General features: G+C 45.8%; 1 protein-coding gene across 7 annotated transcripts; it reads left to right on the top strand.

Moving 5' to 3' along the window:
* Nucleotides 1-19,057: 19,057 nt before the first annotated feature.
* Nucleotides 19,058-62,916, top strand: LOC147630970 (uncharacterized). 7 transcript variants are annotated; one of them, XM_086809313.1, is made up of 9 exons: nucleotides 19,059-19,417; nucleotides 58,141-58,226; nucleotides 58,351-59,831; nucleotides 60,017-60,923; nucleotides 61,009-61,248; nucleotides 61,361-61,485; nucleotides 61,593-61,998; nucleotides 62,060-62,284; nucleotides 62,365-62,916. In XM_086809313.1, the coding sequence occupies exons 1-7, from the start codon at nucleotides 19,373-19,375 to the stop codon at nucleotides 61,787-61,789; spliced, it is 3,081 nt and encodes a 1,026-aa protein (XP_086665439.1). In that variant the 5' UTR covers nucleotides 19,059-19,372; the 3' UTR covers nucleotides 61,790-61,998; nucleotides 62,060-62,284; nucleotides 62,365-62,916. The 7 variants fall into 7 exon arrangements, with proteins under 7 accessions (XP_086665444.1, XP_086665439.1, XP_086665438.1 ...); XM_086809318.1 differs by having other exon boundaries at nucleotides 19,058-19,417; nucleotides 61,001-61,248; nucleotides 61,593-62,284; XM_086809312.1 differs by having other exon boundaries at nucleotides 61,593-62,284.
* Nucleotides 62,917-72,089: the final 9,173 nt, after the last annotated feature.

Below are 72,089 nucleotides of genomic sequence, written 5' to 3'. Positions count from 1 at the left end.
GGCGTGCATGCCACCGGCCCCCTCCACCTGTGTGCATGCCACCATAGCCATACATGGCATGGCCACGTGGCACGCAGCCATGCCACGCATGGCCGCCACATATGATGCCCACGATGGGCATCACACATGGCTGCCACCTATAATGCCCGAGTGCAGGCAATACACGTGGCTGCCAAGTGTAGTGCGCAGTGCACGTGGCGCCACGTGCACTGTGCACTACACATGGTGCCTACATGGACTACTCGGTGTGGTGTGAAGCACACGTGGCACGAATTAGATGGTGCCACATGTGTTTCACAGCCACACGTGGCACACCATAGCGTGCCACGTGGTCTGTCTAGTCCACGTGGCTCGCCACGTGGACTAGCATTTCCACGTGGACTGTTTAGTCCATGTGGCAAACCACGTGGCCACACCAAGTGGGCTAAAGAGTCCACGTGGCATGTTCAGTCCACATGGCACTGCCACGTGTAATGCTCGAGCATGAGCATTACATGTGGCCGTGCCACGTGGACTAAACAGTTCATGTGGAATCTTTAGTCCACGTGGACTTGCCACATGTAATGCCCAAACACGAGAATTACACGTGGTAAGTCCACGTGGACTAGAGCGTCCACATGGAATGTTTAGTCCATGTGGCAGGGCCACATGTAATGCCCATGCTCGTCTCGGGAATTACACGACCATGCCATATGGACTACACAGTCCACATGGCCATGCCACATGTAATGCCTGCATGTATGCATTACATGCGGCATGTCTGCCCGCATGGACACGTTGCGTGTAATGCTCTCAAGCGGGCATTATTCGCGCAGCAGAGCAGCCACATGGCCTTTGTCGTGTGCGTAGCACATGGCGAAGGCCACAGGCCACACAGTTGGCCACGCAGGTCAACCGAGTGACCACGTGGTTGGCTGTGCAATAGCTATTAAGCCGTTGTATAGCCAATGTTGAGGGCTCACAAAAGATCCCTCAATAGCCTTGCCCTCTCTCTCGCTCAAAAAGATCCCTCACAATAAACAGCCCCGTCCTCCTCTCTCTCTCTCTCTTGCTCAAAAGCCGCCCTCACATGCCGCCCTCTCTGTCTTTCTCACTCGCTCAACCCCTCAACAGTCGCCCTCTCTCTCTCTTTCTCTCTCGCTTAACCCCTAAACAATCGTCCTCTCTCTCTCTCTCTCTCTCAACCCCTCCCACAAAGAGCCATGCTCTCTCTCTCCCACAAAGAGTCGTCCTTTCTCTCTCAACAAGCACGCATCAACGGTTGGAAGCCATCTCAAACGGTTGGAACACCCTCGAGCTATAGCGGTCCTCACTTGCCCTCAACACCAAAGGAAGAGTTCTCAATCATCCAACTTCTCCATGTAAACTTGTTTTGATTCATATGGATAGCATAACATTCTCTAAAATTTTAAAGAGAGTGCATCACATGTAATTGGAATAATGAGTTAATGATAGTTAATGATTCATATGGATAGCATAACATTCTCTAAAATTTTAAAGAAAGTGCATCACATGTAATTGGAATAATGAATTAATGATAGTTAAATACTAATTTAAAGTGACCCAGCCTCTCCACCTAGATCTCCTCTGGGAGACTGCAGAAGGCCTGCCAGTCTCCAAAACTCCGTGCTGGGCTTGCCGCCAATGGTCCCCAGGCTAGATGAGGCCGAGAACCCAGCATATGACCCTGCTCTGTGCGAACCGCTGGGCTCGAGATGAGCGGCTATCTGGCCTGCTCCTCATCACAAGAAGGAGGTCTCTGAGAGAGCCCCGATCTCAGCAACTCCCAAGCTCTCAGGATGCTCAAGGCAAATCTGTCCTCCCATCCTCTACTAAGGCCTATCCTCCTCATCTCTATGAAGATCCATCATATCTCTGGTGCCCAAGTGTCCCCTGCTGGGGGAGCTCGAGCCTGCAGCCGCTGCAAAAGAAGCTCTTCCAAGGCTCTGCGCCTGGAAGCAGCCCCCAAACAATAAGCTTCCCCAATAAGGCTCTACTCTGATCAACTGGATCTATAATGCCCAAGCCTCCCTGGGCCAACGGAAGTGTAATAACTGCTCAAGCAACCTTTGCCCTGGCTGGCTGACCATCCCGCCTAGACCAAAGAAAGTTCCTCATCAACCTCTGTACCTGGCTGATACAAGAGCTCGAGAAGATCCAGCAAGACGTAATGTACCACATGGTCGCTAAAAGCACCTGATTTACCACCACCACCCTCCCGACCAAGGATAGCCGAGCTGTACTCCAATACAAAAGCTTCTTCCGAATGCTCAGAAGAAGCGAGGCAATCTGCTGCTCAGGTGACAAATCTAGTCCAATTTGGCATCCCAAATATCGCACTGCTGTGCCAGGAGGAATCCATCTAAAACCCGAGTCTGGGCTCCATGCCATAAGTGCATCACATCTTAATGACAAAAGACTAATTTAAGAACTATTCATGGTAATATGGATGCATATTCAAGACAAAATGCCTCCACGCACTCATTTGCAATTGCAAGGGTTCACTAGATCGCAAGATGAGATCAATCTGGGCATATCACAAGTGGCCACATCAAGCAAGGTGACCAATTGCAATTGACTATGGAAGTTGGTTCTTCAATGCCCTCCGACAATCATGTGGCCACCACCAGTAGTGCCACGATTGTAGAAGAAGAGTCGTCTGTGGAAGAGAGTTCCGGCCAAGTTGTTGATCGACACATCTCTACGAATCGGGTGGAGGACAACTTGGTCAACAACCAAAACCGCCTTCCTAGAGTGACCCAAATCATCATGTACAGAGGCAAGTGGTCGCAAACACAAACTAAGGCACACCTTGTCGCTCTCCACATTGATGCAATGTTGTTGTAGTATCCTGCATGATCTAGCCATGGTCTTAGTACCGGCAAAGAAATCTAGGACTGCATCCCCACGATTGGTGACGTCCCGAGTAACCACCTGCCATAGTACAAGCTCACAATTAGCATATATATAAATGGATGAAAATGTTTAAGATAATTACTGTATAATAATTACACTAATCAAATCGAGTTGTAATGAAGCGAGTGCTGTAATTACCTTGCGAAAGGCTCGCTACGCTCAACATCTCAAATGGGATTCTCGTCCACATCCAATTGGTATGGTGAGGTTTCCTCTTGCAGTTTTGGCTCCAAGAAGATATCGTCGCCCACATCAAAACTTGAATAATATGTAGCTACCTTGCCTCCCTGCCTGTGCGTGAAGATGGGGATGATCAAAATAGTGACCTACGTGTACGCACTAGTAAGTACATTAGGGAGGGAAATCATTGAACTTCACTCTACTAAAATTTGGTTACTCTTGGACTCACCTCTTCTTTGCCATGTTCTGACATGACATACAGATATCGTAGGAAGCGTAACAACAAATTCCTTTGCAATGTGAAGTTCCAAGTTCCTACCTCTCGCACAACAATCCCCATGTGCTCTGCACGTAGAGTCACGTAGAGTGCACACCATAGTGCCATCGGCCTGCAGGAACTCTGCACAGCAAGCACAAAAGTTGACTCCACAAGTACCTCCCTAAAAACATTCCATTGAGGAACCACAACATTGTCCTTGCAGAGACATAGATATGTAGGGAAATTGGCCCACAGCAAGCACAAAAGTTGACTCCACAAGTACCTCCCTAAAAACATTCCATTGAGGAACCACAACATTGTCCTTGCAAAGACATAGATATGTAGGGAAATTGGCCCACACAAGCACAGGCCTCCAAGGCTATCGAAGGCGTCCATGCGTCCCCACCTCATCACAGAGATCCCATGAATCATTTCAATACTGCAAGATTCATGGAACGACAAAGCATACAAGTAGACTACAAAACACTATAATGACAAAGCATACAAGTAGACTACAAAACACTATAATGACAATGAATGGAGAGAGTCACTAGCCCGGGTTAGAGATCATACCTGCGTTTTTGCTTTCCCAAAAATGTGAGACAGAGCTGATCAATGTTGGAGCTCAAAACTAAGTGTAGGGGGTCCACCACATTGGGAAGGTAGTCTTCATTTAGACAACACCAAATACATGTTATTACTGTTGATGAATAAATGAGCTAATGAATGTTCAAACATGTTAAGTTCACTTGCTAGATCCCAAGAGGTCTGTCTCATCTTCTTTTAAACTCTGTAACCCCTGCCCTTTGCTCTCACCATGTGAAGGGGTCAAATGCTCTTGGTCTTATGCGTAGGAGTACTGCTCTCATTGTCATGCTCATCATCCTTGGACTGGCTATCCTCACATCCCTCATCAATGTCATCCCCTTTCCACTCTAGCCGTGACCTTTTTTAGGCATTGGTGTCCTGGTTGTGGATGATGGAGGCTCCTCCTTTGTTGATTTCTTACCCTTTTTCTTCTCAAGGGTCGATTGTTGCTTGGTGCCAGGCTTCTCGCCCTTCTTGGCTACTACATTCAACCAACATTGGAACTTTAAATTCCAAAAAAAAAGCTTCATACTCCATACAAATGATCTATTGTACACAATGAAACGTACTCTAAAACTGCTCTGCCTCCTTTGGAGGAAACTCCCCCTCTGGGTAGTCTATACACCATGGGCAAATTATCCATGTGTCCTTGCCCCAAAGCTCGTTGATCCACTCTTCAGGGTACAATCCTGTCTCCTCTATCTCAGACAACACCCATGAGCCTGAAGGGTGCTCGGGTATATATAACCGATCACACACACTACTTCTCCACCACCTAATACAGAAACATTAAAGAAGTCTAAGAAACCAATATAATAAGAATAACAACTTCTCCACCACGTAAGGTGAAAAAATAAAAGTGTTGTGATGCTACATACCTGTACAAGAGGCGTCATGCTGTGCATATGGCAAGTGTGGTTGTTACTGGTCAGGATTCAAGGTGGCACGCATTTTTCCTTTTCACCTTATAAATGTCGTCTCAGGATCATGCCACTCGTACTCGCCTGGGTCCCACTGGTGGAGCCGAGCCAAGGGGCACGCATATGCGCCACTCTGATTGGCGCATATGCCCATATGTGCCAATCAGAGTTCACATCTGCAGGGTTTGGATCAATATGCCACTTTCGAGAAGCGGCGGCCACTACCCGTATCCTCTGAAAGATGCACTCTGCACAACCAAAGGCGACTCTGCCTCCACTCTCTGAAGTCTGCCCTCATCCTGTATCTCATAGTAGAGGCATCTAGCATCCTCAGTGCAAGCTCTGACAGCAATCAAGATCTCCACATGTGTAAAGGCTCCCATCCACCGTGGGGCCGCTGGCTCGAAAGGCGTGAACCACTCCTCAGTGAGTGCCTCCTGAATGTCATCCCTCATAATCAGCCCCCCTCTGAAGTGACTCGGCCTCTCCGCCTGTATCTCCTCCGGGAGACTGCAAAAGGCCTACCAATCTCCAAAACTATGTGCTGGGCTTGCCGCCAATGGTCCCCAGGCTAGACGAGGCCGAGAACCCAGCATACCGTGGGGTTCCAGATGAGCGGCTGTCTGGCCCACTCCTCATCCCAAGTGGGAGGTCTCTGAGAAAGCCCCGGTCTCAGCAACTCCCAAGCTCGCAGGATGCTCAAGGCAAATCTATCCTCCCATCCTCTACTGAGGCCTGTCCTCCTCATCTCTATGAAGATCCACCGTATCTCTGGTGCCCAAGTGCCCCCTGCTGTTTGGGGGAGCTCTAGCCTACAGCCCACTGAAAAAGAAGCTCCTTCCAAGGCTCAGCGCACCTGGAAGCAACCCCCAAACAATAAGCTTCCCCAACAAGGCTCTACTCTGATCAGCTGGATCTATAATGCCCAAGCCCCCTTGGGCTAGCGGAAGAGTAATAACTACCCAAGCAACCTTTGCTCGGGCCGGCTGACCATCCCACCCTAACCAAAGAAAGTTCCTGATCAGCCTCTATACCTGGCTGATGCAAGAGCTCGAGAAAATCCAGCAAGACGACATAATATACCACATAGTCGCTAAAAGCACCTGATTTGTCACCACCACCCTCCCCGCCAAGGAAAGCCGAGGCGTACTCCAATATAGAAGCTTCTTCCGAATGCTCAGAAGAAGCCGGGCGATCTGCTGCTCAGGTGACAAATCAAGTCCAATCTGGCATCCCAGATACCGCACTGCTGTGCCAGGAGGAATCCATCTAAAACCCGGGTCTAGGCTCCATGCCGAAGCGGGAGCGCTACTGATCCAAAAAGCCACTGTCTTGCGCCAATTGATCAATGCTCCAGAAGCCACACCAAAAACCTGTAGAGACTGCTCTGCCCTCTGTAGATTGGCCTCCTTGCCATGCAAAAACAATCCCGTGTCATCAGCAAACTCAGAATCAAGCAAGTCCTCACCCCAGACTAGAAGCTGGAGTCCTCTCAAGCCAACCTCCTCTGCTGTTAGATACATGCTCATAGCCTTTGCAAAGAAAAGAAGAAGGAACAAAGCGAGAGGGCATCCCTGACAGACTGATCTGGTCAGCCCCCGTCCTCCTGCCATCAACACCTGGCTACTACGAGCTGTGGAATATAGAGCCGCCACTCCTCGAATCCAGTCTGGCTCAAAACCCAGGCGAAGCAAAGTGCCCTCCAGAAAACCCCAATCGACTCTATCGTATGCCTTCTCAAAATCGAGAAGCATAACGACCAAGTCCTCGCCGCCGAGAAACCTAGCTCGGGCCATCGCCTCCTAGAAGGTGAAGATGTTGTCAAGGATACTGCGCTCCTTGACAAAGCCTGTCCAGGTAGCATGAATCAAATCCCCAAGGAAGGGCTGGATCCTCAAACTCAAGGCCTTGGCTATAGGACCTTGTAAATAGTATTGAGGATCGTAATAGGCCTCCACTGCCGAATATCATCTGACACTCCCTTCCCCTTGGGGATAAGAAAGATCAAGCCCTCTGAAAAACTCTGTGGCGTCACCCGAGTGTCCAAAACATGCTGAAAACCCCTACGGAGGCCTGGCCCCAAAAGGTCCCAATAGCGCATAAAAAAGGCAGGCGTCAAACCGTCCTCCCCAGGGCAACTATGACACAGGAGGGCCCTCAAAGCCTCAACAAGCTCATCCTCTGAAAGGGGTGCACCCAAAGCTATGCGCATACGATCTGTGACCCTCCTCTGCACATGGGTCCCTTAGTCTGTCTGCAAGCATCACGTGCCTCCGTGGCTGGCTCCGCTAAAGCAAGTCTCTGTAGAACTTAGTGGCAATAGCTCTAATCTCCTCGGGCTCAGTGGCTAACGATCCATCCTGCCTCCTAAGCTGGCGTACTCCTGCTCGAGCATGGCGGGGTCCAGTGATCTCAAAAAACTCCCCAGTCACTTTATCACCAAGCTAAGTCCACTGAGAAGCCTGGCGATGATAGTAAAACTCGTGTCTCTGCTCCTCTGCCTCTCGAACCTCCTGATGTGCCTGGCTCAGCTGGGACGCCACCCACTCACATGTGGGCTGCTGCTCTCTTGAAGGCGCTGGAGCGAAGCAAGGCTACGTCAAGCGACGCTCCCGTTGTCGTGTCTCTCCTAGCCGTGTCAAGGTTGTGGCTCACAGCTTGATGAGCCCCTGGGCACACTGGCCTGCGACATCCAGGTCAGAGCTCTGGCTATCCTGCCATATCCTCTCAATGTCCTCAAAAAGACTAGGGTCTGTAAGTATCCTCTCTAGGATCCTCAACTGCAAGCTGGTCTCCCGTGTCCTCTCCTCAAGAGTCAAAATAACTGGCGCATGGTTTGAGAAAGAGGTGCCAACGAGAATGCCAACGGAGCCACCACGTTCCTCGACCCTGTCGCCCACATAGAAGCGATCAATCCGTGATAAATTAGTCCCTCCCTGCCAGCGATCCGTCGACCGAGAAAAACTAAGGAGAAAGCCTCATGCTGCCATGCATCAGTGATCTGCAGTGTCATACAGAATCGCTCCCAAGCTGCAAGCTCCGTGCCATGCACTGTAACATGACTGCCTCCCACCCTATCGGCCGGGTCCTCAAGCATGTTGAAGTCTCCCCCAACACACCAATGTGCGGCCTCGGGCAATGCATCTGTAAACAAGGGTCCACAACTCTGCTCTGGCACTAGCATGATTGGACGCATAGACATTGAGCACACCAATGTGCTCATCATGCATCCTTAGAATAACATACTGCGCTCTACCAGGCACAATGACCTCGCGATCCACAATGGCCCACCGCCATGCATCCGCAACAATGACCATACATACTCCTCCCTGCCCTCCCAAGGGGCCAAAACCTGCAGACCAAAAATTTTCCCATCTACCAGGCATCACCAAACCATATCTCCGAATCCTGCTCTCACTCAAATGGTGCTCCTACATCATCAAAATATCAATACTGCCCCCAACCAGGCATCTCTGAAGCTCCTACCTCAAGCAACCATGATAACGTACATAGTGTGCGCCGCCAAGGCCCTGTACATTCCATGAGATGATCCTCATGGATGACCTGCTGAGGTGGAGGTTGTCTCAGCCATACGGCGGGCCTTCGCAAGCGACTTGGATGGAAAGTAATCCCCATCCGAGCGACTACCAATCTGCCCACCCGGTGTGCTGCAAGAGTCTCGGACCAAGCGCCAGTGGCTATGTCCCATAGCGACTGCCTCCTGCTCGGAGAAAGAATCCTCATGTATGCATACATAGCCAGGGCCTCGCACTAGGTTTGCCCCACTATGCGAACCACCAAGTGTTGATTCCTGGAGGCATCCGCACTCCCGGTATCAAAGAAATGTGCCAACTCCCAAAGTCAGCCTACCATGTCTATAATCTCCAAATCCCTCACATGGTGAGAAAACTCAACTGCATGTGTCTACAAAATACCAATAGCAAGATCCAAAGTCCACTCCCGGTCGCTAGTGCCGCAAAGAGGGAAGGAGAAGGCCACTGCTGAATCAAGTGCCTCCTGTCGAAAGCCTCCGAGCGTTGTCTAGTGTCGAGACTACTCAGCCGACTGCGGATAAAGGATATCCGTGAAGCACGAATCGGCATGGTAGGTCTCCTCTGTGGTACACAAGCAAGGTCAGTGCTCAATGCCTACCGGACTGCAGGTGAGTGCCAGGGCGCTACCAGTGCCTCCCGGGGAGCTGAGGCGAGCGGAGGGGGAGGAGGGGGGAGGAGGGGGTGGGGAAGGAGACGCTGAAAATGCGGGAGCGAGAACGGGAGGAGGTGAGGGTGGAAGCGAGGCGAGAGGGGGGGACGGGGGAGGGGGGTGGAGGTGAAGGGGGGGCGCTGGCATCTTCTGATCCTCAGTCTGTGCTGGGGTCTCCTCCTGGAGGGGAGCAAAGCTGTTCCTCACTGGAACCCAATGATGCTGAGGCTGTGTCTGCTACTGCATCAATCTCGGGGCATGCTGTGTGGCTGTCTCCCTCTACGGCGCCCCTATCCAGGCTGCCAATCAGAGGTCTCTATGGGCTGAGCAGGTGTCCCGGAGGCTGCCTGTCGAGCCGCATCTGTGGACGGGCCATCGGAGGTCTGTTGCTACGGTGAAGGTCGGGGTCTCCTACGAGGGCAGGCTTTGGTGGCCGACCTGCCTGCATATAAAACACTGGTTCAGGATCCCCGAAAACTCCACTCTCTGATCGATCCATCCCCCCCCATCCTAGGTAACTGAATGACCTTCGGAAGGGAGGAGATGTCAGGAACCAAAACTCTGACCGAAGGTAGGCCCGCTGCTCTAGCCACCACTGAAGCTGCTCTGTGGGGCCAGTCTCAAGCACCGAGCCCACCAATGATCCTATCTTGGAGAGGAGCGGAAGGTACTTGACGAAGTCCAGGAAAGCAAACTGTGACATGGAATAGGCGCTCTCCTTGTTTGGCCGCCGCCGATGGTCGAAACTATGCTGCCAATGTCTGAAGAAGACCCGAGCGCCCCTGATGTCAAGGGGACTCATGGCTAGGACCTGGACCTGGGCCACGCTCTGGGCTGTCTCAAACTCAATCTGGTAATGGCCGCGGTCCAGTAACTCAACGTCCAAGATCTTGCCCACATCTGCAAGAAGGCGGCGGGGCCTGGAGAAGATCCCGGATCTCCCCTCTGTTGGGGCGGGTGCCAACTATACGGCAGATGGTGGAATGTGCCTGGAGGCGTTCCACCTCTGCGGTGAGGCTCGCTTCCTCTTCTAGTGAAGAGAAAGCCTGATGGGGGTATCCTCAGGGGCGGGCGAGGGGGCTGCGAAAGAGTCCCTCTGAGGTGGGGCGAGAGGGGCCTCCATCAGAGTCTGAAGCTGAGTCGAGGGCAAAGCGGGACGGGGGGAAGCGCAGAGCGTGGAGGGAAAGACCGACAAAAGCGAGGGGGGGAGGCGAGGGGGAGCGGGAGCGGGAGCGGAAGGGCGCGAGAGGGGGGCGGGGAAAGGGCGAGGGCAAGTGGGTAGCCGGGCGCGAAGGGGGGGCAAGAGCAGGTGGGCGCGAAAGGGGGACAGGCGGGCAGACGGGCATGAAGGGGTAGGCGGGCACATGAAAGGGGCAGGCGGGCGCGGGGGGCAGGCGGACGCGAGAGGGGGGCAGGGGGCCGGACGCGGGACGCGGGACATGGAGTGGGGCGAAAGGGGGGGCAGATGGGTGCGGAAGGGGGCGGGGGGGCAGACGGGTGCGGAAGGGGGCGGGGGGCAGACGGGTGCGAAAGGGGGGCGGGCACGGCAGGGGGGACGACGGTGTGAGTAGGTGGGACAAAGGCGCGAGCAGGGGGGAGGCGAGAGCTTCAGCGAAGCGCGAGTCGAATGATGACCGTTCATATTCTAAATATAGTCGGGGGAAATAAAATTTTTAAAAAAATTCATGAAAATTAGTGAAAAATTAGACAAAGGTTATTTTAAATTTTTGGAAAATGTGGAGTTGGTGTTTGGCATGTGGTGTGTCCATTCGGGCGCCCGTGACCATTCAAATTCCTCTAAAAATATATTTTTTGACGACCCAAAAATTTGAAAAATCCATTAAAATTGTAAATTTTCATTGGATTTGAGAATTGTTAGGTTGAATCGAAAATTTCATGAACGATAGGATTCTCAAGAAAAATTAGAAATTATTTTTAGAAATCCTAAAAATTTGGTATTTATAAAATATCAATGGTATTTTGGTAAATTAAATTGTTAATTTTTTTTGGAAAAATATAGGTTTAGAATGCCATAAGATAGGTTTGGTGGAATTCAAAATTATTGTATTTTGAGGCCCTATAAAATTAGAGAAAATTGAAAAAAACCATGATAATTCTTTTTCTCAAGAATTTAATATTTTCGAGGGTTATTTAATAGGTTGAAGTACGTTTTCACGTGCTGACATTAGATGGATGCAGGTTAATACGATTATACCTCGTATTAGTAGATATTTCTGTTTGTATTTATTCTAAACGATGTTTTCATGATTTTTTGCCATTGTTTAGCTATTCTTTTTAGACATGTTCCATACTTTTGATGGCTATAATCTGCGTTCAAAGTGTGTTTCACCTTTGATACTTTTTCATGATAATTTATTTTGCACTTGTTTAAGTGTGGTCTATGCGTAATTTCCTAAGCCTAAGACAAATTCTATCATGGGCTAGTTGATCAGTTTATTTTGGTGGATTTTATTGGATGTTTTCCAAGTTTTATATGGACTCACCAGGTTCTGCCTAGATCACTTGTGTCTAGGGGTTTTTTAATGAGTGCTACACACATGTGTTTTCACTTGCTTACTTTGGAGTTTTGCTTGAATGACATCACGTTCATATACTCCAGATTGATGAGTTGGCCACCCACCAATTTTAATGCTTCTTTGGCATGATTAATGACCATTAGATGGTATGCATTGATTTTTATGATCAACTGGTTTTCATGGATTCGAGAAGCTTCTATGCTTTTATCCATGGTTTTATAAGGATCTTTTGATCTTTTGGATAATATCGTGTGCTTTGAAGGCAGCATTTGCCTTCATTTTTTGCACTTAATTTTGGAGTATATTGCTTGTACTTTTGTACATATTCTAACTTGGAAACCTAGTTGTTTATGTATTTAGGTGAGTTATTTTTCTACCCTAACTTTATTGTGTTTTGGGTAGTTATCATTAGAAAGGCGCCAATAATTCAAAATTCTTTTCTAATGATGTACTCGAAAAGAGTTATTCCTTGATGTGGTCTCAGGAATATAGAGACAGGTTTTAGTATGTGAAAGTCTAGGATAAGGCCATCTTATTCCTTTTATACAAGATTTTATTCATTTTTCCTAGACGGCATACTAGAGAGTTTTAAATTGTTAAGGTATGTATGGGTGGTATCATGGTGGTATGGGACGCTAGCGATCCCTCACATATATTATCTTATGGGATAATTTGGGCTCAAGATTGTTGCTTTGCTTACATCACTTAGCATGTTGACCTCAACATTCAAAGACAATCAATTTATCTCCTAGATATTGTAGTCCATTTCGATTTATACATTGGATTGGCACGGTTGTGTATAAACTTAAACTACCTCCACATGTTAGAGTTCACCCAGTCTTTCATATCAATAGATTGAAAGGGAAACTGGGAGGAGGTGAGGATAACACAGTTACTCCTCAAGAACTCGTTGAAGTCGAAGATTTATTCTATGTTCCACATGAACCTGATAAGGTACTTGAATTCAGGGAAAGGAAACTTTCTAGTTGACTAATCCCTGAGGTTAAAATTAGGTGGAAAGATAGAAAAATAGAGGATTTGACTTGGGAGTCGGTTGAGATTGTTCAGCGCAGTTCTCCTTCTTTTCATTGCAAGAGTGCAATGTTTTGAGAGAGGGGAAGTATGTTATATGTACATTGTGTGCATATACTAGAAGGCTAACCCACATTATGGTTGTGAGCATGGGAGCATGGGAACAAGCTCTAGTGGAGCATGGGTTAGGACTAACCTTAAAGGTTAAGGTTAGGGTCAGGCATCCAAGGGTCACACATGGGAAATGGAGAGTCAAGAGTCACTTGAGGGCCCTCCTATATAATAGGGGCATGGGGCCCACTCAAGGGAGGGGCTTGGAGGCTTAGGCTATGGTCTCTTGTGTAGAGGATCATATCTACTCACCTACCATTTCACACTATAGTTACATGCTATTGGATTGGAGTTATACCTCTTGATGGTATGGGACATCAAGGTAAAGGTATCATGTATTTCATTATAATTCATATGTGCATCCCTTGGGCTCGGGGGTGGTTGGGTGGATGAGTTTATGCCTGATTTATGCATGTTTATACATAACAATTATCTAGAGAGATCTTAAGGTTTTAACACATATTGCTTTGGTTTCATGGTGGCAGACGGCTAACTAGAATGCAGTTCAACATGTGTTCAATAGTGGAAAAAATAACGTCCTGATAGACAAGGAGAGGTCTTGCCTATTTCATTGGGAACAGAGCATTGCCTACACAACAAAGTATGTGTGTGTTATGTCTCAAGGAGAGCACAAAGCAATGTGGGAGAAGTGGAGCATGGCTCTTACCAGTGAAGCTGCATTAGTGGAGGCTCGATTGATACGTGAATGATGGCACAATGGTCATGTGATGGATAGAAATCTATTAGCAATGGACTCTTGGTTGAGCTGGTGGGAGGTGTGCATATAGCACATTGGGGTTTAGTCATGACAACAACGATAGGGAGAAGTCATGATGGTCCTAATACCCCAAGAACAAACCTAGCAAAAAGCAAGCATGAAAGTTGGCTGGTAGGAGAAGGATATAGATGCAAGATTTCTCTTTATGATGCATGTACTACAAATGTGGCAAATGCAATTTTGTAAATTACAAAGGTAGATTCTTACACTCAAGGCAAGCACATAGGGAGAGGACCAAGCTTGGAAAAACTAAAAGAATGGTGCTCTTACAAGCCCAACCCAAGTGGTCTTACCAGTTAATAAGGCAACTAAAGGAACACCCATGTATAAGGCACCTACCCCTCTCACCGGTGAGACAAAGAAAGTGCACGTCACAAGAGACTACTTGCTGTGGTCATTGATATTGATGATGAGGCCATTCATTGACCAGAGTAAAACAAATAGTGCAAGTATGTTGGGAGGCCACAGAAGATCATTTTCAAGGAGCATGATACAAGTAGTAATCCAGAAAGAACAATGGAAGTCACAAAGGGAAACGCCATTGAGTGCAAGGTGAATGAAGAAATGTGGGCAATCCAAAGGACTAGCAGTAAGGTCATATGCAGTAGAACGCCTGGTGGGGGTAAGAGGTGTGGGCAACATACAGTCGGATCTGCGAAGGGTGTGCTTGCACCATCCTTTGAAGGCTATTGCAAGCACCCTAATGGTCTCATTAGATGCTGGATGTGGTTCTCCCCTGACCACGTGCTTCATTGCTATATTCTGGACACCGACATAGACCCAAATCCCAATGCACCACCCAAGATATGGCTAGTTGCTATAGGAACCATCCTCATAGACAAAGGAGGTATGTTCATCATGGGAAGGTGGATACCAGGTGGAGAGCAAGAATACAAAAGGTGTTATGCCCACCCCACCGCGTGGGAGTGGGACTTGAAGGTTATTTACAACTAAAACTTCAAAAGAATCACCATATGCGTCCATTACTAACATATGGGCGGGTGGCTCATGCATGCAAAATGGCTCATGCAATATGCGTCCATTACTAACATATAGGCGGGTGGCTCATGCATGCAAAATGGCATAAGAGTCAAGTACCGCACATTGATATCATACGTTAAGGCCAAACAAATAAAGGCTGCTTTGAAAATGAAAGCTATGGTGGTAGAAGAAGTGCAAAGAGTGGAGCACAAGTATGAAGTTTTCAAGGTCAAATCGCACGGGGATGATGCACATGTGGGAAATATATGATGTACATGTGAAAGACGAACCATGTTGTACAAGTCCAAATTTTGTAGATAGAGAATCCAAGAAGCTGTATCTTGCATGCAAGCACTTGTCCTTCATTTATTTACGTGTGCTAGACTTAAGCTAGAGCAAGAATATATTCATCCACCAACCTATCCTATTCAACCTTGAGCTTTACAATGCCTTGCCTCGTAGGAGAACTTACCCTAATTTAGACAATTGAATGCATGGATAATCAGTTGACCTATAGTATTTTGGGACCTATAACCTTTGTGGAAGTAATCTCATTGTAGAGGGTTCAATTGTGCAATGTCTTTCTCCCCCCCCCCCCTCTTCCCCCTCTCGCTATGAGTTGTGCATTTTCAAGCAAGTCTAGTATTGTAGAATGTTGTCATGTATTGATGAATAGTATTCACGTTATGAGCATTCATCAGTTTGAAATCCTGTAAGAGGAGAGGAGAGAGGGTGAAGGTGCTCCAATACATACTCGCTCTTTCCCAAAAAAATTTAAAAGATGCCTTTATTATTGCGGTGTAGAAATTCGAGGAAATATGCCTTTATTATTAACATTAAAAAAGATAAATATTGTTTTTTTATTTATTTTTGTTGAAAAAGTAGAGTGCACCTCTCCCATTGATATAAATATAGAGGTAAGCTACAAAGTACTTTGTTATACACCATTGCCACCAAGCCTTGTTTTAGTAGACTACACCACCCTAAACCCTTCTTCATTTTGTTTGTGATGGCCTCATCAAATAGCATTGAAGTCGTTGCTGCGCGTATATGGAGACATGTACTCAACTTAGTCTTCAAGATGTAGGAGACTCTTTTGATGCTAGTTTGTATCAGCAGGCTATTGGATCCCTTCTTTATATATGCAACACGAGGCCAGATATACAATATGTGGTCTCACAGTTAAGTAGATTTATGCATAGCCCAAGTACGAAGCATTAGTAAGCTGTTAAGCGGGTTTTTCGCTATTTACAGGGCACTCAGTATTTTGGATTGTTTTATCCAAAGGGGGGTGAGTCACAGCTATATGCTTTTAGTGATTTAGATTGGGCTGGATGTTATGACACATGAGTGTCCATTAGTGGGCTTTGCTTTTGCCTTGGTGATTCATGTATATCATGGCTTAGTATAAGAAGCAGCCTACAGTGGCCACTTCCAAATGTGAAGCTGAGTACATGGCAACTTTTACAGCTATAGTTGAGTGTGTGGCTCAAACGTCTTATGGGGCTGATTTGGGTGTTGGACAGTCATCTAGCACTACAATTTTCACTAATAGCAATTGCGAGGAACCCAGCGTTTCATGCTCGCACTAAGCACATTGAGGTGCATTACCACTATGTTAGGGAAAGACTCTTTGCAGCAGAGATCAGCTTGGTCTATGTGCCTACACATGAAACATGGCAGATTTATTCACGAAGGCTCTTCCTTGCGAAAAGTTCGAAGCTTTTTGTAAAGCTTTGGGCTAACTACCTTTTTAGGATTAATCGACCATACCGTGTACATGTTCACATCATCACTCTAGGGGAGATTTGTAGCATGTTCACATCATCACTCTAGGGGAGATTTGTAGCATTATATGGTAGTGATGTGTGTGAACACACTTAGGACTGCTGGTGCACTTTTTTCCTCACTAGGAGTTTTTTTTCCCCATGCGTATGTACACCCTCTTATCTACTCATTTTGGGGTGTGTACTTATCTTTTGTATCTGGCACACATTTGTTCATTCTAATCTAGTGAGTTTGTGTGCTCTCAAGCTTCTCTATCTTGTGTGTGTGCATTGTTGCAACCCTAACCCTAATTCTAGCAATTTCCAAACACAGCATTAACTACATGTTGCATAACAAACAACCTCTCATTATTTCTGCTAGAGGATGCATAGTTATTTTGCTGCACTTTTCCATTTTGCATGTCACTCTGTTTCTTATAGTAATCTGCTTGTACATGTCCAGGCTTACCACAGTAAAAATAGTCTCGTGTATCATTATGTTGCCTTTGCCAATTACCACGACCTCTTTGACTCCCCCTGCCTCTAAACTGACCTCTGTGTGTTGTTGTGAATCCTGGGACTGTTGTTTTGCTGCTGACCATAATTCTGATTACCTATTCGGCCACCACCTTGGCCATGTCCATGACCTCTACCTCGTACTCTACCTGCACTTATTTAGAAGGCTTGCTGCTCTGAATTGTTTTTGTTTTGTGAAGACTGTTGATCTTTACCCAAGTTCTTCGCTTCAATGATCAGCAACATTGACACCAAATCTGTGAAGTTGCTCGAGTTTGAATAGATATCTTGAACGCCTTGTATTGTGGCCCAAGACCACGTAGACACACTTCCACCTTATCATCATCAACAGAAACACCAATTAATGCAAGGGATTCCACAATGCCCTTGATCTTCAAGGCATAATCATTCACAGATATATTTTTCTTCTCCACAGTATAAAGCTCATTCTTCAACTAAATCTTTCGTGCCTTGGTGTTGGTTTCATACAACTTCACCAAGGTGTCCCATGCCTCCTTAGGTGACTTGGCATCCTGTATATGCCCAATCAAGGTGTCCTGTATAAATAGAAAGCCAATACATGACTTTCCTTGCTCCTTGATTCTAATCCTTGAATTCTTTTACATCTGGTAGTTGGATTAATCTCTGGTATCTCTGGTGCCTAATCATGTTCACCTTCAATATAGTCCCAGTAACATTTTCCCATCAGGAAATTTGTCAATCTAAACCCCCAAGCATGGAAGTTGTTCTTGTCAAGCTTCTTTGGAACAATCTGGTTTATTCCATCATTCGACATCTTGTATACAACACAAATTTACCAAAAACAGCACTCTTGTTTGACCTGCACAAATTGATGTATTCTCTAGAACAATTCTATACTGCACCCAAATTGTCACAACCAGTGACCTCAGTTTGCATACATACACCCAATGTCAACTTTGAGACCTCTTTGTAGTACACACAGTGTCTGCACAACTAATCGCTCTTCCTGCAGTTTCCAAAATAGAGTTCTGCAAAGAAACAAAACTTATCCGCAATACGCGCCCCGCGAACACCTGCGAACTGAAAAACGGAGGTTTAAACGCGCTCGAAACGCGTTTTTGGCTTGAAAAATTTTGTTTAATGGACAATTTTGTTGCCCTATACCTCTGCTCCCGTGAAGAAAGCTCTTGAATCGGAGTTTGTTTGCCGGTACCTCCTGAAGAGCTCCCGACGACAAGGGTGTAGTAACCAACACAAAGGGAGAAGAGTAGATGAAGCTCTTACCCTCGTACCGCTTCCTGTGCTTATCTTGCTTACCGCTCAGCTCTTAGCGCATGAACCAGGCTCTGATACCATGAAAAGATGCAGGGGAGAAGAGAGATTGAGCTCTTGCAAGCACACACACACTCACACAAATCCTAGAAGAGAACACACAAGGTGAGAGGTGGAAAATTCTTCTCCTCCTTCAAACAACAAAAGAGGTCTTCAAAGGAGATAAAGTGACTAACACACATAATAGAGTATATACAAGCAGTCCACAATGTGAACACGCTAAGTGGAGCGGGTAGGTGTGGACTAATCGGTGTAGTCCAGCTGTAGAATCTTTGGTGAAGATATGTCGGTGCCAGCTACCAAATCCGCCAGTGATGTAAATGTTGAACGGTCATATAGGCGCCCTGTGAGTGTTAGCTCATGTTGAGCTTGACATCTCAACACTTCCTGCCTGTGTTCACTAAGGCCTGGCACAATAGGCAACCTACATTGTGCCGCAGCACCGGTTTGCAACAACCAGCTCACAAGACCAACTCTGAGAAACTTTGCCAGGATTGATGTCGGACCGACAAGCCATAATGAAATATAAGGAGGTAGCGAGGCCCAAAAAGTGCTTACCCTCACCTTCGTTGGCGGCACCTTCATGTCCTTCTCTAAGGAACATAGGCGGCTCCATGCAGAGATGTGAAGAGAGCAGAGAGCTTTGTTTTTTAAAATATTTTGGTTGAATTCTCTGGTTACTGGTTGTGGCTTGTTTATTGGCGCAGAGTCCCCGAGGGAGGCGGTGTCATCCAAGGTGGCTCGTAAGTACTAGGTGCCTCTGCCTGTGATAATATCATGTATCCTTACAAACTAGGTTGCTTTCTTTAGCATGCACCTGTTTTTCTATCCTTGAAAAAAAGGGCTGTTTTCTTTAGCGTGCGCTTGTTTTTTACATTTTCTTAATTGAGTGTTATTTTTTATTGCTGTCCACGTGGCCACCTCTTGCTTTTCTACAAGCATCTTAGGCTAAGGTAAACACACACATGTCTCATGTCCATTGCATATAGAGATTGGGGACAGACGAGAGTTGGAGAAGCGAAGCAAAGTGTGCTGGCGCAGTGTAACCCAACACACGACTAGAAGATCATAGGCTCCTAAATTCAGACATGCACTACCGCCATAGCCAGCGAACTTCATTTTCTTCATGGTGGAAAGACTTCTGAAACTCTGATTTGATCTCAGGCCTCGTGTGTGCTTGAAAGGCTTCTGAAACCCTCATTCGATCTCAGGAGAAGCATTTCATAGCATTGGAAACCTCAAGCGGGAGCTCTTTGTCCGCCATCGCCAGAATGGCCCCAGACGAAGCAGAAGAATCTGCCGATTCTTTGGAGGAGGTAAGAGCTCTCTCTGTCCGTGTGTGCGTGCGCGCGTTTTTTTTTCTGCGTTTCTTCTCGTCCGCTTTGGTTCTGTCCTCTGCGTTTGTTTTGTCTCCTGGCTTTCCTTAATCTTGCTTCCCTTTGTGGATTTCTTTATCAAGAATCCACGCTTTCTTGCATTTTTTCTTCTTGATTTCTAGACCAATCTCTGCGATACCTGCAGTCTTTTTGAGCTGTAAGGCTTAATCACTGTTAGACTGCTTCCATATGATTCAATCTTAAGAACTTGCACATCATCAAGCAAAAATCTTGTGCAGAGCGAGTTCTTGCTGCCTAATGTCCAATCGTGTACCTTTTAACTGCAATTTTTGATTTTTTAACAGAATCAGTAGCGAGAAACTCCACATGTTATGTTTGCCATCAGCACTAGTATTCCCAGTAAGGTTGTTGCCATCAACACTGGGATGATCTGCTCCTCTTTGAGATGGAGGACAGACCAGTTCGATGGATTACTTGTAGTGGAGATTAGTTATTGGTGCAACCCCTAGTTATCCTTGATGCATTGTACAATCACATACCACCTGTCTACTAGTGGACCTTAGTTATGGGTGCTGCCCCTATTTGTCTAGATGCATTGCTCAATCAGAGATCATTCAGCATTGTGTTTGAAAATGCAGAGGCCAAGAGAGTATGCAGAGGATGGTGCTAGAATTTCCACATGGTGCTTCATCTTCAGAGATATGAATCAGTGTTATTATATCAACTTGCACACATATCTTCTCTTGCGCATGATGCCATGACTCGGGATAATTAGTTGATAGCATAGACTTTCTCTCATCAAGTCACCCTTGCATTTGTCCATTCAACTATCTCTTCAAGTGTTTTTGCTTCTACAGACAAGCTTATATGGTAAACAACATATTGTGTTAGCGGAGTGAACACCAAAAGACTTCATTTGATTGGCTCTTCATCTGCCATATGGTGCTCCATCTCTTGGGCATGATGGTGTGACTCGGGATGATTAGTTGATAGCACAAACTTTCTCTCAGCAAGTCACTTCCCTTTGAACAACTAGGGGGCAACTAGCATGGGATCTTGTGTGGAAATCTTGTTGCTGAAGGAGATGACTCTATACCTTGCCACTTTCCCGAAATGGGTATGCTGTTTATATCTGTAGACAAGGAGGGTGTAACAGTGGGGGTCTTAACACATGACTATTACTGCGATTAAACCTTAAAATAAAGGCACTCAATTTATCCACTTAAGCCACAGGCACAACTTGAGAACTTGACTCCACACAGCCTCTTTAGTTCCCACACATGGGATAGGCCAGATTATCCAGATTACAATAGCAATGTCCCAAAAGATGTTTACATATCCCCAGATTCCTGTAAATCCAAGAAATCCATAAAGCAGTCCACAACTCTTTCATGGTACTGTTGAGATACGGGCGCAGCAGTGGGGCCAAGAGAAAAAGCAGCCATAAAGATCTCCAAAACTGCATTGGAAACTGGTACAAACATACGGTTCATCAGATACCCAGAGTGTGTGCACATGCTTTTGTACTTGGATAAGGCTTGTTCTCCAACAGCATGTAGGGCAGGATGTGCATAAGTCTTAGACTAGGTCTAACCTACATAGGAAATGGCTTCTTTTGGGCACTCCCCCAACAAGAACCTCACATTGATGGTGGGGACCTTTGAAGACATGGAGGAAAGGCATCGGCAAGGGGCAGATTCACAAGGAGTCATCTCAGCGAAGGCAAGAAGAGATCGGACAACTCCAAGAGGAGATCTGTTAGTTGGAGAGGAGAGTAGCCTCGATCAAACACATACGAGAGGCCAAGGAAGAGGACTGTCGGCTACGCGAGGAAGAAGCACATCAAGCACAACTTTGAGAATTTACCAAGCCTCTCATTGACAAATTGATGGCATGATGGAGAAAGATCATGGTAGTATCAGTGAAAGTGAAGGTGCAATCACCTAGGGTTGTGAAGCAACACCTCTACTTGCATTGCCCTATGCGCCCTGTGAGCTTGGCTCTGTTGCCCTCCTTATGCTAGTTGCGCCCCCACTCATCACGGATGCCATGTACTACTTTCGACAACTTCTGTACTTGCAGTTCCATGTCAACATTTTTAGGATTTCGAGGCTTCTCTCAAATAAGGTGAAAATCATCTAGTTAATGTGAAACCGATCCCGTCAAGTGGGAAGACTCCGTTGGACACCCACACGCGTAATAGCACAACTTTAAAACCACAATTTAAAATGGACAACTTAAAACAACTTGAAATTGAATTGAAATGAAATGGAAAGATGGACACCAGCACTGGGGCCGGAACGGGCCGACCGCCCCCTCAATATATGATATATTTATTGGGAGTATTTAACAAATACAATGCTCCATGGGTTCCAAGAACCAGATGATGTCCATGTACATATGAAAACAGTACCAAACAAATAGGCTCGAAGTCGATGTTCGAAGTAGATACTCGAAGCAGAACGACTACTAGCGTGGTCCAGTCTCTACGGTCCTGTGCTTTCACCGGACTCCGCGGAGAGCGCCTCACTGGTGTTCCGAGACCACGCACAAACAGGTGCTCTCGTACTAACGCCTGGCTCTCCCGATCTCAGCACCTTTGGACCGAGGTTCTCCAATTGAGCTTGGACTACCCGGCACCGAACGGGTGTTACCGAGGGGAATGAATCCCTTATCAGATTTAACACAAAGTACTTTATTTAAATTTGAAAATTCTCTTACTTGTGGATGGCAGAAGGAAATCCAATACCTATGTGTGCAGTTACTTGAGAGAATAACCAGTTTGTAGCCACTTGAAGATGGAAGACGCCGCCTATGGAAACGAGGCACGATCGCCTACCAAGGAAATTAGCCACCTGCTGTGTAGGACATAGCCACCTTCTTGTGGAGGAGGGAAATAGAGTAATAACCACCACTTTGAAGAGAAACCGCCTGGCTATAGAGTATAATTTGCTGGAGGTGAAGCACACAGTTGGCTGTATGAAGAGGCAACACAGCTTGTATGGAAGAGGCAGTCAGCCGCCTGTAGCAAGTACAGCCGTCAGTTTGTGGTGTAGCCACCTGATGAATAGTAGGCGCCTGGCTGCTGTACACAGACACCTGGTTGCAGAGAAGATGCCCTGAAGGAGCTCACACACAGTCGCCTGCAGTGTTACCAGGCGAAGAGAAAGCAGCCTGCTGGGTGTGCAGTTCAGTTACGACTGGCTGCAGCCTACGCAGCCCACCTGTAGGAGAGGAGGTGATATAGGCGCCTAGGTTGCCATAAGGAGGGGCAGCCTGCAGGTAATACAGGCGCAGCCTGTGAACTGTAGATGATGGACAACCGCCTGTATGAGAGGCAGTCGCCTATTGGAGAAGGGAGCGCAGCAGTTCAATAGTCGCTTTTTGGAAACATGCGCAGAGATGATGGTCGCCGGTTCTTTATCTCCACGAAGATGGTGGAAGCGGGTGATGTCTACGCTTGGAGGAGAAGGCTTTTTTATATAAAACTTAAGGTGGAGTTAACACATGGTACTTGGCTGGCTCCCCACGATTGCATGTGAGTGGCTAGTTCCAAGGTGGGTTGGGTAGGTGCCCATGCACCCACCCCCACACACACTTAAGTGGGGTTCCTCACCTTGGCCCCTAAGTGGGTGCCCAAAGGGGGTGCCCACTTTTAAATGAATGTGAACATTTAACCTTATAAAACAAAAGGTTAGAATATGAAATATTAAAATAACATGTGCCATATACTTACCACCTGTTCACATGCACTAAAACTCGTCAGAAGACAGAGCAGACTTCACGACTCACTGGCAGGCGTCCCCGCTCAGTAAGTAGCACGTCAAGCAGGCAAACACAAAAATACAAGTCATGAGAAAACAGTTTCAAACATGCAGAACATGTGTGCATGTGCAAAAAGTAACATGGACATATCTCCCGTTCATGTAACAAGTACAAAATATCTGTCGGCACAAAACTGGCACGACGTAAAATATAAAAACCTGGTCTTCCTATGGAGTGACAGTCCCATAGGTAAGACACAGTTCTAGGCACGAGCAGTCTCATAGGCAAGACACGGCACGAATACTGGCTCTTCCATGGCGTGACAATCCCATGGGTCGAACACAGTCCAGGTCATACACGGGTGGCACCAGTCTGGCTCCCATCCATACGACACCATCCTGCTAACACACGGGTGGCACCAGTCTGGCTCCCGTCCATGTCAGCAAAATACTGGTCTCTTCACATGAGACACCGGCCTGGCCTCAAGTGAACGAGACGCAAAAACTGGAGATGGACCAAATCGTTGGCCAATTGGTGACATCCCCCCGGGCTTCTAAAGAGTTGTCCTCAACTGAAAAGCCTCAAGATATGCCTGCAACAACTGCGGGTAATCAACAAAATAATCCTCATTTACCCACTTGGCATCAATAGGTAAATAATTCTTAAACTTCACAAGGTATCTCCCGGAAAGCTTTCCGGTAGGTAGCTTTCGCTCCTTGTGAAAAACAATCTGTTCTGGCTGGAGGATCTCCTCAAGCTCTTCAATCTCTGGCGGATCTTCTGTGAGACAGGCTCATCAGGATTTGGCCCCACATATTTCCGAAATAGACTCACATGAAAAGCATTGTGAATCTTCCAATGACTAGGTAAAGCAAGCCTGTAGGACACTTCATTGATCTTGTGAATCACCTTGAAGGGTCCATAATAGCGAGGAGAAAGCTCAAGATATGATCCCTCTCGTCCTGGCCTCTTCCGAAGCCGAGCCTTCTCAAATTTTAAGCAAAACCCAATCACCTTCTTTGACTTCCATGTCCCTTCTGTGCTTGTCAGCAGCCATTTTATGCTTATCCTGAGATCTTGCAATGGCTGTCCGGACCTGACCAAAGGCAACATCCAAGTCACGAACATATTCATCAACTGCAAAAATCTCATCCTTGGTACGAAGGATGGTGGCAATACCACTCTGCCATAGATAATCTCAAACGGAGCCTTTCCCGTGGAAGCATGGATCGTATTGCTGTAGGCAAACTCAACAAGTGGAAGATACTTCTTCCATGCACTCTTTTGATCTGCCACATAACACTTCAATAAATCCAACACAGTGGAATTTGCAGCTTCACTTTGGCCATCCGTTTGGGGATGATAAGCTGATGAAAACTCAAGTTTAGTACCCATATTATCAAATAAAGCCCTCCAAAAGAGGCTTGTAGTCCTGGGATCTCTATCCCCAACAATGGATTTAGGCATACCATGATGCTTGAAAATATTAGCAAGAAAAAGCTTTACCATATGATCAGCTTTAATGGTTTTCTTGACGGGCAAGAAATGAGCTTGCTTGCTAAACCTGTAACGCGTGGAAGCTCTGGGGAGTCTTCTTTCAGCCCTAAACACTCTTGAAAACCTTCTGATACAAAAACGCACCATCTGATGCAAAAACGCAGGTAGAGAGAGAGTAGAGAGAGAGAGTGAGAAGTGCTGGAAATTCAGTATATCTATTGTACAAAAAGGGTACATATCTTTGCAGCCCTTGGTTGCCTTCATAAAAAGGTGATTAAACCTAAATTCTGTCCCCTTTGGGACCTCTAGTGACCCAATCCCCTAGTGGGAGAGAGTGCCTAAAACAAGGAGCAAGGGTGCCTTTATATAGGCCTTGGAATAAATGGTGAACTGGCCGACTGCTGGTCGGCCAGTTACATGTTCATAAAACCCTTTTAATGCAGCCAACTGTGGTATCTTCCATATTCCTTGATGCGCCTGCTGCCAGCACCCTCTGGCCTGCAGCCGACAGCCCTTTGGTCATGCTGATGTCAGCCTCCATGCAGCCGACAGCCCTTCTGATCCATGCTTTGCTCCAAGTCCTGCTCCATGTCCATCTTCTACTGGTTCATAGTCTTTATCTGCTTGCCCCTTCTGGATTTAGCCCTAGAAATGTCCATGGCATCTGTGATGCACATGACATCCCCCTCTGCTAAACTTGATGACGGGAATCCAACCTGCTCTTGGATGACTGTCGTCATCCCAATCTTGTTCCGAAGTCCCTCTGTCATCATCCATCCCTGGCAAACTTTTTCTCTGAAAATCCGATCTGTTCTCCAAACCACTCTGTTTCTGATGAAGATCTATGCATCTGGTCTTCCTCTAGTCCACAATCCATTCCTGCCCTGGCTCTGAACACCGTCTTGGTCTTTGTTCCTGGAACTGAGTCTGGCACTCTCACATCACCCCTTGGAGGATCAACCTCCCTTGGGACCGTTCCCTTAGAACCTATCTGGCTCACGGAACTGCCATCCCCATCTGGCACTGTGGAACACCACCAACAAACCTCCTGGGAGTTCTTCCCGATCTGTGTTCTCGCCTTGGGCTTCGAATCCGTGTACTTTCCTGTACCTTGGACCTGTACACCATCATCTGGGACTGATTCAGTGTTTAGCTTTGCTGAGCCTGATGCTCTGATACCAATGTAACGCGTGGAAGCTCTGGGGAGTCTTCTTTCAGCCCTAAACACTCTTGAAAACCTTCTGATACAAAAACGCACCATCTGATGCAAAAACGCAGGTAGAGAGAGAGTGAGAAGTGCTGGAAATTCAGTATATCTATTGTACAAAAAGGGTACATATCTTTGCAGCCCTTGGCTGCCTTCATAAAAAGGTGATTAAACCTAAATTCTGTCCCCTTTGGGACCTTTAGTGACCTAATCCCCTAGTGGGAGAGAGTGCCTAAAACAAGGAGCAAGGGTGCCTTTATATAGGCCTAAGAATAAATGGTGAACTGGCCGACTGCTGGTCGGCCAGTTACATGTTCATAAAACCCTTTTAATGCAGCCGACTGTGGTATCTTCCATATTCCTTGATGCGCCTGCTGCCAGCACCCTCTGGCCTGCAGCCGACAGCCCTTTGGTCATGCTGATGTCAGCCTCCATGCAGCCGACAGCCCTTCTGATCCATGCTTTGCTCCAAGTCCTGCTCCATGTCCATCTTCTACTGGTTCATAGTCTTTATCTGCTTGCCCCTTCTGGATTTAGCCCTAGAAATGTCCATGGCATCTGTGATGCACATGACATCTGTAATATGCGGAAGCTTTGGAGAAGGATCGGTACTTCAAAACTCAGAAATCAGCACTCTTTTCGCGACGGAATTAACGCACAAACTGAAAGACGATGTGTAGAAAATAGAGAGAGAAGGGGGAGATGGAGAAGGACACAGTATTGGGTCCCAATTACCCTCTGTAGGGCCCCCACCACGGATGGTGTATTTGCTTTATTAGAATGATGTAAAATCTGAAACAAATACAAAGTACTTGACCTTTTCTTGGCTGGAAAACCTGCCCTTGACCTTCAGTCCTTCACCCCTTAGCTTTAGCAATTTTCTTGGCTGTCCTGGCCCTTGGTTGCTTGGAGCACTTGGTGAATTATGAGATGGAAACATGGATTATGGGCTGGGGTATTTATACTCCCCCTTGTCTCCAGTCGGCCAGCTTCAGGGAGCTCCACGACTGTGTCTTGTTAATAAAGTGTTTTCACACTTGTTTAATTGCTGTCCAGCCTGCGCACATATTCTGGGACAGCCTCCTAACTGCTGGACACCATGCGCATGGGTGTGGGACTGCCCCCCACACCTGGCCGACTGGCTGGGTAGGGTTTCTAACCCTGTCGGCTGCCTGTCCAGCAGCCCTAGGGCTGGCCGACAGCCCTTCCAGCCCAAGCCATGGCTGGTGGGCACAAAGTGGGCCATCCTGGCCCCTTGGGGATGGTTCTATACCTCCCCCATGCCCATTCTACAAGTGCAAATGCAAATCCTCTCACTGGGGTAGCCCTATGGGCTGGCCCCATCTCTACATGCAACCTACATGCCTACAGAGGCCTGGCACCCAGTTGCAAACCAGATACTCAGCACATCTGACATCATTCCAGAGGGAGACTCACAGCGCGGACTGGCACTGCTTCATGTGCAGGACAATGCACACCTGACCTCGGACGACTGAGATGGATCCCTGGCTGACTCGTCCCGGACTGGGCTCACATGGGACCAGTTCACCATCCCAGGTCCTGCACCTTCTGTACAGAAATGTCTACGTGGCATCCAAGTGCGGGATGCACGTGACATCCCCTTCTGCTTAACTTGACGGAAGCTGCATAGCCTCCAAATAATCTGTCAATAAAGCCGGATAGTCTTCGAAAAATTCTTTGTCGAGCCATACCGCTTCATGAGTTCCTCGGTCTTGAAACTTTGTGAGAAACTGTCGTAGTCTTCGGCCTGAGCCATGCTTGAAACGGTGCAGAAGGATCTGTTCTGGAACCATTACTTCTGCTTCATCAATGATGTCTGGTTCCGCTTCGTCTTTGACCTCTGAAGGGGGTGGACCTGCATATGGCTTCAACCAACTGACATGAAATACATCGTGCATAGTCCAACTCGGAGGTAGCTTTAACTGCATAGACACCTCATTAATCTTTTTCCGGATGGGGAATGGTCCGAAGCTCCTGAAAGACAACTTTGGGCATCGCTTGCCCACCTGCTTCAGTCTTTGCTTCATAATCCGAAGATATACCCAATCTCCTTCCGAAAACTCATGTCCCTTCGGTCTTTATTGGCCTGTCGAGTGTAGGCCTCTTGCGCTTTAGCCAATCTGTCTTTAACGGACTCTAGGATCTCCTGGTAAGACTCCGTCACTCTGTTCGCCTCCGGTACTGAAGACGAAGTCCTGGTTAACAACGACTGGAAAGGCCTTCCAAACGCTGCCTCATATGGAGTCCTGCCAATAGCTGAAGAAAAAGAGTCATTCAAAACAGCTTGAACTAAAGGCAAAAACGATTCCCACTTACCTTGCTGATCGTGGACATAACACTTCAGCACATCAAAGGCCAACTGGTTGTATATCTCTGTCTGGCCATCTGTCTGTGGGTGGAATGCACTGGAAAAATTCAACTTAGTACCAAAATTATCAAACAATGCCCTCCAAAAATGACTGGTAAACTTGGCATCTCGGTCTGACACTATGGTCCTAGGAATCCCACCAATCGGGTACCAATGCCGAATAAATAGCTGGGCAACATCCTCGGCCCTGCAAGGAATAAGCATCACAAATTTGCTGAACCTGTCAACAATAGTCAAACACTGTGTATTACGCTTACTCGGACTGGGAGGCAGATTTGTGACAAAGTCCATCGAAATGTCTTGGAAAGGACCCTCAGTAATTGGCAAAGGCTGTAACAACCCTATCTTCTTTCCACGAGGAGCTTTCACCTTTTGACAAATGTCACAGCGTTGTACATATGTAAACACATCACGCCTCATCTTTGGCCAATAGTATTGCCGTTCTAATTTCTCCAGAGTCGAATTCATGCCCCTATGACCACCTGTAATGGCGTCATGGGCATCATGGAGAAGAGCTGCCCGGAATGATTTCATGACACACAGTTGGCCTTTGTAGTAAAGCCAACCATCGCGTATCAGAAAATGGCATGGTCCTGTGGCATCCAATGCCTGTTCCCACTGTGTACCGAATTCCTCGGAATCCGCGTACGTGTGCTTCATGTCTTCTAGTCCTGTACCAACAAGGTCTAGTCTAGTGGTCTGAATCGTAGATACTTGTCCCTTCCTGCTCAAAGCATCGGCCACTGGATTGGCCTTTCCTGGAAGGTACTCAATCATGCCACCGAACTGCTGGAATATCTGACTCCAGCGGTATTGTCGATCACTCCACTGTGCACTTGGCATCGTCTGAATCCAGCGCAATGCCTGATGGTCAGTGCGGACCTCGAAATCACGGCCATACAGGAAATGTTTCCAATGCTTCAAGGCCTGAATGACTGCTAGGAGTTCACGATCATAGACTGAGTAATTCTTTTCGGCGGGTAGTAACTTACGAGACATGTAAGCTACTGGATGACCATTCTGTTGCAATACACCTCCAATTGCGATGTTACTCGCATCGGTGATCACTTGAAACGGTTCGTCCCACGAGGCAAGTGCTAAACAAGGCGCTTCTGACAAAGCCACCTTGAGGTTCTGGAATGCCTCCAACGCTCGTGGAGTCATTCGAATCTTTTGCCTCCTTGTTTTCACTCCCTTTAGCAGATTGGTGAGGTCTGCCGAGAGATCAGAAAACTTGTCAATGTGGGTGGAATATGCCTGGCATATACCCACAAATGATCTAATGTCATAAGCAGTCTGAGGTACTTCCCAGTTAACAATCTCGGCCACTTTAGCCGGATCAAGTCGAATGCCTTCGGCACTGATTATATATCCCAAGTAATGTACCTGGAACAGATAAAATTCTGACTTCTTTTCATTGACATAGAGCTCGTTGCTTTCCAGCAACTTAAGGACTTTCTCCACATCAATGTCATGTTGCTCAACTGTAGCTGAAAATATGAGTATGTCGTCCAGAAATATGAACACACACACTTCAATCAACTCCCGGAAAATACGCATCATCATGCGGTTAAATGTAGCTGGGGCGTTCGTCAAACCAAATGGCATGACCACAAATTCATAGTGGGTCCGTTCTGTACGGAAAGCTGTCTTGGGGATGTCCCCCTCAACAATCCGAACCTGGTGGTACCCACTCTTTAAATTCAATTTAGAGAACACCTTAGCTCCATTCAGCCTCTCGAGAATATAGTCAATTCGAGGCATCGGGAATCTGCTCTTGATAGTCAGCTTGTTGAGTGCACGATAATCGACACACAACCGAGAAGACCCATCTTTCTTCTTGACAAATAAGATCGGTGCTGCAAATGGCGACACGCTGGGGCGGATGAAGCCAGCTTGCAACAATTCTTGGAGTTGGCGGTCCAACTCCGATTCCATTGCCTTAGAAAGGCGATACGGAAACTTGCTCAGGGGTTCCGAGCCTGGGAGGAGGTCAATCTTGTGATCCTCCGGTCTGGACGGGGGAAGCTGGGGAGGGAGACTGTCCCGAAGAAAAATCTTCTGGAACTTTTCATGGAGAACCGAGTACTTCTCGGAAGCACTGGCCACCGTCTGGGCTGTCTGGATGTAAATCATCGCACACTGTGCGCCTTTCCTGACTGCTCGCTTAGCCTGCAAGTGGCTTATGAGCGGAAAGTTTGGAATACCTGGCTCACACTTAATGGTCACCGGGGTGTTTGACACATTCCGATCAATCTGGAACGTGTGCTTGTCCCACTTGACATCAGGAAGAAACTTGTGAAACCACTGGATACCCAAAATTATGTCTGCTCCTACAAGAGGGGCAACCATAAAGTCACGCACAAACTCTATGCCCTGAATTACTAATTTAGCACCTAGAGCTTCATACTTGACGCTCGTTGTCATACCTGTGCTAAAACCCTCAACTTGTTTGTCCACCGGCGTTAGCTCGAAACGGGCACGCCTAGCGGCCTCTTCTGTGATCACATCCTCCGTGCTGCCGCTGTCAAACAAGACAACGACTCTCTGGCCACCTATGTAGCCAAAGGACTTGAGCAATTCGTTGCGCTCATACTCCTGGTCATGGGCGCCCTTCTGCTTATCTTCGAGCTCCCGGCTAATAATTGCTCCTACTGAAGCACCGTGGGTTGAAGAACTAGGGGTAGCCACTGGGGTCTGTGTGGGAGCTGTGCTCACCACGGAAGCTGTGGAGGCGGCGGCGGCCTTTGGACGCTTCTTCGGACAATCCCGAGAAGTATGTCCTTTTGTGTGACAAAAGTAACATCTACCCTCCTTCCTGTACTGAGCAAGCTCCTCAGCACTCAACTTGCCACCTGTCTTGCCTGCCTCCGCTTTCTGGTCTGGAGTAAGCTTAGACGCATTGTTCGAGTTCTTGGAGCCAGAGGCTCCCGGGCTCTGTCCTGGGGAAGACCCCGTCTGGTTCTGGCTTTTGCTCCCCGAGGCGTTAGCCTTGGGAGAAGCCGGCTGGGAAGTCTTGGGCTTGCCACCATTGTGTTTCATTTCTGCACTCTGCGCAAGCGAGAGTGCGTCTTCAAAGGTGGCTGGTCTAAACATACGCACCTCCCATTGGATGTGCGTGTCCAGGCCATACAAAAACTGCCCTTTCTTGTCCGCATCAGATAAGCCTAATTGTAGACACAAGGTCGAAATTCTATTGGCAAACTGAAGGACTGGTTGCGCATTCTGACGCGCACCCCTGAACTCGTCTTCGAGTCGCTCAAGGTAGTGGGGCGGTAAAAACCGCTGCTTAAGGTCACGGACGAACTCGTCCCACCCATAAGCTGCCATACCTGATCTGGTGTGGGCATGAGCCCACTGAGTCCACCAAGGAATGGCCTCACCTTCCAAATACCAACTGGCTAAGATCACTTTGTCAATATCTGATTTCCTAACTGCGGCAAAGTAAGCTTCAAATTGATGTAACCATGAATACAGAGTAGTGGGATCGAGTTTACCATTATACTTACTGAAATTCATTTTCTCGGAAAAATGATTCGAGGGCGCCGCCGGTGTCAATCTGGCGTCCAAAGCTCGGAGGTAACGCTCGTGTTCCACTCGTTGCATGGCTTCGTCTTCTCGTTGTCGAATCTCCAATGCACGCATCTGCATCTCAAGCAAGGAGCTTGGCTGCGGCTGTGACCCCTCGAGAGGGTCCCTGTGACGAGGATCTGGTATCTGGGGTACGGAAGGAGAGGGAGGAGGAGATGGAAAACGCGACGCTAGAGAGCGAGAACGCTCCTCCAGGGCCAAAATCCGCGCCTTCTGCTCATCTAACTTGGTTGTCTGGTCTGCGATAGCTCGCATCATCTGCTGGAACATGTCTTGTACACTCAAGCCGGGTGCGCTAGCTGGGCTGCCTGGTGCACTCTGGTCCCATGGTTCTGGTTCTCTCTCGTCGCCAAAGCTCACCATAGCGGGAAAATGCAGTTCCTTTCCGGAACGCAATCTGACCATCCACTATCTGTGTGGGAGACTTCCGGAGGCTAAAAACCAACCGTCCTTCGAGGGACAGGAGTCACTCCGAAAGGGGTAGTCCACCGGCGTCTAAAAACCAACCACACGAGCGAAAAAATTTTCTGGTTTTCTTTGCTGAATCTTTGTCCTTGAAGTGAGCTCTGATACCACTGTAATATGCGGAAGCTTCGGAGAAGGATCGGTACTTCAAAACTCAGAAATCAGCACTCTTTTCGCGACGGAATTAACGCACAAACTGAAAGACGATGTGCAGAAAATAGAGAGAGAAGGGGGAGATGGAGAAGGACACAGTATTGGGTCCCAATTACCCTCTGTAGGGCCCCCACCACGGATGGTGTATTTGCTTTATTAGAATGATGTAAAATCTGAAACAAATACAAAGTACTTGACCTTTTCTTGGCTGGAAAACCTGCCCTTGATCTTCAGTCCTTCACCCCTTAGCTTTAGCAATTTTCTTGGCTGTCCTGGCCCTTGGTTGCTTGGAGCACTTGGTGAATTATGAGATGGAAACATGGATTATGGGCTGGGGTATTTATACTCCCCCTTGTCTCCAGTCGGCCAGCTTCAGGGAGCTCCACGACTGTGTCTTGTTAATAAAGTGTTTTCACACTTGTTTAATTGCTGTCCAGCCTGCGCACATATTCTGGGACAGCCTCCTAACTGCTGGACACCATGCGCATGGGTGTGGGACTGCCCCCCACACCTGGCCGACTGGCTGGGTAGGGTTTCTAACCCTGTCGGCTGCCTGTCCAGCAGCCCTAGGGCTGGCCGACAGCCCTTCCAGCCCAAGCCATGGCTGGTGGGCACAAAGTGGGCCATCCTGGCCCCTTGGGGATGGTTCTATACCTCCCCCATGCCCATTCTACAAGTGCAAATGCAAATCCTCTCACTGGGGTAGCCCTATGGGCTGGCCCCATCTCTACATGCAACCTACATGCCTACAGAGGCCTGGCATCCAGTTGCAAACCAGATACTCAGCACATCTGACATCATTCCAGAGGGAGACTCACAGCGCGGACTGGCACTGCTTCATGTGCAGGACAATGCACACCTGACCTCGGACGACTGAGATGGATCCCTGGCTGACTCGTCCCGGACTGGGCTCACATGGGACCAGTTCACCATCCCAGGTCCTGCACCTTCTGTACAGAAATGTCTACGTGGCATCCAAGTGCGGGATGCACGTGACAAAACCTGTCCACAATGGTCCAAATAGCATCATTCCCATGCTGGGATCTAGGCAAATCCATAATAAAATCCATAGTAATACTTTCCCAAGGTTGCGAGGGAATAGGCAATGGCTGAAGCAAACCTGGAGGTTTTTGCCTATCAAATTTCACCTTTTGGCAAGTAATACATGCACGCACATAAGCCTCAATGTCTTTACGCATGCTCGGCCAAAAGAAATACCTCTGAATCATAGGTGTAGTAGGCATAATACCTCTATGACCAGCATAAGGTGGAGCGTGACATTCGTCCATAACCTTTGGACGCAAATCCTTCACCACACATAGGCAATATCCTTCATAAGATAACCCTCGTTGATAACATAAGAGGCATGTGAATGACCAGCCATCAAATCAGTCCATATATGGCAAAAATCAGCATCCAAATGATACAAATCTCGCATAGCAGATAGATCGCCATGAGAGGCTACTGAGACTGCAGCTACATAAGGCCTCCTGGATAATGCATCGGCCACCACATTTTTCTTTCCTGGAGTATGCACAATGTGAAAATGAAACATGGAAAGAAAATTTGCCATTCTCATCTGCTTCTCTGAAAGCTTTGTTTGAGATAGAAAGTATCTCAAGCTTTGATGATCTGTCTTGACTACAAATCCAGCTCCAAGAAGATAATGTTTCCATATCTTTAAGGCGTGAATTACAGCCAAGAGCTCTTTCTCATAGATATCCATATGAAGCTCGGCATCATGCAAACGACGGCTCTCGTATGCTACTGCATGCCCTTCTTGATTTAGGACAGCTCCAATACAATCACCACAAGCATCACACTCAACCACGAATGACTTGTGCAAGTCAGGAACAATCAATACTGGACCACATATAATAGCATGCTTGAGCTGCAAGAAAGCATCCTGTTCCTTTGAAGTCCATTTGAAAGTGATTTTCTTCTTTGTGAGATCACGTAGAGGAGTGGCAATCATGGCGAAATGCCTTATGAAACGCCTGTAATACGAACATAATCCCAGAAAACTACGTACTTGATGTACGTTTTGCAATTCGGGCCAATTGCGAATGGTCTCTATCTTTGCAGGATCCATTGTAACTCCATCTTTGGATACAATATGACCCAAATAATGAATCTCTGAAAGGAAAAACTCACTTTTCTTGGCATTAATGAAAAGTTTATGCTTCCGCAACTCTTCGAATACTATGACCAAATGAGTTCTGTGTTCCTGCTCATTCTTGGAGAAAACTAAGATATCATCAAAGAATACTCCTGTGAATTTGCGATGGGGTCGGAATATCCTATCCATCATACGATTAAAAGTAGCAGGAGCATTAGTGAGACCAAAAGGCATTACCAAAATTTCATATAATCCGAAGGCTGTCCTGAATGTAGTCTTATGGATATCTTGTGGCACCACGCGTAATCTGGTGATAACCACTCTTCAAATCAAGTCTGCTAAAGCAAGCCGAACCATCAAGCTTATCCAAAATATCATCAATACGCGGAATTGGGAATCTGTTCTTGATGGTAAGCTTGTTTAATGCTCTATAGTCCACACACATACGGAATGATCCGTCCTTCTTTTGAACAAGAAGCACAGGAGAGAAGTAAGGTGAGGAATTGGGCTGAACCAAACCTTTCTCTAAAAGCTCGTTTACCTGCTTCATGATTTCTTCTTGTTGTGCAGCACTCACTCGGTATGCGGGTTTGTTAGGTGGAGAACTACCTGGCACAAGATCTATGCGGTGATCTCCGGGCCTTTGGGGAGGTAATTCACCTGGCAACGAGTCAGCAAAAGAGTCGTTGAATGCATGAAGAAAATTCAGCCTATCATTAGACATAGCATCCACATTTTGATGATTTGGTATAAGGCTATCACGAACAAAAACCAAGTAAGCAGAAAGACTCTTTTTCATTGCTTTATTAATTTGGATGTGTGATACAAGTGGGATGGAATCCCCTTCTTTGCCAGCATCAATAAAATGCATGCGGCCTTTATGCATAAAAGAAATCATATTGGACTTGTAGTCTTTGCGGGGCTCAAGCCTATGGTGCCACGGCTTGCCCAACAATACATCACATCCATTCAGTGGAGCAACTAGGAAATGTTCATTATCAAGGTAGCCCTGGATATGGATGCGCAACTTCCCTATCAATGGGGTAACCTGTACCTCTTTACCAATATATGCAGCTTACTCTCCGGGATTTTCTTTAGAGTTACACAGCTTCTCTCTCTCTCTCTCTCTCTCTCTCTCTCTTTCATCTGTGTCTTGCTCTTTACAGCAGTTGTCTTCATTTCCGTTGTGCATTCTGACATGGTATTAGAGCCCCAGGTGGCTTGAAGGTTGGAGACAGTGGGATGTCGAGGGTTTGCTGATTTGAGGTGTTGATCGGAGACTGTTTGGGTTGTACGAGACTTGGAGATCGGGTAGAAGGCGGCCATCACTGTTGGACAGCCACCTTGCATATTATTTGCAGCCTCTTCTTCTTTTTTTTCTACCCACCCTCCCTTCACAAGACCTTGTGAACCCTTGAGATGGCATACTTGCTTGACATGGTTGAGAAGCACGTGAAGATTCCAACACTCCCCACGTTCCCGGTGGACCGACAGAACAACTACGGCATATGGAAGGTAATGATGGAGTCCGTTTTGGAGTCTTATGACTTGGTTGATTTCATTGTTGTTGGGGTTCCACGGTTGGAGTTGGAAGATGGGGAGTTACCCTCTATACGGAAGGAACGGGAGGCATAGGCACAGTTATGGGATTGTGTTAATGCCCGCGTCCGTTCTTTCATCTTCCTAAATTGCACACACCAGAGGTGATCAATCACATAAAGCATATGACGTTGGCCAGAGGGATTTGGCAGCATTTGGCTTCTCTGTACAACTGGGTATCACCCATGAAGAGGATCTCCTTGGAAGTTTAGATGCAGGTGATGAATCATCAACAAGTTGTAGGCTCTTCAGTAGGAGGTTCTCCAGGCAAGGAAAGAGATATCGTAAGAGGATATGGCCATCACGTTGTTGTCCCATTTTCCCTCTCAGTACTCAGCATTTTACTCCTCTTTGATCACCAGTGGTAGGCTCAGCACCATCACGTGGGAGGAGCTTGTGCCAATGGTCTTGGACCAGGAAGAGCGATTCACGAACCCTCCACAGGGCGGAGGTTCTTAGGCCCTGACTGGCCAGCGGTCGAAAGAACGTAACAACAACAAGGGCAAAGGGAAGTCTTCATCGGAGAAGTCTTCTGAGAAGAAGTCCGATTCAGACCGTGAGAAATTGAAGGCCGAGCGGACCTGTAACGATTGTGGCGAGGCGAGAAAGGCCACTATTGGAGAAAGTGTCCCAAGCGGATTAACGGGAAGAGTGTTGATTCTTGAGCTTCAGTTGCAAAGACTCTAATCTTTGTACACTTGGAGATTTTGGACACTGATGCTTCATCTTCTTCGAGTGAGGAGGGAATTGGCTTCACCGCCAGGGATACTCGGGAATGGATTCTTGATAGTGGTGCTTCCAAGCACATGACTCCTTCCTGTGATATCTTACAAGATTTGAAACGGCAGTCAGGACGCATTTTCATTGGCGACAATTCCACCATACCGATTCACAGTGAGGGCCGGATGGAGATCATTCCCGATGGTAGAGGGGGGAAGCATTCCTCTCGTGTTCTTTACGTCCCTGCACTTGGTTTTCATTTGTGTCAGTGCATGAGGTTTGCAAGACTGGCTTCTTGGTGGAGTTTGAGGAGCATTCTGTTGCTCTACGAGACAGAGAGACAGGCCAGGTTGTTTGGGAAGGCGGAGTGGATAACGGTATCTACAAACTCTCAGCACTCTCCTCACTTATTACAGGCTTTCAGATTGGTGACTTGTGGCACTTTCAGTTTGGCCACTTGAATGTGGATGCACTGCGGCGAGCTTTCCGGGACCAGATGGTGGTTGGCTTGCCAGATGTTGGCAGCAAGCAGGGACGTTGTAGTTCTTGCATTCGTGGTAAGCAGCACAGGGAATCTTTTTCGAAGCAGGCTTCCAGGCAGGCTTTGAAACCTTTGGAGTTGGTACACACTGACTTGTGTGGACCTATGCAGATGCCATCCTTGGAAGGTTCTTTGTATTTTATGTTGCTTGTTGATGACTGTAGCAGATTCACTTGGGTTTATTTCCTTTCTCAGAAGGACCAAGCTTTTGCTCGGTTCAAGGAGTGGCATGTGATGGTGGAGAAAGAGTCTGGCTTGCAGATAAAGACTCTTAGGGTTGACAAAGGAGGAGAGTTTTCTTCCAATGCATTTGTGCAGTTTTGTTCGGAACATGGCATCAAGTGGGAGTTGGCCAATACAGGTTCGCCTTCAGAGAATGTAGTTGAGCATAAGAACAGGACTGTGGTGGAGATGGCGAGGACGATGCTGGAGCATCGTGATCTTCCTCGTCCACTTTGGGGAGAGGGTGTGGCTACGGCTGTCCATATCCTCAACCGTTCTCCGACGACTTCAGTACCGAACATGACTCCCTTTGAGGCGTATTTTGGCAGGAAACCAGATGTCTCTCATTTCCGTGTGTTTGGGAGTGATGCATATGTTCACATTCCAAAGAAGCAGAGAGGGAAGCTTGACTCAAAGTCCCAAAATCTTGTTTTTGTGGGATTAACTCTCTTTCCAAGGGATATAGATTGTATGATCCAGAGAGGAATGAGGTCGTCGTCAGCAAAGATGTGGTTTTTGATGAGCATGTTCCAGTTTCCATTGTTGATGAGCCGCCACTTCTTGGAGACCTAGATGATTTTGATGATGATTCCCAGTCGATTGTTCCAGCTGGACAGCCTCAGTCAGTTGATTAGGTTGAGCCCGCGGCTAGAGATGAGCCCCCGTAGCAGCTGGAGGCTGCGCGTTTTGTTGGAGTACCCAGGTGGTTGGTAGACACCCTTCGGCAGTCAGGTGTTACGAAGCTTTCCTCTGAATGGACCACAGAGGACGAACCTCGAAGATCGCATAGAGTTCGTGACAAAAGTCATTGAACATGAGCTCTTACAGGTAAACTATGCTTTGATGTCTCGTATCATGCGGGACAAAGAGCCCACTTCCATCAAGGAAGCCCTTGCACAGGATACCTTTGCACCGACAACGAGGATGATCACGATTTGAACCATTCTTGTCCTTGCTTCTTCTCAACGGTGGCCTGTATATCAGACGGATGTGAAATCTGCGTTTCTTAATGGTGACCTGTAGGAGGAGATATATGTTGAGCAGCCTCCAGGCTTTGAGGTTCCAAGATCAAAGGGGATGGTTTATAGGTTGCGGAAGGCCTTGTATGGTCTTAAGCAGGCTCCGAGGGCTTGGAATCAGAAGATTGATTCCTTCTTTCTACGGATTGGATTTCAGAGATCAGTTGTAGATCCTAACTTGTATCTCTTTCGGGAACGCGGCATGGTCACGTTGATCATCCTTTATGTGGATGACCTCATTCTCATTGGCGGTCATATGGAGCACATTGCTGATGCCTCTCTGTACCGGAAGCTGGTTGGTTCATTGATGTGGTTGCTGAACACCAGATTGGACTAGAGCTTTCCTGTGGGGCTGTTGAGCTCGTTTATGCAGACGATGTTGAAGTTTCATTGGGACGCAGGATTGCGGATCTTGCGGTATCTGCAGGGTACGAAGGATCTTGGACTCTTCTACGCAACTAGAGGTGAAACGAAGGACCGAGTTCGACTCCAAGGTTGGAGTGACTCAGATTGGGGAGGAGATCCAGACACGAGGAGATCTACATTAGGCTACAGTTTTACCCTTGGCTCAGGTGCTGTTTCATGGAGCAGCAAGAGGCAACCAACTATTGCTTTGTCGTCTACAGAGGCAGAGTACCGGGCTGCTTGTGGTGTTGCTTGCGAGGTTGTGTGGCTGTGGAGGTTGCTTGGCGAGATTGGGTTTCCACAGAAGGAGCCCACGGTCATCCAGTGCGATAACCATAGCTGTATCGCTATTGCTCGGAAACCGGTCTTCCATGCCCGGACCAAGCACATAGAGATACAATCATAGTGGTTGAGTACTTTAGGTACGGTGCGGTATGATACGTGTACGGTACGAGTACGTAAAGTACGCATCAAGATAAGTGTCATGTGCACAGTGTCTATCTACCATGTGCTACACGCACACAAGACTAGCTTCGAGGTTTGGGGAAGCTTGGAGCTAGGCAGGCAGCAGGCTGACTGACGAGCTGAGTTAGGGATAGACTAACGGGCGGGCACCCAAGTATGGACGGGCGGGTGCCCAAGTGTGGACGCTCGATAACCGGCCAAGAGCCTATAAAAGGGTGGCCAAGGTTAGTCATAAGTGATATAGAGAGTCTCGCGAGTTTGTGAGAGCTCTATGGTCTGGAGCCTGGATTTAGTGCAGACGTGCACCTGCTTTATGCAGCCGAGCCCGGCAGCAGTCTCGAGGCCCGCGAGGGTAGCTTTGTGGTGGTATGGGACGTCACGAGGTAGAGGCTGGTCGGTACGTCAACCTAGTTAGCTGAGCTCGTGGCTCGGTGGGGACAACCAAGATTGTGGGCTTGCCCACGGTTGTCATGGTTGGGAGGTGAGTCAGGCCTGCACCCCCTTGTTGTTTGTATGTTTGTTTGTTTGCAGGTTTCGAGTCTCGTACCAAAAACGATCACGAGGAGATCAGGTGGGGATTTGACAGTGGTATCAGAGCATGCCTCGTGAACGAGCAAGTCGGTAGGTAGAGAAGATGAGGTCGAAGAAAGTTATGTGTTAAAAAAAAGCTTGCTGTTTTTTCTGTGCATACTGCTGTTTTCAGATTCAGTATGTGTTTTTTTTTCATCAAAGAAACCCATGATGATGGAGATGGTGGTCTAAGAAGGGTCGATTTGTTGGTGAAGATTCGTTTGTGTAGTTGCATGAACCGTTGGGAGAAAACAGAAAAAAAAAGCATATTTGTTTTTTTTGTTGAACACGAGAGAGACTGAGAGAACAGAGATGCGATTGTTGTGTAGCTGCTGGTTGTGACGTGTTGCAGGCGGGCAGACAAGCGGGCAGCAGGCTGGTAGCCGGCTAGGTGTTTGAAGGCGGCTAGGCGTTCGAAAGCGGGCGCCTAGGGTTGCGTGACCAGGCGGCCAGGCCTGCGAAGCTAGGCGGTAGGCGCCTTGGCCTATGCGCCCAGGCTAGGCAGGCGCCCAGGCCAAGCGAGGCAGGCGCCTAGGCCCACGCCGCCTAGTGGCCAAGCCTAGGCGGGGCTGGCTCAGACTCCCGCGTACAGTCAGGTACACCCGCACGCAGCGAGGCTGGTGACACGCTCAGGCGGCGTCGGCGGTACGCGAGGCCACAACAGCATGCTAACGTTTGCAGACAGGCAGCCGACGGCGCTAATCTGGGAGGGATGGAGGAAAAAAAAACACAAAAGCATTCGGTGCTTTTGATAATTTTTTTAGTTTAATTTTTTTTTAAAAAGTTTAAAAGTCCCCTCCAAGGTTTAAAGGTGTTTATTTTTTTTAAGAAAGCCGAATATATATATATATATATATATATATATAAACACAAAAGCAAAAGCTCAAGTAGCTTTTGGGGCAGGCTATATAAACCCCTTAAGTGGGCTTCTTGCCACATATCTCTCAAGCTCTCAAGCTCTCAAGTTCCCTTGCACTTTTCTTGTGTAAAGATCGAATTTTCTCTCCACTTGTCCTCTTCACGATGTCGACCCAAGAATCGAAGTTGGAGCCCCTTGTCGAACGCAAAGGCTTGCTGGCTACGGAAGATACCGATGCCGATCTTTTTGACGATTATGTGTCAAAATTAGATTTCCAAGAGTTCAAAGTAGCTCTCGAAGCTTCTTCGTTGGAACGCCAGGCACAAATCGCAGCCCAGATGCAAGCTTTGCAAAACTCCATCGCTCTCTTGACCACTACCCTCTCTACTCTATCGGGTATGAATACCTTGGCCTCTGCTTTAGGCCCCAATATTACTCCGGAACAGTTCGGGGGCGAGTATAAGCAGCGTACCAAGGAGATCGTGGACACTTGGCTACATAAGTGGCAAGTTCACTTTCAGTTTCATCCATATGATGATGGAAAAAAGATCCAGTTAGCAGCAGGTTTCCTCTCAGGCAAAGCTTTGCTTTGGTGGAAGGAACTCAACCCTAAGCCAACAACTTGGGCACAATTCAAAGACGTCTTCAAGAAAGAATTCCTCAAGAAAGAGGATAATTATGATGTTGTTGCCCGGTTTTCAGCTTTGACCATGACCTCGCAGCACCTCACTTATGAGGTCTACCTCTAGAAGTTTAGGGACTTGCAGATGAAAGCTACAAAGATGGATCCCACTACTCTTTCGGGGTTCTTCGTAGTTGGTTTATCAGACTTATACCGTTTACAGGTTAAAAATAACAAATGCAAAACATTGGACGAAGCCATTCATTCAGCTCGTATCTATGATGATACAATGGTCTCTTCCAAGTCGCAACCCATTACCGAGCAGGGGAACAAGCATAAACGAAAGTTCTCCGCACCTATGGCTAACATGACAGAAGGAAAGTCACCTTCGAAGAATTCAAGTTCGACATCAGCGAAGAAGAAACGACTCCTTAGGGCTTTAAAGCTCAAGAAGGAAGAACGTTGTTTTATCTGCAAAGAAAAAGGACACATGCGTAACGAGTGCCCAAAGCAAAAGGGTGCAAAGACCAACGTAGGATCCAAGCCAAAGGCAGCTAACCAGTTGTCTTTGACAGGTATGTCAATTACTGTACTTTCTCGCCCTAGTACTTGTTTTGATTGTCTGTTCAACTCTAAAGTATTTGGCTTGCATGATCTTCTCCGTGTTTATGGAGAAGTGAATGGCCATAAGATTCACATTCTTCTAGACCCTGGCAGCTCACACAACTTTGTTAACTACAAACTTGTGCAGAAATTGAGTCTTGATACGACACCCAGCGATCATACCTATGAGGTACGCCTACCTGCGGGAAGGCAAGTATGGGATCGAAAGGTGGAGATGCTTCCAATCCAGATTCAGGACTACAAAGATACTCTGGAATGCTATGTTATGCACCTAGAAAATGTAGACTTGTTATTAGGGATTGAGTGGTTTAAGACTCTTCAAGTCTAGATAGATTGGTCTAGTCATATTTTTTCTTTTCAGCATAGGGACACCCAGTATAGTATTTTAGGTGATTGTATTCATCCCTCTCAGGGACCTCTTGTAAATACAATTGATTGTGGAAATATAATGGATTCTTCTTTGTATACCGCTTTCCATTGTGTATTGATTCCACTTTCTTCATTTCTCATACCTTCCATGGATGTCAATGAATTAAGTGTGTTTGAAAGCAAAGAATTACAGAAGATACTTGATTCGTTTCAAGACGTATTTCCAAAGGAACTGTCATCGGGTTTACCACCTGAACGGGCAGTAGATCATCGTATTGACTTGATCCGTGGTGCTCATCCTGTCAGTATTTCACCTTACAGGATGAGCCAAGCTGAGGAAGATGAGTTGGCTAAACAACTCGAAGATTATTTGAGGATGGGCCAGATCTGTCCAAGTAAATCACCTTGGGGTGCACCTGTGTTGCTTAGGAGAAAGAAGGACAACACGTGACGAATGTGTATAGATTACAAGAGATTGAACAAGTTGACAATTAAGAACCGTTATTCTCTTCCTAGATCAGATGACCTGATTGACCGGTTAGCAGGAGCGAAATATTTCACGAAGATAGATTTACGTACTGGCTATCACCAGATACGTATTCATGAAAGGCATGTCGAAAGAACCGCCTTTCGGACTAGGTATGGCCATTACGAGTTTCTCGTATTACCTTTTGGGTTAACTAATGCTCCAGCAACTTTCCAACAAATGATGAACGATCTTTTTCGTGAACATTTGGGGAAATTTGTGGTGGTGTTCCTGGATGACATTTTGATATATAGTCGTACTCTTGAGGATCATGTTAGACACCTTACGATTGTCTTATCTATTTTAAGACAGAATCGACTATATGCTAAGTTAAGTAAATGTGAGTTTTTTATGACAGACATCATTTACTTGGGACATAAGATCACTAGAGATGGATTGAGCATTGACGATGACCGAGTTCAGAAGGTTCTGGACTAGCCTATACCGCGAACAGTAAAACAACTTCGTTCTTTTCTCGGTTTTGTTGTTTTTCTTCAAAAATATGTGCGGGAGTACTCTCAGCTCACACTACCGATGACCGAGTTATTGAAAGATCGTGGACGTAAGTCAAATCAGCCTATCACTTGGAATAGCGATTTGGATATGGCCCTTTTGAAAGATAAAGTCAAGGAAGCACCTATCTTAGCATTACCCGATCCTAGTCGGCCTTATGTTCTTGAAACTGATGCCACTGACTATGCTATCGGGGCTGCTCTATTTCAAGATGGTAGACCGGTTGCTTTTGAAAGTAAAAAGCTAGACGACACTCAATCTCGTTGGCCAACCCTTGAGAAAGAGCTTTATGCTGTGATTCATGCTCTCAAGGTTTGGAGACATTATTTATATGGCTCCAAGTTTGTGGTATTGACTGATCATCAGTCAATCAAGTATGTGTGTGATGCGGACGATTTGAGAGGAAGGAAAGCTCGTTGAACTGAGTTAATGCAAGATTTTGATTTTGAGATTCGTTATCGGAAAGGGTCCATGAATAGTGTTGCAGATGCGCTTAGTCGAATTCGAGAGGTTAATATTTTGTCGTTCATCGAGATTTCTACTGACTTATTTTAGTCATTGAGAGGGCTTTGCAGGACTGATAGTTATTTTGGTCCATTTTGGCAGAAGATCTAGGACGGGAGCTCATTGATTGACCAAGACTCAATGACTGAACAGTCTACCATTCAGGCTGCAGGAGGCCAGTGGATGATTCGGAATGGTTTACTATTCCGCAATGACAAAATTTGTGTACCATAGATCCCGGACATTAGGTCCAAGATTCTTAAGGAGTGTCATGACGTCCTTTTTGTTGAACACCCTGGGGTAGGTACACAGGACACTATCGCTAGTGAAACACACTTTTTATTGGCCAAAGATGAAAGGGTATGTAGAAGATTATGTTCTCAAGTGTCAGATTTGTCAGGCAAATAAAGCTGAACGCTTTAGACAGGCTGGGTTGTTGCATCCTTTGCAAATCCCAGGTAATAAATGGGAAAGTATTTCCATGGATTTTATTGCCGGATTGCCAAGAACACATCAAGGCCACGATTCTATTTGGGTTGTGGTAGATGGCTAGATTTTTACCGACCCGGAAGACTATTACAGTTATGCAATTAGCACGGCAGTTTATCGAGCAATTGTTTAGATTGTACGGGTTACCGCAAGACATAGTCAGTGATAGGGACTGTAAGTTTACGAATGATTTTCGGAAACTTGTTTTTGAGAAGTTGGAAACAACTTTGAATTTGAGTTCCTCTGATCATCCTCAATCTGATGGCCAAACTGAAAGAGTGAATCAGATTTTGGAGGATATGCTTCGAGCATATGTATCCAAAAGACAGAGTTCATGGGAGGATTATCTTCTTATGTTAGAATTTGCATATAACAGTACTAAGCATACGAGTACATGTTTTAGTCCTTTCATGCTTATGTATGGTTTTCAACCTAGATCACCTGTTACAGTAGGATTCTCGGGACTTCAACATGATGCAGCACGTAATTTTTTGCAAAATATGCAGGAAATGTTACAAGTTGCAAAGGAATCTATTAGAACTGCTCAAGACCGAGACAAATTTTATTCTAATAGACATCGTTCACCCAGAGAGTTCTCTGAAGGAACGATGGTGTATTTGCGAGTTCTGAAAGATTCCGAGACTTTACGGACAGTTCGATCTCCGAAATTATCCCCTAGATACTGTGGACCATTTCGTATTATACGAAGGATTGGTTGAATTGCATATGAATTGGATTTGTCTTCTCTTGTGACAGTTCATCCTGTATTTCATGTCAGTAGACTTAAGGAAGTACTGGGTGGAACAGACCAGTTAGTTACTCCTCAAGAAATTATAGATGTCGAGGACATGACATTTGTTCCGCACGAACCTGAAAAGATTCTTGGATTTCGTGAAAGAAGATTGCGTAATACGCTTATCACGGAATACAAGATCAAGTGGAAGGATCGTGTTGAGGAGGACGCTACATGGGAGACATTAACTACTCTTCAGAGAGATTACCCTTGCTTTTTAGTGAGCTCAGGAGTGAGCTCTTAGAGGAGGGGAGTATGTCATGTGCACAGTGTGTATCTACCGTGTGCTACACGCACATAAGACTAGCTTCGAGGTTTGGGGAAGCTTGGAGCTAGGCAGGCTTATTGACGAGCTGAGTTAGGGATAGACTAACGGGCGGGCACCCAAGTATGGACGGGCGGGCGTCCAAGTGTGGATGCCCGATGACCGGCCAAGAGCCTATAAAAGGGTGGCCAAGGTTAGTCATAAGTGATATAGAGAGTCTCGCGAGTTTGTGAGATCTCTATGGTTTGGAGCCTGGATTTAGTGCAGACGTGCACCTGCTTTATGCAGCCGAGGCCGGCAGCAGTCTCGAGGCCCGCGAGGGTAGCTTCGTGGTGGTATGGGACATCACGAGGTAGAGGCCGGTCGGTACGTCAACCTAGTTAGCTCAGCTCGTGGCTCGGTGGGGACAGCCAAGATTGTGGGCTTGCCCACGGTTGTCATGGTTGGGAGGTGAGTCAGGCCTGCATCCCCTTGTTGTTTGTTTGTTTGTTTGTTTGCAGGTTTCGAGTCTCATACCAGGAACGATCATGAGGAGATCCGGTGGGGATTTGACAATAAGTACTTTAAGTACGTTCACGTTTTTTACTATATATATATGTGTGTGTGTGTGTGTGTGTGTGTGTGTGTGTGTGAAATAAGAAATATCTAGCATCCATACAAAAATAGCATGAAAGACAATGGTAATATTGAAATGAAAACTAATCTATTAACTACTGAGCAATAACCACTTGACTAAAATAATTAAAAACAGGCCTAATAAGTGTTGTACATTGAACCTCATATTTGATACGAAGACCTTATCTGAACGAGGTACGGTACGTATGGAGTGGTACGGAAAGTATTGAAAGTACTCATCGGATGAGTACGGGTACGGAATGCAACTATGGATACAATATCACTTTGTTCGTGAGAAGATCTTGGCTGGTGACATCTTGCTTCTTTATTGTTCGACGGATGACAATGCGGCGGACCTCTTTACGAAGTCTCTACCTCAGGCTACACTCCGGCAGCACTCCAGCTCACTAGGGTTGGTTCCACATCCAGGAGCTGAGGGGGGGTGTTAGCAGTCATTTCCTGTTTGTACACTATGTCAGGGCCTCTGTTGTGGGTGTGTCCGCCCGTTTTAGTGTTTTCCCATTTTTCCTCACTCTCCATGTATTTTTCCCATGTTACGGAGGTGTGGCAAGGCTGTTGGCTGCCCCCAGTTTCTGGCCGACTGCTTGCTCAGGCACTCGACCTGTCCAAGTGACCTGGCTGACTCTAGGCACCTAGCCGACTGGATTTTTCTGGCTGGGGGGCTGCCCATGGCTGGTCGTGCTGCTGTCGGTCTGTTTAAGGCTGGCCGACCAATAGCTTGGGGCCATATAAAATGGCCCCTTGCCCCCACACTCCATATTGTACTCTTTGGGATTTTCTTTGGTGTATAAAGCAGAGTTACTCTCTCTCTCTCTCTCTCTCTCTCTCTCTCTCTCTCTCTCATCCGTGTCTTGCTCTCCACAGCAGTTGTCTTCATTTCCACTGTGCATTCTGACAGTGTGGACACAGTCACTTATAAATTAGTGCTAATTCTTAAGGCTAGGTTTATGAGCAATACTTACCACCTGCCACATGCCACATGCCACATAACCATGTCAGCAGACAGTTTCACATGCACGGTTCACAGGCGGGCGTCCCCTTACTCGGAACTACACATTGGTCAAGTAAGCATGAAAACAGCATGCAATTTCAATTGCAAGCAAGCACATAAAGATGCTATGCAATGCAACATTGGTATGGACAATCCTCATTCATGAGACTATACCAAATAGACGTGCTCCAGGCAAGTACACGAGGTACCAGACCCAATGGAACACCAATCCACTAGGCATTTTTGGGCATGTATAGAGAGGCACAAGTCCCAACAGAAGAAAGCACCGGTGGATCAATTGGGTCTCCAAATGGTGACATCCCCCCCGGCTTCTAAATAGTTGTCCGCAATTGAAAAGCATCCAAATATGTCTGAAGTAAATGTGGGCAATCTCTAAAGAACTCTTCATCTACCCATTTAGCATCAATGGGAAGATAGTTCTTAAACTTCACAAGGTAACGCCTGACAACTTTGCTTGCAGCAAGCTTGTGTTCCTTGTGATACACAATCTGCTCTGGTTGCAAGATCTCTTGAAGCTCATTCACTTTTGGTGGATCCTCAATGACCGTTTCACTGGACTTCGGCCCTACATACTTGCGAAGGAGACTCACATGAAAAGCATTGTGTATGTGCCAATGATTAGGCAATGTTAATCTAAAAGCCACTTCATTGATCCTCTTGATCAGTCGAAAAGGCCCATAGTACCTGGTTGCAAGCTTAGGATATGCACCCTCTTTGCCAGGCCTCTTTGCAAGTCTTGCTTTCTCAAATTTCAGCAATACCCAATCATTCTCTTTAACATCCAATTGCCTTCTATGCTTGTCAACAACCTTTTTATACTTGTCTTGTGACCTTGCAATGGCTGTCCGCACTTGAGCAAAAGCAATATCCAAGTCTCTTACATACTCATCAACTGCAAATATCTCATCCTTTGTGCGAAGGATGGGTGGCAAAACCACTTTATCATAAACAATCTCAAACGGAGCCTTTCCCGTAGATGCATGCACTGTTTTGTTGTATGCAAATTCCACAAGCAGTAAGTACTTCTCCCAAGAAGACTTCTGATCCGTCACATAACATTTCAAGAGATCCAACATGGCTGAATTTGCAGCCACACTTTGCCCATCCGTTTGAGGGTGATAGGCTGAGGAGAAGTCCAATTTGGTGACTATGTTATCAAACAAGGCCCGCCAAAAGAGACTTGTAGTCCTGGGATCTCTATCCCCCACAATGTACTTCGGCATTCCATGATGCTTGAACACTTGTGCAAGATATATTTTAACCATATGCTCAGCTTTGATAGTCTTTTTGACCGGCAAGAAGTAAGCTGGTGTGCTAAACCTGTCCACAATTGTCTAAATAGCATCATTATCCTCTTGGGTCCGTGGCAAATCCATAATGAGATTCATTGTAATACTTTCCCATGGCTCCGTCGGAATAGGCAATGGTTGAAGCAAACCTGGTCCCTTTTGCCTATCAAGTTTCACCTTTGACAGGTGATACATGCACGTACATGTGTCTCTATGTCCTTCCACATACTTGGCCAAAAGAAATACCGCTCAATCATGTGCGTAGTGAAAGAGTGCATAGAGCGGAAGCAAATAAGCACTAGAGTGTGGTGAGTAGAGTACGAGAGAGAGAGAGAGAGAGAGAGAGAGAGAGAGAGAGAGAGAGATGGAACAACTATGCTGAATATACTGAAGTGATACAGTCCCAAGCAAGAGACATAAGTAGTCTCATAAGTGAGGGAGTGAAAGATAGACTAGGCAAGATGAAAAAGTGAGAGGCTAACCCACCTATTTATAGGTAGGGAGAGCTGGCCGACTGGAACTGCAAAAGCTGGCCGACTGGGAAAAAGGCATCCAGGATGGGAAAAATCCCATAAAAATATATAAAATAAGGGTGGCCAGCCCACAATCAAGGGCCATGCAAAAGGGACCAAAAGGACACCAAACATGGGCAGAAACTGGGGATGAATGTGCTACCACGTAGTAGGCATTATGCCTCTATGACCAGCATATGGAGGAGCATGGCACTCGTCCAAAACCTTTTGCCTCAAGTCAGACACCACACATGCAATTATCTTTCATGAGATAACCCTCTTTGATCACATATGAGGCATGTGCATGACCAACCATCAAATCAGTCCAAATAGTGGCAAAATCAGCATCCGTATGCTACAAATCACGCATGGCAGACAAGTAGGCAAGTGAAATAGCTGCTACATACGGCATTCTTGACAATGCATCTACCTCTACATTTTTCTTTTCTGGGGTGTGTAAGATCTGAAAATGAAACATACAGAGGAAATTGGCCATCCTCATATGCTTCTTCGATAATTTAGTTTGGGTAAGAAAATACCTCAAACTCTCGTGATCTGTCTTCACAGTGAAATTAGTCTCCATATGGTAAGTGCATGAATTACAGCCAAGAGCTCTTTGTCATAAATGCCAAGAGAGAGCTCTGCATCATGTAATCTACAGCTCTCATAAGCAATTGCATGTCTCTCTTGATTTAGGACAGCTCCTATGCAATTTCCAGATGCATCACATTCCACACTAAAAGGCTTTTGCAAATCCGGAATGATAAACACTGGACCATGAGTAATTGCATCTTTTGATTTGAGGAATGCATCCCTCTCTACATTAGTCCATTTGAATGTGGCCTTCTTCTTTATCAAATCATGCAAAGGAGAAGCAATCCATGCAAAGTGCCGAATGAACCTACGGTAGTAAGAGCATAATCCAAGAAAACTACGGATCTTATGCACCGATGTCAATTTGGGCCAATTCCGAATTGCATCAATCTATGTGGGATCCATCCGCACTCCACCTTTGGACACAATATGCCCAAGATAATGTATCTATGACAAAAAGAACTCACTCTTCTTTGCATTTATGAAGAGTTTCTGCTTACGGAGTTCTTTAAAAACAAGAGCCAAATGAGCTTTATAATCTTCTTCGGTCTTTGAGAAGACTAGGATGCCATCAAAAAAGATACCTGCAAATTTCTTGTACCCACGGAATATGCGATCCATCATTCTATTGAATGTAACCGGGGGCATTCATAAGACCAAAAGGCATAACAAGATACTCATGAAGCCCAAATGCTATCGTGAAAGCAGTTTTGTGTACATCCTAAGGTACCACACGCACTTGATGATACCCACTCTTGAGATCAATTCGGCTAAAGCATGTTGATTCATCCAACTTATCAAGGATGTCGTCTATGCGTGGAATCGGAAAACGATTCTTGATGGTAAGCTTATTTAAAGCTCTATAATCCAAAGGATCCATCCTTCTTTTGAACCATAGAGGACGGGTGAACAATATGGGGAAGAGCTTGGCTGAACTAATCCCTTCTCAAGAAGCTCGTTTACTTGCTTCATGATCTCCTCTTTTTGGGATGCACTTACATGATAGGCTAGCCTACTAGGTGGTGAGCTACCCGGCACAAGGTCAATGCGATGATCTTCCGGTCGTATAGATGGCAACTCATCAGCAAAACAATCATTGTACTCTTTCAAGAATTTCAGCCTATCATTACTAAGAGTGTTTACATGCACATTATTTTCCTAACATGATCCCGTACAAAAATCAAGTACACAAAAACACTCTTTTTCAGTACTTTCTTAATTTGTACATGAGATACAAGGGGAATGGTATCACTCTCTTTACCAGTATCAATTACATGTTCTCAGCCTTTATGCATGAAGGTGATCCTGTTGGTCTTGTAAGCCTTGTAGGGATCAATGCGTGTATGCCAAGGCTTTCCAAACAATACATAACAACCATTCAAAGGCGCTACAAGAAAATCCTCATGGTCGACATAGCCTTGAATGTGTATGCGATAATAGGTATAACCTGCACTTCTCTACCAACAAAGGCAGCCCTTGCTTCAATTTGAGGATCCATGTCCTCCACTTCAATACCCAAAGTAGTTGCCATCTGTGTAGATATGAAGTTATCAATTGCACAATCATCAAACATAAACAAAGCGGGCTGGTCCTTAAGCTGTCCCCAAGCTTTACATACAACCCTGTCTTTGCTATCATGTGAAGTGTTTCCCTGCACATCCGGAACCATATGTGTTTGCATTATCACGCTGCTTCTTGTTTGGGCATGCATTTGCAATATGCTCCGTGCTACCGCAAGTAAAGCTTTCCCCTCGCTCATATATTGCTTTTTCTGCTCCGGAGTGTGACCACAGTCTCTCACTTTGAAGGGACGCTTCTTGGTAGAGTTATTTTCAGCCTTTGGACCATTGTTATCTTGGTTTTGGTCCTTTTTAGATGGCTGTCCATTATTTTGCAGGTTTTGGACAGCCCTCTCTTTGCCCTGAAATGAGGGTTTAGCCTTATTGGATCGACTCAATTTGAGTTCCAATTGCTCGGTGTGGCAGGGGCTGTTGCGATTAGTTGCTGTATGGTGTGACCAGGATACATTTGTAGTCTAGCTTTGTACATGGATTGCAATCCCGATTGAAACCTTCCCTTTCTTTCTGCCTCCGTGACATCCATAAATGGAGACACCTCCAAAAGCACTTTCCAAAACTTTTGCACATATGCATTCACTGTTTCCTCTCATTTTGCTTCACCCAATCCCACTTCATTGTTATCTCATTCAATACATTGGGAGGCGAGAATTGGGCATAGAACCTCTCCTTGAACTCTTTCCATGATCTAACAGGATTCGGTGAGAGCTTTCCGTGAGCCACTTCCTTTCCGCCTCGGTGACCTGCATAAATGGAGGCACCTCCAAAAGCAATTTCCAAAACTTTTGCACATATGCATTCACTGTTTCCCTCTCATTTTGCTTCACCGAATCCCACTTCATTGTTATCTCATTCAATACATTGGGAGGCAAGAATTGGGCATAGAATCTCTCCTTGAACTCTTCCCATGATCTAACAGGATTTGGTGAGAGCTTCTCCGTGAGCCACCAATGGGAAGCAGGTGCCTTTCATGAACATGCTTACATGCTGGATCATGGATTTCTGAGTGAAATCCTGATCACTGAAAGCAATATCAAACTCGGCAATGAAAGTAAGTGCCTTTGATATATCATATTTCCCATGATGTGTCAAACTTCACAGATTTGTCTTCGGCTTTGAAGTCACGAGCTTGCATCTCGACATGTTTTCTCGCATGTTTGTCCATTGGGACAGCCCTTGTGACTGGCATCATTTTAGGAGCAAAAGGTGATGCATTAGGCATAGATACATGTGCCCTGTAAGCATGAGGCATGGCTGTCTCCTCAACATGCATTGGTGCATTTGCACCCATAGCTTCTCCCTCACGAGCACACTCGAAGGCATGAGTGGCATATGAGATACGCATAATACCTCCACCAATAGAAAATTGCAGCCCAGGTTGCATGTGTTGTGCATGCACATTTTCAACCGGCAATGGCATTTGACATACATTTTGACCACTGCCATAAATGTTACATCCTTCACGGACTACATAAGGTACTCTTGCATGGCGTGAAGTCGCCGATGGTTTCTCTCCCATAGCATGAAGATTCATTCTCTTAGACATAAGTTCTTGTTCGAGCACCTGTGGGGATTCCAAGACATGTGGGATGGTTGCCTTTTTTGCATAGGCATCCTCGGTATGAGCTAAGTATGCACGTGCTGCATCGCTTGGTTGCATGTGCAACTCTTGACCAATCATTGCCATTGCATGATCCATATAAGATTCAGCTTTCTTGGCTTTTAAACGGTCATGTACCAATGGATCCTTGCGGTGGTAGAGCTTCAATTCTTCTTGATGTGCATGGAGAAGATCTTGCATATGAGTAAGCTTAGCCCTTAAGACTATGGACTCTTCTTCCTACATTTTTTCTTTGCCACGGGACGGCTGTTCCACATATTCATGTTCCCTAGTGTGCGCCACATGAGTCTGCTCATCCTGTAAAGCATTGGAGGCATGCATTTCATTGTCTCCGCCTGTTGTGTTAGCATCTCCAACATTCACTGTATGGCTGTCCATAGTGTTCCAAGCGTAGAGATAGCTAGTGTTTATGGTGATCGTCTCTCAACATTCACTGTATGCTTTGATAACTATGTAACTTGGTTGAACACAATGCTTATCATTACACTTAAATACACCAAGATTTAATGGACAAGCTCAATACAAAAAGTAATTTGCTGAATTGACAAGAGACACACAATGAGCCGGAACAGCTGGCCCCTCCCTCAAATAAAGTATATTGATCTTGGGAGAATCAAGTACATAGTGTCATGGGCACTTTTGACCAGATTTCCGTACCAATGCATATGAATACAGTATTGCAAACAAGGTGGTTGTCGGTGTAGACTTGCAACTCACACTACCCACTTAAGTGCCCATGTTCCCTACTATCTGCTCTGTATTGTTCCACCAACACACATGGTAGCAACAATCTGCAAGAGAGCACGTAGGACAAGAGAACACTACACAGGGTGTGTGATCTTGTGATCCGGTTCCTCCCTCTTGCTACTTGCTTCCATATTTAAACATAAAAGCTTACCAATTGCAAGTAGAGTCGTGCTCTAGGCAAGTACACGAGGTACCAGACCCAATGGAACACAATCCACCAGGCATTTCTGGGCATGTACACAGAGGCACAAGTCCTAACGGAAAGCCAATTCTACAATATCACATGAGTGGCGTCAATCCCCGGCATATACAATTGTCATGGACACCAGTCCAATGTACATACTGATGAGAAAGCACGGGTGTTAGACATATACATTAATTTAGTCCGAGGCAATTAGGTCTAGACCGGACATTATTCGTGTGTGCACGGGCAAGGGCCTAGTGGGCCAAGGTCCGTAGCTCGGGGGTTAGCCAAGGAGCGCGGGAATGGGAGCTAAGAGAGCGTTTCTAGACCTAATTGCCTCGGACTAAATTAATGTATATGTCTAACAACGGGTGGACCGATTGGGTGGCCAAATGGTGACAGAACACCCAAACTGCCACTTGTGTACTGTACGAACAATGCATCAGCAGGGAGAAGACAAGCTGTTGCTGCAGTTGACCAACAGGCAAAAAAGGACAATTGACGATCCTCTACTGCACGGCCTACTGTAAGGCGACCAGAGGAGAGAGAAAAAGGGGCTTCTGTATGGACTACTGCAGGTCGGCCAGTGGAGATGGAGATCTACTGCTGTACGGCCAACAATGTGTGCGCGTTTTGCCCCAGCTTTTCTTTGACCAGCCCTTGCTACCCTTAAAAAGAGTCTACCTCCTCTATATTAAGCGTATGCTTACTTTTTCCATTGCTAAAAGTGATAGCCTTTCCATAAATGTCATAAAGCTCCTCTTTTGGGGGCTAAAAACAGCTGCCATATATATATATATATATATAAAAGCTCGCATGATCCATGCAAAAGTGGGCGCTCTCTTGAAGTGTTCTCATATCTTAAAAATTCAGGTCCACCTCATGTGTATGCTCTTTTCCAAACCCTCATGTGTCCACCCACTTACAAATAAGTGTGAACAAGTACCCTTACAAACCATGTAAGTGAATAAAAATCCTGTAAACTCATGTCCTGTAATCCGCCTTCAGATAGAGACATGCTAGATAAACCTTCACACAGATTTTGCAACAAGTCGTGGCTTTACACAGGCGTCTTACATCATGTGACTTCCTTGCTTTTGTGGAAAATCCTTGTTCACACCTTGGCTGGTCAAGACTGGTGAAAGGACCAAATGGTGACAATTGATGCTAATAGCTTGGGATTGTTTGGTCATGTAGGTTTGCCCAATGGCATGTGTGGAGTTAATTTGTGCATGTGGGTTGTGAAGGTGGGGATGCTAGGCCACATGCTTTCACCTTGCTTGTGGGGTGATACTTTTTTTTTTATCCGAGAAAAGATCCTTTCATTAGTTATATAAAAACGCCCGTAGGGCTACAAAAGATCTCTCCTGCTCCTAAGAGAGAGAAGAGCAGCGAATACATCATGGCAGCCCGGGAGACTCTCCCTAGGTGCTGCAAAATACAAGCATCAGTACAAAGAACTGAGCGGCTAAATCATACAATAGGGGGGGGGAAGAGCCAAACAGGTGGCCTGTAGTGCCAACGAGGGGATCCCGTGTGTAAGGTGTAGAAACGGCCACAGCGCCAAGTGGTGTGAAAGGCCTGGCGCCGTAAGATCGCCTCATCCGAGTCTCCCCGGATGCGGTCGTACTGTCCTCGCAGGGTGTGGATCAACTCCTGCCAAATCCCCCGTACAGTCTCTGCTGGTGGCTCCAATCTCCCCTCAAAGGCCGTAAAGCACCGAGCCCTCCAGGTGAACCAGATGGTGAGGCTGCTGAGGAGCTCCCATCGTAAATCCCTCTCCTGTGTCCAGCTGGCGGACGAGAAATCCGGTGCCGGAACCAGGCGAGGCTGGCCCCTAATAAATCTGATGGCCTGACTGCCCTGCTCCATCTCATAGCCCATAGCAGGCCCTGACGAAGTCGACCAAGCAGCGGCACCCCACGTAAACATACCCTCTGGAGAGAGGGGGGCCAGAATACGCAGCATCCGTAGCCAAATCTGCTGTGCCTGAGGGCAGTCCCAAAGGCAATGTCTCTGTGTCTCCATAGGGTGGCCGCATCGGATGCAGGCCGCCGGAAGACCGCTGTAAACAAGCCAAGTGCCAACTGCTGAGCCCCTGTGGGCGACCAGCCACTGAAAAGCCGAGATCCTGCGGGCCTGCCGACTAGCCCAGAGCCGAGCCCAGAAATCCTCCAGGAACTCCTGTGAGAGTCCCTGCAATCGCCAATGCCCCGCTGCCGCTGGAGAAACCGTCCTCCTCGCCGTCAAAATATGCCGTCCCAGCCAAACAGTATACTGGAAAAAGGTGATCTCTGTGGCCTCAAGGGATGCATAAGGATCATGCCACTCGTACTCCCCGGGGTCCCACTGTAGCCGGGCCAAGGGGCGCGCTGCATATGCCCATATGCGCCAATCTGGGAGCACATCAGCAGGGTCGGGGTCAATATGCCACTTCCGAGAAGCGGCAGCCACTACCCGAATCCTCTGAAAGGTGCACTCTGCAACCAAAGGCGACTCCACCTCCACTCTCTGGAGTCTGCCCTCATCCTGAATCTCATAGTAGAGGCATCTGCCATCCTCAGTGCTAGCTCTGACAGCAATCAGGATCTCCAACTGTGTAAAGGCTCCCATCCACCGTGGGGCCACTGGCTCGAGAGGCGTGAACCACTCCTCTGTGAGTGCCTCCTGTATATCATCCCTCATAATCAACCCCCCTCTGAAGTGACTCAGCCTCTCCACCTGGATCTCCTCTGGTAGACTGCAGAAAGCCTGCTAGTCTCCAAAACTACGAGCGGGGCCTGCCGCTAAAGGTCCCCAGGCTAGACGAGGCCGAGAACCCAGCATATGACCCTGCTCCGTGCGAACCGCTGGGCTCCAGATGAGCGGCTGCCTGGCCCGCTCCTCAACACAAGAAGGAGGCCGCTGAGAGAGCCCCGGTCTCAGCAGCTCCCAAGCTCTCAGGATACTCAAAGCAAATCTGTCCTCCCATCCTCTACTGAGGCCTGTCCTCCTCATCTCTATGACGATCCAGCGAATCTCTGGTGCCCAAGTACCCCCTGCAGGGGGCGCCCGAGCCTGCAGTCGCTGCAAGAGGAGCTCTTTCCACGGCTCAGCGCCTGGAAGCAACCCCCGAACAATAAGCTTCCCCAATAAGGCTCTGCTCTGATCGACTGGATCTATAATGCCCAAACCGCCCTGAGCCAGCGGAAGTGTAATAACTGCCCATGCAACCTTTGCCCGAGCTGGCTGACCGTCCCGCCCAGACCACAGAAAGTTCCTGATCAGCCCTTGTACCTGGCTGATGCAAGAGCTCGAGAAAATCCAGCAAGACGTAATGTACCACATGGTCGCTAACAGCACCTGATTTGCCACCACCACCCTCCCAGCCAAGGATAGTCGAGCTGTACTCCAATACAATAGCTTCTTCCGAATGCTCAGAAGAAGCGAGGCAATCTGCTGCTCAGGTGACAAATCGAGGCCAATCTGGCATCCCAAATACCGCACTGCTGTGCCTGGAGGAATCCATCTAAAACCGGGGTCCGGGCTCCATGCCGGAGTGGGAGCACTACTGATCCAAAAGGCCACTGTCTTGCGCCAATTGATCAATGCTCCCGAAGCTGCACTAAAAACCTGGAGCGACTGCTCAGCCCGAATAAGATTGGCCTCTTGGCCATGCAAAAATAAGCCCGTGTCGTCTGCAAACTCAGCATCAAGCAAATCCTCCCCCCGGACTGGGAGCTGAAGTCCTCTCAAACCAACCTCCTCTGCTGTCAAATACATACTCATAGCCTCCGCAAAGAAGAGAAAAAGGAAAGGGGCGAGAGGACACCCCTGGCGGACTGATCTGGTCAGCTCAAAACTCGGCCCCCGTCCTCCTGCAATCAGCACCTGGCTGCGAGCTGTGGAATACAGAGCTGCCACCCCTCTGATCCATCCTGGCTCAAAGCCCAGGCGAAGCATAGTGCCCTCTAAGAATCCCCAATCAACTCTATCGTATGCCTTCTCAAAATCGAGACGCATCACGACCAAGTCCTCGCCAAGAAATCTAGCTCGGGCCGTCGCCTCCCAGAAAGTAAAGATGTTGTCAAGGATACTGCGCTCCTTGACAAATCCTGTCTGAGTAGCATGAATCTTACTTATTTATTCTGTGCATTAGATTGTGGCTTTCTTAAGGAGTGAACTCCATTCAGAGTTGTAGTGAAGTTGTCTAGTGCCTTAGATTGTTTTCTTACCAAGATGTAACCTCTGATCTTGCAGGTGAAAGTATGTGACATTTGTGGAGATCCTGGATTTGATGACTTCCTTGCTATTTGTATTCGATGCAATGAAGGGGCTGAACATTTGTTAGTATAATCCCTAACTAATTCTTAAGACTCACCTCAAGGCTTCGTACATCAAAACTTATTTGTGGAAGGAATACGATTACCATGCTAATGTACCCAAACTCTGTTTTTTAATCTGCCTCAGATATTGCATGGTGGCAACTCTTGATACTGTGCCTCTGGATTGGGTTTGTGAGGGATGTAAAGTAAAGGAGAAAAAAAATAGTGGGGAAAAAAGGTTTGCATGTGATGGGCTTCTTTCTACTCAGGCTCATAAAAAACAAAACGTAAGCAGAAAGTCATCCAGTTTCTCAATGATGATGGCCTTTGAGAATATCAGGTCCATTCAAAACTCTCCATCCAAGCAAAATTTTATTGACAATGGAGCAGAGCATTACATTTCTTTGCAGGCAGATGAAGCAGGTGAGTTTGTCAAGGACACATCAAGTGCTGGAACAAAACAGGTAGCCTCTAGAAGCAGTCCACCAAAGACTCATATAAAAAAGTTTGGAATTGGAAGCAAAGGTTCACCGAGCTTCACATCCAAAACCAGTGCTGAGAACATTGGGCTAAAGCCAAATCCTCCATCCAAGGGAATATTTGCTGAAAATGCTACTGCAGAGCATCTCATTGTTAGGGAGAAAAGTGAGACAACAGCTCCATTAGAAGGTGCACTGAGGGTGAGGGGGGCTTCTGGTCTGGTGGTACTGGCGGGAAGTGGATCTGCAAATGATACATTATGTCCAAGAACAGATAAGGTAGCCTCTAGAAGCAGACCACAAGATGATGTGGAAAAAATTATAAGAACAGATTTATCTAGCATTTCACCACAAACTATCACTAAGAAGATTGGGCCATCTTTGAACTCTCCATTCAAGGGAAAGTTTGCGGGTGAAGTAGCTCCTTCAGGAGGTATGAAGGGGCCTTGTCTGCTAAGGCCGGTGGAAGGTAAGGACACATCAAGTACTGGAATAGAGAAGTCAGTCTCTGAGAGAGGACTACACGATTATGAGGAAATTCTTGTCAGCAAAGGCTCAACCAACTTTCCATGTGAGGGAAAATCTTCTGACAAGGCAGGGCAGCACATTCTCAAGCAGGGAGGTGAAGCAGTAGCTGTATCATCTCGTCTGCTGAGGGGTCCTTCTGGTTGGCTAGTATCTGTGAAGGGAGAATATATGGCGGATGCATTAAATTCTGGAACAGATAATAAACTAGTGTCTGGGAGCAGAACAGCTCTTATACATCCCGAGTCAGCATTGAAGAGGAATGTTGATACTGCAGACACAGATGCTTCAAATAATATTAACTTTGCAGCTGATAGGCCCACTTCAGGGTCACACCGTGTTTTGTCTAAATCTGTGTCTATGAAAGCTGGGAATAGCCAGCCATCATTTTTGTTGCCTTCTAGACCAAAAAATCTGACAAGAAGTAAAAGTGCAACTGTACAATCATCTGTTATTGGGGTTGATGACACAACCAGAAAACCACCTAATCGAAGGGAAAATTTGGTAACTGTTCCTGGAAAGGAGCGCAATGATCACATCTTCCATGCAAGGCATGAAGCTTCCAATGGGATGGATAGTACCAAGTCAACATTGACTGGGTCAAGACCTCGCACACAGGCTGGTAGGCAGGCTCGCACCTTGGGCTTCAATGCGGTCTACTAATAGCACAAATTATGCTTGCTTTTTCCCTTGCTTTTATTTTGTATACAGCCTTCATTGTGTCCTTCAGTTTCTTTTCCTGGCAAGGTTGTGTGTTGATACCTTTGTTTTAACTGAAGTACTAATTTTGTTTTCATTACTAAACAGGTCTAGATACTGGTTTCAGAAATGTGAAGTATGTCCAATCCTCGAGAGATTCAGAAACTTCTCAATACTGGGGACAGAGAGCAGCTTCTCTCATAAGAGCTCATAGATGCCACAGATGTAATGAGGTGGGGCATCTTGCCGAGATGTGCAAAGGTATGAGCAGTGGGAGGCCGAGGGAATGGAGAACTAGTGAAATACCAGCTAGCGTGGACGAACAATCAGACCCAGTACAAGGAGACAGGCCTTCTTTGGCTTTTCAAAGACCTTTTGATGAGAGGAGACCTTTGAGACATGAGCTACAACCAAGAAAAGAAGAGAAATTTGTGAGGAATAGCTCAAGAGTAGAGTCATGTGCTGTAGATTGTGTAAAAATGTGTTTAAAACTGTCCCCAAAGACATCTGATCACACTCGAATTGATGAAAAATACAGACATGAGGTACAATCAAGAAAGGAAGCAAAATTTGAGAGGAATATTTCAAGATCAGAGAGGTCACACACCATAGATTGTGTGAAAATGGGCTCAAAACAATCTTCAAAGCCATCCGAGTACACTAGAGTTCATGAGAAGCAGATAGTACGAGTGCAAGGTCTGTATAGATGGAAGGCAGATGTTGCGGCATCAAGTCCACCTGCGCATCCTTCTCCTGTGACCTGCTCTGCAAAATTTGGCAAGCATTCTCCTTACCAAGGCAATGCCACCGCACAACAAGCTGGACCTGTTGAGGCGTTGATGGGTGGTTATCTGCAGGAGCCACAGTCAAACCAAGCGGTGCTCTCTACCCATTGTGGAAATGGAACATCACGAACTGACTTGGCATCCGACTCGGGTTTTGGATCTCAATGCCCAGGCACTGAGAACTTTTTCCTAGAAATACGCGCCGTTCCGGATGTTCAAACGCTGTGGAGGTGTGCTATTTTCGATTCATAATCTGATGATGATGCATTGGACATTTTTTTTCTTTCCCCAACTTATTTCGTGTTAGATATGCAGTGGTTGTTTCTATGTTTCTTCAAATACCAGCTGCTCAACATCTTACAAGGGAATGCAAGCTCATCCTTCTAATAGGGCTGACCCGAAAGTGTTCAAAGCAACGATGGCCTTACCGGTTGAGCTACACTTGGAAGAAATGAAGCGGGGAGTGGAAACCAATTCATGGCCAAGGTCTTTTCAAGAACATCCACCGACTGGTAACAGCATTGGCATATACTTTTTCCCCGTGGACATGGAAAGGTTTGACTCCAGAGATTTGAGAAGCTTAATTTGTGTGCATGTTTTGTAATTTAGCTATCAAATTTTTCTGCAATATGTACCTAGCTCCTTATTGCAAGCTGCTATTATGCAGTCATGATACATGGTACAAACCATTGCTTGATCGCTTGTCTGCTCATGATCTTGCCCTGAGAGTAAAGTTGGAGTTAGCACAGCTTCTCATATTTCCTTCCCAGCTATTGCCTGAAGGAGAGCGGTGTAAGCTTCACATGAGCACTCTGAGGTTCATCTCGGGTTTTTTCCTCATATTTCTCTTGGAGAAACGCTGAACTGCCTTGTATATTGTGTCCGGCTTTTGATGTCAGGCTGGGATGATAGGCAATACCTTTGGGGAGTATTCAGAACAAACAAGGACAAGGAAGCTGTAAAAGATTCTAGTCCTGGAGCACTGGTACCTTTGGGACCACTGCGTGGCAGAGAGCATGGGAATGATTCAGGATCTCCAAAAGGTATTGACATGGATGTGGATATGGTGAGTGGTTACCAGAGTTGGAGACTATGACTGCATCCCTTCTCCCTTTGCCCCCTGGTTTGCTACCTGCCCAGTCCCCTCTCCTTGAATAAAAGTGAGAAGTCTTAGAATGCATGGGCATCAAAGAGGTCATTTTTTCTGGTACGAAGGGGCTTAAGAGGAGAGAAACATACTGAAGATTTTACCTCGGATGGTAAAAACTTGCATAGAGGAAAGGAGTTGAATGCAAGGAAGAGAAGGTTTTACCTCGGATGGTAAAAACTTGCATAGGGGAAAGGAGTTGAATGCAAGGAAGAGAAGGTTTATCAACAAGACTATGCTGCCCAACCAAACTTTTGAAAGCAGTACTTTGAAGTGAATCAACATCAGAGTCTGTAGAGAGGTGGTGGTAGTTTTTGGGCAAAGAACCGAAAATCATTTTTGTTGATTGTGAGATGGAGCTTCCAGTGTGCAGATATCAGAAAGACTTTGCTCTTCAAACAAAGAGCTGTGATGAAATAGCAAGATCACAGCATAAGCAAATAGGTATTCATTAGCCCTTGCTTTGCAGAAGAAGTCTTTGTTTTTATCCTCTCTCTTGTAATCATTGATCTATTTTTTGGTAGGTTGATTGAATGCTCTGGACTGCTGTAGCAAGACGACTACCAGGACCTACACTGGTTATCTGCCTTGGCTTTTCCAATTGAGGAATCAAAGTACAGATCTAAACACACCAGAGCCCTGAAATAAATTATGTAGATGAGGAAAGTTTGTGTCCATCATAGCCATTGGTCAAGTGATTCAAAAACTTAGTAGTCATCTAATTGTAGACACTTATTACTGGTCCTTTAGGAAGAAGTCATATGGGACTCTAGACTAGGTGGTTCATGGATAACGATTAAAGCTGATTTCTTGTATATTTAGTGTAATACCTTTCTTCTCCAGAGGTGCTCATTCTTTTGCATTTTTGAGCTTGATGGTATGTGCTTTTAATGTTTGGGAGTGGCGCATATCTAAGCAATTCACAAATCTCTCTCTCTCTCTCTCTCTCTCTCTCTCTCTCTTTTGAGAGATTGAGCACTGATGATATTATTGAAATGCAACATGTATTTTCTCGATGACAGTGTTATAGACATTCTTTTTTAAGATAAGAAATGATTATGCCAAATGAAGTCAAGGATTGAGTCTCTTTTTACTAGAGGAGCTGTGTTTTTATTAGATGCAGGATTAGAAGTGGTAGAAGAATCTTATAGTTGATAAGAGATTTAGGATGGCCTCTTGTAATGGTGGCATGGCACGTGACTGATCATGCATGTAAGAAAAGCAGAAATTTGGAGTTTTGAAGGGAAATGGTGTGCATATCCCAAGAATATTTTGGCTATTTTTGGGTGTTTGCGAAATTGTTGAGGCTGTTGATGTGGCATTCGAGAGAGAGTCAATGAATGCTAGATGAAGCAAAACAATTTATGAGGCTCAGGCTAATAAGGTATAAACTAGTGATGAAGCTATTAGTGGTGGTAATGATTTAGGCCTAGCAAGTGAAGATAGGTTTATGAGGGTTTAGATGTGTCTTCAAGCACGGATGAATGTCATGGGATTCAAAGTGCTTGAGGCAATTCAGCCTTTGTAATGAAAGGTAAGCTTATTTTTTGATGTAATGTTTCAACGCGGAAGTTTGATGTTATGTTTTGACTCTGAACGTGGGAGTTTGTGTTCATTGAGCTAATTTTTTGGTGTTGGAACAACTCTTGGGTACATCTTGACATCTTGTTGTCTACACTAAGATTGCTCACATTGAGAATTGACACTCTTCCAAGGACTATTCTCAACATCATAAATTGGCACATCAATTGGTTGGTTGCTTGCTAGTTGGTGGAATTTTCACGATGTTGAAACCATCCTCTTTGTTGCCCGCATCACTAAGAACAAAGTCTATGTATATATCTATCATGATAATCGTTAGTGAAGAAAATGTATGTTGAGATATCGAGCTCATCTAATGAGGCAGTGGACACTGATGACTCGCATGGGGGATAGGTCCCACACTTACACCACTGGCATGGTTGGTGAGATCATGTGTGATATGCGACCAGTGGGATGACAGGTTGTGTGACAGTCATTCTAGAGACTGGCATAGTTATAGCGCCAGCTCATTTAGTTGGGTTCACACTATAGAGAACCCTAGTATGTATTTGGTTGAGTACCTTTTCATATGTGTGGACTCTTATCTTTGTATATGGTGTGTTGAGTGTTGTGTGAAGAAGAAGATTTTCAGCCTCATCTTGTGTGCTCTCTTTTAGGGTTTTGTGAGTGTGTATGTGCTTGCAAGAGCTCAAGCTCTCTTCTCCCTTGCATCTTTTCATGGTATTAGAGTCTAGTTCATGCTAAGGGCTGAGCTGCAAGCAAGAGAAACACAAGAAGCGGTACAAGGGTAAGAGCTTTATCTACTCTTTCTTATTTGTGTTGGCGATTACACCCTTGACGGGAGCTCTACGGGAGGCACCGACAAACGATCTCTGATTGAGGAGCTTTCTTCGCGGGAGTAAAGCTAAAGGATAAAATTTTGAGACCGAAAACGCGTTAAGGGCGCGTTAGAACCTCCATTTTTAAAAAAGCAGGCGATTTCAAGCACTGCGGGTAAGTCATCGATTCTATACAGAACTTTGTTTTAAGAACTGTAGGAAGACAGATTGGTTGTGCAGACATTGTGTGTGTTGCAAGGAGGTCAACAGTTGCCATTGGGTGTATGTATGCACATTGAGGTCATTGGTTGTGACATTTGAGTGTAGTACAGTATTGTTGCAGAAAATACAGCAGTTTGTGCAGGACAAATCAGAGTGCTGTTTTTGGTAAATTTGTGTGTCTGGCAAGATGTCAAATGATGGCATAAACCAGATTGTTGCTGAGAAGCTTGATAAGAACAACTTCCATGCTTGGAGGTTCAGGTTGACAAATTTCTTGATGGGAAAGAGTTACTCGGACTACATAGAAGGTGAGCATGAAGAGGCACCGGAGATACCGGAGATCAATCCAACTGTTGCATATGTGAAAGAGTTCAAGGATTGGAACCAAGGAACCAGAAAAGTTATGTATTGGCTCTTTATCAGTATAGAGGACACCATGATTGGGCACATACATGATGCCAAGTCCCCCAAGGAGGCGTGGGATATCTTGGTAAAACTCTATGAAACGAATACCAAGGCACGAAAGATACAGTTGAAGAATGAACTTCATACTGTGGAGAAAAAGAGTGTCTGTGACTATGCATTGAAGATCAAGGGTATTGTGGAATCCCTTGCATCTATTGGCGTTTGAGTAGATGATGATGATAAGGTGGAAGTCTGTCTACGTGGTCTCGGGCCACAATACAAGGCGTCTATTCAGACTCGGGAAAACATTTCTAATTTCACAGATTTGGTGTCTGTTGATTATAGAAGAGAAGAGCTTGCGTGAAGACCAACAGTCTTCACAAAACAAAAACAGTTCAGAGCAACAGGCCTTCTACACAAGTTCAGGAAGAGGACGTGGATGCGGCCAAGGAGGTGGCCGAACAGGTAATCAGAACTATGGCCAACAACAGCAACAACAACAGTCCCAGAATTCACAAAACAACAACACGTAGTGGAAGAGGCCAATTTAGAGGCAGGGGGAGTCAAAGAGGTCGTGGAAATTGGCAAAGGCAGTATAATGATACACGTGGATGCTTTTATTGTGGTAAGCCTGGACATGTGCAGGCAGATTATTATACGAAGCAAGTTGACATGCAAAATAGAAAATTACAGCAAAACAACTATGCATCCTCGAGCAGAAACAATGAGGATAATAAAAGGTTGTTTGTTATGCAGCATGTCCTTAATGCCATGTCTGAAAATGTTGAAGCAGCACATAAAGATGATGTATAGTACGTTGATTGAGGTGCTTCGAGCCACATGACAAGTCATGGGGAGTGGTTCAAGGAGATGAAAAACCTTGAAAGACAAGGTTTTGTGGAAACAAGGGATGACACTGCTCATCCAATTGCCCATGTTGGAGATGTGCCATTGTCTATGCAGGATGACAAATGCAGGATGACAAAGTGAAGTACCTTGCAGATGTACTTCATGTTTCGAACATAACAAAGAATCTGGTTTCAGTTGGCCAGATGATTGAGCAAGGTTTGCAGATTCGTTTTAATCCTGATGGTTGTTATGTTGAAGACTTTAAAGACAAGTGCAGGTTGGTTGCAAAAGGCAATAGAGTGGACAGAATGTTTACATTGAATGTAAATATGTCTCGAGTGAGTATTGCGATGTTTGCAAATAGTTTAGGAATTGGTACCGACACAGACATTTGTCATAAAAGAATTGGACATGTGAATGTGCAGAGAATGAAGTCTATGTAGACTAAAGGAATTGTGACAGGGCTGCCAAAGTTTAAAGTTGAAGGTATGCAAAAAATATGTGAAGCATGCCAATTTGGAAAGCAAACAAAGCATGTATTTTCACGTGATAGAAATGTGAGTAGAAATGCACTAGATGTTGTGTATTCAGATGTATGGGGTCCTACGAAGACCATGTCTATGGGAGGCTGCAGGTATTATGTGACATTTATTGATGAGTGACCACACAAGGAAAGTATAGGTATACTTCATGAAGGAGAAGGGTAAGATGTTCACCCATTTTCAGAATTTCAGAGTTATGGTTGAAAAGCAAACAGGGAAATATGTAAAGTGTCTAAGGTTAGATGGAGGGGGAGAGTACTTCTCCAATGAGTTCTCTAAATTTTTTAAGAAGAATGGTATTCGAAGACAGTTTACATGCAGATACACTCCGCAGCAAAATGGAGTTGCTGAGCGGAAAAACAGGCACATTGCTGAGATTGCGCGAGCATTGATGGGAGAGAAGAATATGTCGCATAGCTATTGGGCTGAGGCTGTTTCTACAGGAGCTTACATCATGAACAGGACTCCAAACTGCAGCCATACATGATGTAACTCCAGAGGAGAGGTTTACTGGTAGAAAACTTGATTTGTCTCATCTGAAAGTCTTTGGATGCATTACATATGTGCATGTGCCAAATGAGCTGAGAACTAAGTTGGATCTAAAAGTTAAAAAATGTGTGTTTATTAGATATTCCCTTGAGCAAAAGGGATACAGGTGTTATAACCCTGCTACACGTGAGCTGAGGGTAAGCAGGGATGTTTTTTATGAGATGAGCAGCTGGTATGCTACTGAAAAAGAAGCTGTTGGGACTGATGTGAGTGGAAATGTGGTTGCACAGAATGCAAGTCAGCAATCACAGTCTTTGAGTGGACCAGGAGAGTCCTCATCTAGGGGTTCGAATCTCGTGCAAAGGTTTACCTATGATGGTTATGTGGCACATCACTATGCATACACGGCAAAAGTTGTACAGGTTGTAGAGCCCACATGAATTGATGAGACTGTTGAAAATGTGTGTTGGGAGAAAGCTATGGATGAGGAGATGGATGCACTATATGGAAATGAGACTTGGGATTTAGTGCAATTGCCTGAAGGCAAGAAAGCCATTGGATGCAAGTGGGTGTACAAAGTAAAACATAACAGTGATGGAAGCATAAGCAGGTACAAGGCTAGATTGGTAGCCAAAAGATATGCGAAGACATATGGCATTGATTATAAGGGAACTTTCAGCCCAGTTGCCAAGATGGCAACAGTGAGTTGTGATAGCAGTGGCTGCATCAAAGCAATGGTCTTTACATCAGATGGATGTAAAGAATGCTTTCTTGCATGGAGATTTGCAGGAAGAGGTGTATATGTTGCAGCCACCTCGTTATAAGGATGTGAGTAACCCCAAGCATGTTTGCAGAGACTGAAGAAAGCCTTGTATGGCTTAAAACAAGCACCAAGAGCATGGTTTGATAAGATTTCTCAATATCTTGTCACTATTGGCTTTCATGTAGCCAATGCAGATTTCTCGCTGTATGTGAGACACAGTGATAGAGGGGTTGTGCTTGTTGTCATCTATGTAGATGACCTGATCATTACGGGGGACCATGATGCAGAGATCTTTGATGTAAAGATCTTACTTAGACAGAAGTTTGAGATGAAGGATCTGGGAGAGCTCAGATATTTCTTGGGCATTGAGGTGATTAGGTTACCACATGGTATTGGATTACTGTAGAGACAGTATGGCTTGGACATGTTGTCCAAGTATGGTATGACAGGTTGTAAATCTATCTCAGTGCCATTGGATCAAAATGGCAAGCTGAGTGCATATTCAGGAGAGATTTTGGAGGATCCTACTATGTATAGGCGCATAGTAGGAAACTTGATCTACATGACAAATCACCAGGCCAGATTTGAGCTATGCTGTTGGGTTAGTGAGTCAGTTTATGCAGGTTCCTCTCGGAAGACGCATTTGGATGCACTGAGACGCATACTGAGGTATGTGAGGTCTACTTTGCATTGTGGACTATTTTATGAAACTCGGACAGAGATATGTGTACATGGGTACACAGATGCTGATTGGGCTGGTAGTATCTCAGATAGAAGATCTACTAGTGGTTTCATGTTTTCTTTGGAGAGTGTTGCTGTGACTTGGAGCAACAAGAAGCAGCCTACGATTGCTCTATCCAGTACTACAGAGGCTGAGTACAGAGGTACTACTATGGTAGCATGTGAGGTAGCTTGGTTGAGAAAGCTACTTGCAGATTTGGGTCTATCAGTGGATAGACAAGTTGTCATTTTCTGTGACAACATTAGCTATATACAGTTGGATAGGAACCTAGTTTTTCATGCTCGCACGAAGCATATAGAGGTCCACTACCATTTTGTCAGAGAGAAGGTTTTGGTAGGAGACGACCTTATTTATGTCAGCACACATGATCAAGTCACTGACATCTTCACCAAAGCATTGGGTACAGAGAAGCTCTGCAGATTCAGGGCTTTGCTTGGTGTACATGAGATGGAGTTGAGCTCGAGGGGGAGTGTTGAGATATCGAGCTCATCTAGTGAGGCGGTGGACACTGATGACCCGCCCGCCTGGGGGATAGGCCCCACACTTACATCACTGGCATGGTTGGTGAGATCATGTGTGATATGCGACCAGTGGGATGACAGGCTGTGTGACAGTCATTCTAGAGACTGGCATAGTTATAGCGCCAGCTCATTTAGTTGGGTTCACACTATAGAGAACCCTAGTATGTATTTGGTTGAGTACCTTTTCATATGTGTGGACTCTTATCTTTGTATATGGTGTGTTGAGTGTTGTGTGAAGAAGAAGAAGATTTTCAGCCTCTCACCTTGTGTGCTCTCTTTTAGGGTTTTGTGAGTGTGTATGTGCTTGCAAGAGCTCAAGCTCTCTTCTCCCTTGCATCTTTTCAATGTACATAACTCACCTCTCAGCAAAGTAGCTTAAGGGAGAAGTAACTAGAGAAAATTGAGAAGAATGCGAGGGAGAGGATGAGCTTGAGCTCCTTGCAAGCAAACGCACATATATGAGAGTAGACATGCACACAAGAGATGAAATTTTGAATTATCTTCTATTCTCTACAACTATAAACTAAAGAGATAGGAGTACATACAATAAGTAAAAGTACTCTTCTACTATAACATACGAAAGTCGGTCCATAGTGTGAATTCAATCCGACTAAATGTGCTAGCACTATAACTATGCCATAACTCTAGTACAACATGTAGCTTGTAAACCACTGGTGAGGCATTTCACCCATAATCTTACCAACCATGCTATTGGCGTAAATGTGGAAGCTATCACCTAGGTGAGTCATCAATGTTCATAGCACTAGTTGAGCTCGATATCGTAACACTCTCCCTCGTTCTTAACTTCACACTTTGTACGCTAAGTAAGCATTTAAACGTATGAAGCTTCTGTCTATATAATGCCTTCGTGAAGATGTCAACCACCTAGCATATACCGAATCGACATCTCCTTCTAGAATCTTCTCCCTATCAAAAAGATAATGTACCTCAATGTGTTTTGTCTCCTAGCATGATAGATTGGGTTATTGGCCAGTTACATGCTACTCATATTGTTATAATAAATAACATCCTTATCCATGGGCTCGCCCATATCACTAAGTAGCTTCTTAAACCAAGCTATCTCTTAAGCTACCATAGCAGTACTCGTACACTCTACCTCTTACTGAGACAAGGCAATTGTCAACTATTTCTTATTACTCCAACTCACAACAACACTTCCAAAAGAAAACATAAAGCCACTGGTAGAGCTCTTATCTGATACACTAGCATTGCAATCAACATCTATATACCATGTAGTTGTGTCTCTCTACCATCCCCATAGAAAAGTGAATTAAAAAATAGTGGACTTTATGTATCTAAGAATCTGTTTAGCTACATCTAAGTGTGGCTTCCTGGGAGCTTGCAAAAATTAACTCCCAAGTCTAACAACGCAACTCAAATTCGGCCTAGTAATAGTCATATAGATCAAGCCACCCACTATATGCATGTACATAGTGGAATCCTCCAAAAGCTCACTTGTATCTATAGAAAACTTAGTGTTATGTTTCAATGGCACTGAAATAGGCTTACAGCCTGTCATACCATACTTAGACAACATGTCTAAGCCGCCATACTAGCCATACTACCTTTGGAAGAATAAAATGCCATAAGGTAATCTCACTATCTATATACCAAGAAAATACTGTAGCTTACCCAAATCTTTCATAGCAAAATGCAATCAAGTGATCTCACCACCTTAATAGCAAGAAAATATTGCAGCTCACCCAAATATTTCATTTTGAACCCACGTAAATGACTAATAACATGATCAAGTCATCCCCTATCATCAATGATAATTAAGTCATCCCCTATCATCAATGATAATTAAGTCATCTACATAAATGACTAATAACATGATCCCTTTATTTGTTTTTTCTACATAATGTGAAAAATACGCATTGGATATCTGAAATTCAATGGTAGGTAAGATATTCCTTGATCTTGTTTGACCATGCTTTGGGTGGCTACTTCAAGCTAAACAAGGCTTTGTGTAACTTGCACACAAATCTGGATATGCATCGCTCTTATAACCTAGTGGCTACATCATGTAGACTTCTTATAAATCACCATAAAAGAACATATTGTTTACATCCATTCGATATAAAGAACAACCTTTTATTATATCTATAGCAATGACATCTCTTCATAGTTGTAATTCTTGTTGCAACCTAGCTGAATATTTTCTTATAGTTAATGCCATATATCTCCCTTTGTCTGTTTTTTCTACATAATGTGAAAAATACGCATTGGATATTTTAAATTCAATGGTATGCAAGATATTCCTTCATCTTGTTGGACCATGCTATGGGTGCCTGCTTCAAGTTAAACAAGGCTTTGCGTAACTTGCACACAAATTAGGATATGCATCGCTCTTATAACCTACTTGCTACATCATGTAGACTTCTTATAAATCACCATGAAAGAATGTATTTTTTACATCCATGTTTTCTTATAGTCAGTGCCATATGTCTGTGCATAATCCTTGGCAACAAACCTTTCCTTCAGAGATCCCTTGTACACTCATTTTTATCCAATTTTCTTCTTATTCTTAGGCAGCACTAATTTCCATGCCGCATTTATATCTAATGTTGCCATCTCCTCATCCATGGCATCTTTCCATTTTTGATTTCCAAGTGCCTACTACTAAAGACAAGGGGGATCTATCTCCTGTATCACTTTGATCATGTAAGCATAATGATGGGTTGTATATCCATCATATCTCAACTTGTCAACATGGTATCTAACCCGAGTATACTTACATGCACCTGGATCGCTGTCGGGTGTCCTCAAATAGCCTTGGTTCTTTGTCCTAAAATGCCAAGCTTCTCATCAAGTCTCTACTTGGAGCCACTAGTGTCACCATCCACATAAGAGTGACCTACTGGCAGATCAAGGACAAAAGGTTAATTTATCTTTTTCTTACCTTTATATGATATATATGTACCAACACCTATAGTACCATGAGATGATTCATCTTCATTCCTTGCATCTGTCCTCAATCTCTCTGACCATGGACTAACATTGGATCCACTGTTAGAGGACTCTCGACGCCCAATAAGCAGCACCAGCGACTGCTGCTTTACATGTGGGGGGACAACATCATTGCTTCTTACATCTGTATCTTTAGTTGTTTGCACTGGTATATACCAGCTACTCGTCAAAGATAACATCTCTACTTACTCTCATATCACGAGCAATAAGGTTAGATCTTATAACCTTCCTTCTTACATCTACATCTTCAGCTGTTTTTACTGGTGTATACCAGCTACAAAGATAACATCTCTGCTTACTCGCATGGCACGAGCGGTAAGGTTATAATATCTATAACCTTTCTACTTCAAAGCATAACCAATGAA

This window comes from Cibotium barometz, chromosome 15 (genome assembly GCF_041138505.1).
Source record: "Cibotium barometz isolate CiBa-2024 chromosome 15, ASM4113850v1, whole genome shotgun sequence".
Lineage (NCBI taxonomy): Eukaryota > Viridiplantae > Streptophyta > Polypodiopsida > Cyatheales > Cibotiaceae > Cibotium > Cibotium barometz.
This window is presented reverse-complemented; position numbering and strand designations above follow the sequence as displayed.

Coding starts and splice junctions, on each gene's coding strand:
- LOC147630970 (XM_086809313.1), top strand. CDS start 19,373: ATGGCCCCAGACGAAGCAGAAGAATCTGCCGATTCTTTGGAGGAG. Junction 60,924..61,008: donor GATGTTCAAACGCTGTGGAG/GTGTGCTATTTT, acceptor TTAGATATGCAG/TGGTTGTTTCTATGTTTCTT. Junction 61,486..61,592: donor ATTGCCTGAAGGAGAGCGGT/GTAAGCTTCACA, acceptor TTTTGATGTCAG/GCTGGGATGATAGGCAATAC.